Here is a 72089-nt window from a genome sequence, read left to right as displayed (position 1 = left end):
GCGGCTGTAGCTTACATCCATCCAGCCGAGCAGACGGGGTGACGTTCCTCCTAGTTGTCTTCATATGGACACAGTCCTATGACGCATGGCTTATTGTTTCGGCGAGAGGAACCTCCAGTGCGCAGTTGGTGTGGCTTGCAGATTACGGTGCGCCACATTTTAGTAGACTGTGCTTTATTTTCAGACCAGAGGTTAGGAGCTCATTTACCCACAAATTTGCCCTCTATTTTAACTGACAATAAAACGAATGTGGTACGTCTTTTAAATTTCTGTGAATTGTTCAACTTGTTCTCTAAATTTTAGGGATAGGTTTTTCAATGTCTTATCAGGGTGTCTGGCTAATCCAGGTTTTTTGTAAGTGGCCAGCAATCACGTTTGCCTATGTCCTTATGTTACCTCTTCTCTTTTTTATTTACCTATTTACACGTCAAGTTTCGTAGGACCAAATTAAGGAGCAAATCTCCAAGGTCAGAGAACGTGTCAGTACATGAAATTACAACGTAAAAGTAATAACGGATCAAAATAAAATGTTTATGAACCCGAAAAAAGTCAAGCCATACGTTTAAGTAAACGCAATCAACAATACAACAAGAATCAGCTTAATTTTTGAAGGAACTCCTCCAGAGAATACAAGAGTGACCCATGAGGAAACTCTTCAGTTTCTATTTGAAAGTGCATCCATTACTGCTGAGATTTTTGAATTCTTGTGGTAGTTTATTGAAAATGGATGCAGCAGTATACTGCACACCTTTCTGCACAAGAGTTAAGGAAGTCCGATCCAGATGCAAATTTGATTTCTGCCGAGCATTAGCTGAGTGAAAGCTGCTTATTCTTGGAAATAAGCTGATATTGTTAACAATAAATGACAGTAAGGAATGTATATATTGAGAGACCACTGTCAAAATACCCAGATTCGTGAACAGGGGTTGACAACAGGTTCGCGAACGTACACCACGTATTGCCCGAACCGCCCGTTTCTGAGCCAAAAATATCCTTTTAGAATGGGAAGAGTTTTCCCAAAATATAATGCCATACGACATAAGCGAATGAAAATAAGCAAAGTAGACTAATTTTCGTGTCGAACGATCACTTACTTCAGATGCCGTTCGAATAGTAAAAGTGGCAGCATTAAGTCTGAACAAGATCCTGAACGTGGGCTTTCCACGACAGTTTACTATCTAACTGAACACCTAGAAATTTGAACTGTTCAGTTTCACTAATCATATGCCCATTCTGTGAAATTAAAACGTCGGGTTTTCTTGAATTGCCGGCCGAGGTGGCCGAGCGGTTCTATGCGCTACAGTCTGGAACCGCGCGACCGCTACGGTCGCAGGTTCGAATCCTGCTTCGGGCACCAATGTGTGTGAGGTCCTTAGGTTAGTTAGGTTTAATTAGTTCTAAGTTCTAGGGGACTGATGACATCAGATGTTACGTCTCATAGTGCTCAGAGCCATTTGAACAATTTTTTTTTCTTTAATTGTGTGTTAGAAACTGTAGAAACTTGTCTTTTCATTGCCAATTTTACCTCATTCCACCGATTTTAGGTTGTCTTAAGGAATATGAGATAGTGTGATGTAGCCATTTCGGCAGTCATCCCTGCTAATTTTCGTATGTGCGCTGATAACCTTGCTCCGGAGCGCCCGTAAACCACCAAAACATACACACACAAACACACACACACACTGCGGATCGCCTACGGACCCCTGTGTTTTGGAGAGCCATGGTGGAATTTGGAAAAAAGTTGATGGTTATAGCTCACAGATGTTTACCGTTACACATACACCTGGGCTCGACGCCAAGACTGGCACAAAGTTTCAGATCTTTCAGAGTGTTACATTTCTTTTCAGGTTTTGCCCAGCCCTACATAATTTTGCTCTATTTGCCTCCTCATCCAGTTTTAATAGAAGATATACTGTACACAGTGCTCGGTCATTCTACCTGTCGCTACTTGTAGCTCGTCATATGTCGCACGCAAATATGAAGGCGTGTTTTTCTTGGAGCTCGAAATGTGCCTCGAACCCTTTGTGCGAGTCGGCATTGTCTCGACGGAAACGTGTTGCCACCCGTCTGGTGCTGACTTCTGAAGTCTTCGGTGGTGAGGTGACACCACCTTCGCTCGCTCCCAATAAAAAGAAATATGGAACGACCTCGCGGAAGAAAAGAAGGGCGCCGAATTGTGCGTGCGCGTATATTTGTGCGTGGCGTCTGGCCGGCCGCGACAGGTGATCCGGTGGCGTATATTTAGCGCGCGTGCTGCGGGGGGAGGAGGGACGCGCCCTGATGGGGGCAGCGCGCCGACGGACAAACGGACGGCCCATTCCGCGCCGCGTTTTATGTGTTTTGCTCGCCAAAGCTGGCAGCGGGCCTCCGCGACACCCGGAGCTGCGAGCGGGCGCGACGGGGCGCGCGGCCGGCGTGCTGCGGCATTCGCAGGCGGACCGTGTCGGACAGCCGGTGGTGCGCTTGCGCCAAATGTGCGCTCCTCGCCGTCGATTTACTGTCTCAGCGCCCCCTAGAAGGCGCTTCTACGGAGCTTACAGTGTAAGCAAACATCCGACGGGGCACTGGTTTACTCGTCTTTCGCGCGGTTGTAGTGCGTATTTAGATGTAATTACCTGACAAGGGAACCTCCCCATCGCACCCCCCTCAGATTTAGTTATAAGTTGGCACAGTGGATAGGCCTTGAAAAACTGAACACAGATCAATCGAGAAAACAAGGAAGAAGTTGTGTGGAACTATGAAAAAAATAAGCAAAATATACAAACTGAGTAGTCCATGCGCAAGATAGGCAATATCAAGGACAGCATGAGCTCAGGAGCGCCGTGGTCCCGTGGTTAGCGTGAGCAGCTTCGGAACGAGAGGTCCTTGATTCAAGTCTTCCCTCGAGTGAAAAGTTTAATTTTTTATTTTCAGACAATTATCAAGGTTCAAGAACTCACACATAATCAGCTTCGCTCTCCAAAATTCCAGGACATGTTCACATTTGCTTGGACATAAGCAGGATTTGACGGTCTACACAGGGAAATTCGCCAAGTGTACAAGTTAGGTGGGTCGACAACATATTCCTGCCATGTGACGCATATGCCGTCACCATTGTCGTATAGAATATATCAGACGTATTTTCCTGTGGAGGAATCGGTTGACCTATGACCTTGCGATCAAATGTTTTCGGTTCCCATTGGAGAGGCACGACCTTTCGTCTACTAATCGCACGGTTTTGTGGTGAGGTCGCAAAACACAGACACTAAACTTATTACAGTGAACAGAGACGTCAATGAACGAACGGACAGATCATAACTTTGCGAAAATAAAGAAAGTAAACTTTCCACTCGAGAGAAGACTTGAACCAAGGACCTCTCGTTCCGCAGCTGCTCACGCTAACCACGGGACCACGGCGCTCCTTAGCTCACACTGTCCTTGATGTTGCCTATCTTGCGCATGGACTACTCAGTTTGTATATTTTGCTTATTTTTTTCATAGTTCCACACAACTTCTTCCTGTTTTCTCGATTGATCTGTGTTCAGTTTTTCAAGGCCTGTCCACTGTGCCAACTTATAACTAAATCTGAGAGGGGTGCGATGGGAAGGTTCCCTTGTCAGTCTCAGCGCCCCCTAGAAGGCGCTTCCACGGAGCTTACAGTGTAAGCAAACATCCAACGGGGTACCGGTTTAGTCGTCTTTCGCACGATTGTAGTGCGTATTTAGATGTAACTACCTCAGTACCCCACGTCCCCCAGGTATTGTATGTATTTATTCAATCTTGTGTTAGTCCATCTTCTTCTTCCCCCTCTTGCCGTCCATCTCCTTCACTCCCTCTTTCTGTCCAGCTTCTCCCACCTCTATCTGCTCCTCCCCTTCTCTTTGTCCATCTGCTCCTCCCCCTCTCTTTGTCCATTTGTGCCTCTCCTCTCTGTCTATCTGCTGCTTTCCCCTAGGTCCATATCCTGCTCTCCCTCTTATTCCTTTCCTCCTCCCTCTATCTTCCTCTTCCCTCTCTCTGTCTATTTCCTCCTACCCCTCTCTATGTTTTTCATACGCGCGGCCCATACATTTCCTTGTATGGCAAGACAATCACAATCATAGGAAAAAAAGTATTGCCTCAGTCCTCAGATTAACTGGATCTCAACCTTGTTGAACATCTGTGTTAGGGATGTGACACCCCTGCCACACAAAACGACTGTGGGAAGCATTGCAGACTGTCCTGCCCTAGACATACGTGAACACCAGTCACCGGGAGATTGAGACACTCGCAGTTCATTTAGCTGCCGTGGTTGCGGTCGCCTGGCCAGTAAACAGCGGCCGTAATAACGCTGCTCGACAGCGTGTATGTTGCAGGTCACACGAGCTCAGAAGATGCGCCATTACGGTTGTTTACAGCATGAATCACGCGTAACTGGTCCGCCGGCCATGAAAAAAAAATGCGACGCCGCACTCCTTCGCGGAGCGAGACCGCGTGCGTAATTACAGAAGCGCATTTCAATCAGACTCATTAATATAAACGCGCGCTGGCCGGCCTGAGCTACGAGCGACCCCCGCCACGTATGCTGCTGCCGGTTGCGACACTTGATTTATCTCGTTGCCCTCGGTTTCCGACCCATTATCACATTAAGGATTGAACACACTGGCGGTGGACACCGAAAATGAGCCGATCCATTCCGGGAAGAGGAGGAACATGAAGAATAGGGTCTGCGGTCTGCAGCTCCTCGTGCGTGGCGCGAATCGGCCGCTGCTGGAGCTACCAGATGGGCGGGCTATCACCTGACATGCAGCCTTGCCAGTGTCTCGCTGTCAACACACGAGTCAGCTTCATCCGCATTCCATTTCGCCGCTTCACGAGCTAGAAACGTGGCCGCAAAGACCGGTGAGTGGGACTTAGGTGGACGCTCGGTCAGGAGAAGTAACCCGTGTAGCATCAAACAGCTTGGATAATTCAGAGTAGTTGACATGAGAGCCAAGAATTCTGCACCGTCTAAAAAAAAAAAAAAATCAATTTTTATAATTCTTTTCAGTCGAGCCCGCAACATAGAATATATCATAATATGACTTTTTGTAATGAATAATTCCAGGTAAGCTGCTAATTGTTTAATGAGCAATTCTTCTTCTTTATCACAAGCTCGTTTTGGCTACAGTGCCGTTTTCAAGTAAACCTGTAGATATTACACTTGATTCAAATGGCTCAAAAATGGTTCAAATGGCTCTGAGCACTGTGGGACTTAACTTCTGAGGTCATCAGTCCCCTAGAACTTAGAACTAATTAAACCTAATTAACCTAAGGACATCACACACATCCATGCCCGAGGCAGGATTCGAACCTGCGACCTGGATGTGTGTGATGTCCTTAGGTTAGTTAGGTTTAAGTAGTTGTAAGTTCTAGGGGACTGATGACCTCAGAAGTTAAGTCCCATAGTGCTCAGAGCCATTTGAACCACACCGGCCGGCCTATTACACTTGATGAGTATACTTAAATTTATAGAAGCTATAGAGAAAGGTCAGTTTAGATACATACTTACATCCACTTGGAATGGAGAGCCATAGCCGGCCGCGGTGGTCTAGCGGTTCTGGCGCTGCAGTCCGGAACCGCGGGACTGCTACGGTCGCAGGTTCGAATCCTGCCTCGGGCATGGGTGTGTGTGATGTCCTTAGGTTAGTTAGGTTTAAGTAGTTCTAAGTTCTAGGGGACTTATGACCTAAGATGTTGAGTCCCATAGTGCTCAGAGCCATTTGAACCATTTTGGAGAGCCATAATGCATCGGTGAGTAAACAGTCGACTGTCTATTTGTTGTTAGATCGCTATAATTATAGCGATATATATAATTATAATTAGTTTCATTGACATTTTGAAAAACGAAAACTGGTAAAAATAACAATAAACAGAAAACCAAAGCTAGCCATAGATACGAATGATAACGAAATTGCAGCACGGAGTGGCCGCGCGGTTTGAGGCGCCATGTCACGGATTGCGCGGCCCCTTCCGCGCGAGGTTAGAATCCTCCTCGGGCGTGGATGTGTATGTTCTTCTTAGCATAGTACTAGTTTAAGTACTGTGTAAGTCTAGGAACCGATGACCTCAGCAGTTTGGTCCCATAGGAATTCACACACATTTGATAACAAAATTATAATAGCAATGAAACGCAACTAACATCACTAACTAGCAAATACTGCACTGTAAATTTAAAGAATCAACGAGAAGAAAGTGTCATTACATCTGCCAAAATGTCCGTAAAAATATTCTATACAAACGAACATTACGTGATTCTAGCTAACTGGTAACAAACAGTCGACAGTTTACTCATTGATGCAATATGGGCATCCACTCCAACTGGATGTAAGTATGTATGCAAATTGACCTTTTTGTACAGCTTGTATAAACGTAAGTATACTCACCAAATGTAGCATCTGCAGTTTTACTTGAGAATGGCACTGTAGCCGAAACAAGCTTGTAGTAAAGAAGAAGGATCACTAATTAAATCATCTCATAGCGTGGCACAAGTTTTTGTATGCCGCTTTCATGGAAGGTTGCCGCCTGTGTATTCAACCATGTGGTAACATCTTCTTTCAGCTCGTCATCATCGTTGAAGTGTTGACTACCAAGGACCGATTTTGGGTGTAAGAAGAGATGAATGTCGCTAGGAGCGAGGTCCGGGCTGTACGGAGGATGATCAAACGCGTCCCAGTGAAATTCCCATCAGAGTTCTTTGGTCACATTCGCCGTGTGAGGTCGGGAATTATCGTGGAAAAAACAACACCTTTTGACAGTAAACATCGGCGCTTGTTCTGTATTGGGAGGCGCAATTTCTTAATGGTCTCGCAGTAACCATGTGCATTGATTCTTTGGCCTCGTGGTAAGAAAGCAATCAGCATAATGCCTTTTCTGTCCCAAAAAACGGCGCACATGACTTTTCGAAGTGTCAAGACTTGCTTATGCTTAACCTTCGTTGGGGATGAAGTGTGCCTCCATTCCATTGACTGCCGTTTTGTTTCAGGGGTGTCGTACGATACCCAAGTTTCATCCCCCGTGACTATCCGAGAAAGAGAACTATCGCCTTCTTGATTGTAGCGTGTCAAAAAAGAACAGATGGGCAGAGCACTTCAGTTTTTGTGTTGTTCAGTAAGAATTTTGGGTACCCAACGTGAGTGAATTTTTCGAAATTTTTCAGTAATAATTTCACGAGTTTGTGATCGTGAGATTTGCGGAACTTCCATAGCAAGGGCACTAAGTGTAAACTTACGGTTGTGCTTAATCTTATCTTTAATTGCGTGAACCAGTGCCGGCCGCGGTGGTCTCGCGGTTCTAGGCGCGCAGTCCGGAACCGCGCGACTGCTACGGTCGCAGGTTCGAATCCTGCCTCGGGCATGGATGTCTGTGATGTCCTTAGGTTAGTTAGGTTTAAGTAGTTCTAAGTTCTAGGGGACTGATGACCTAAGATGTTAAGTCCCATAGTGCTCAGAGCCATTTGAACCATTTTTTGTGTGAACCAGTTCATCAGTAACCACAGACGGGCGTCCACTTCGTTCTTCATCGTGCACTTGATCACGTCCTTCATTGAACAGTCTGAATCACTCATAGCATTTTGTCCGTAAACCTCGCAGAATTGCCGATGAATTTCCTTTGGTTTAACTTTCTTTGCATTTAGAAAACGAATCACAGATCTGATTTCACACGCGACGGCATTTTCAGTTACGGCAACAGCGATCTGGAAATGGCGTACATGTCTTTTCCTTGAGTCAGAGTAACTGCCGCGCATGCTCGTAACTGTGATCGTAGCGCTGTCGAGGATGCAAATAGAAACGGAACTTATTTTGTGGACGACCCTCGTATTTACTGAACTAATATAGTTTACAGGACTTAAGTTCAAATTGCCTCCATTGTTAATCATATCACAGGACTTGTGAATCTCCCGTATTTCTAAACACTTATTACAATTTCTCTCACGTCAGGGTGGTGAACTGTCGGTTGCTTCTAATTGCTGCACCATTTCTGTCCACAGGTTTCTTATTCACTGTTGAATGTCATCTTCTTCGGTGTTTGCTGTAAATTTCGCACATTCGCATCCAACCACGTGCTGCAGCCTCAAGTAATTGGTAGAGATAATTGCGGCATGTATAACAATATTTTAATAAATTTTATAAAATACCAGGCTAGCGTAAGCTTGGTGTCCCAGTTCAATTTCAGTGTAGCAAATACGAGAGAAATAAACAATACCGAAAACAGATATTGATACGATGGATGGCCCCATTGGAACACGTAGGAGGAAAAAACGGTTCAAATGGCTCTGAGCACTATGGGACTTAACAGCGGAGGTTATCAGTCCCCTAGAACTTTGAACTACTTAAACCTAACTAACCTAAGGACATCACAGGATTCGAACCTGTGACCGTAGCGGTCGCGCTGTTCCAGACTGAAGCGCCTAGAACCGCTCGGCCACTCCGGCCGGCCACGTAGGAACAGAAGAAAGAAAGTATACTCGATGTAGTTTGAGTAGAAAGCAAAAGGGAAACAAATGCCCTTTGGAAAACCTAACGAAAAATGTCGAGAAATTTAATACAGGAACAGTGCCGCGAATAACTCGGAACACGGTCGTGATACAGAAGTTAGACTTTTTACCTCATAAGGAGTCTAGTATCTCAAACCTTTTTGCAGATATGAGCACTTTAGGATTTACAAACGACCCATCTTCATATCTATCTTTGTTATAAAGTAACTCGTTTGTTAAGAGCTAATCATTCGGATTTTTCTTCGCCTATTGCAACTATAAGAATTAGTTCACACAAATCTCTCTGAATTCAAGTGTCCATAATTTTTGTTTTCTGTTTCAATTCAAGGTAATTCGGTGATATCTCTAAAATACTTGAAACGAATGCTAGGATGCTTCCTTAAACAAGATTACCATCATATTCCTTGCCCTTCTTGTCTAGTCTGACCTGTCTCCAATGACTTCCATGTCGTCTAACCGCTAACCCGTAACCTGCTCGTGCCTTCCTTTTCTCCAACTGATACAGAGACGCGCTGTTGTAAAAAATACCTTGTTACATCTTCTTCATCTCACAGAGTTATGACCCATCACATGTAGTATGGTTTTATTTCTAAGGCGAAACAACATCTGCCATGCAGTCGCATCTGCGGGTGTTTTACAAAGGGCTGCATTTCCACGCTGAAGACGCGCTGGCTTCGGGTTGCAGCCTTCGATACGGAGCCGCGCAAAGCAACGGCGTCGCACGTCGTACATCAAGATATGGCCGCGCATTCCACGGAGCTTGGTATACCACAGTTCGGGATGTATCAGGAGACACCATAATATTTGTTGCTTTCGAGACGTGGCGATTTTTCTGTCTTCTTCAGTCTCGGGGCAAGAAGGGAAACAGTCCCACGGGGGAGGTGCGAGGGGTCGTGTCCGCGATTGACACAGATTACGCCGGCGAACTTCACGCGTGTCTTACATTCGCAGCCATGTTGTAGCGAACAGTGACCGCTGTTATCTGGAAACGCGAGAGCTGGAGCTGTCTCGTTCTCGGCAGTGACATAGTTGCGTGTTCTTCTGTGTATCTTTCACTCGCTCCAAACCGTAGTTCATAAGTCCGTGATCGTGTGTGGGTAAAAGACCGAGCGCTTACGAATCCCGGTGTTCGGTGTCTTTGGTGAAAGCTTTCTTTAGAGCAGGTTGCGGTGGCTAAAAGTCTTAAACGATATTAAGCTATAAGCTTTTCATAGAGCGACTCCAAAGAAAAAGATTCAGAAGGTGTAATATTTAATCTGATGTAATTCAGTACCGTTGATAAATATCTAATCCTTCAGTTGGATGATTTGTTTTCATATAGTGTACGAAACAGTCTGTGGACCTGGTTATGGACATCCTTAGGCTCAAATTTGGCACACTGTTCGACCGACAACAGGTGGAAGATTCTTTTTCACTAAAATAGCAGTTTCTTTTCTAGGTGCGGTTCGGGCCTGACCCTTTCCAAATGGAAAGTCAGTATTCATACGAGGGCAGTTCAATAAGTAATGCAACACATTTTTTTCTGAAACAGGGGTTGTTTTATTCAGCATTGAAATACACCAGATTATTCCCCAATCTTTTAGCTACACAACACTATTTTTCAACGTAATCTCCATTCAATGCTACGGCCTTACGCCACCTTGAAATGAGGGCCTGTATGCCTGCGCGGTACCATTCCACTGGTCGATGTCGGAGCCAACGTCGTACTGCATCAATAACTTCATCATCCGCGTAGTGCGTCCCACGGATTGCGTCCTTCATTGGGCCAGACATATGGAAATCCGACGGTGCGAGATCGGGGCTGTAGGGTGCATGAGGAAGAACAGTCCACTGAAGTATTGTGAGCTCCTCTCGGGTGCGGAGTCTTGTGTGAGGGCTTGCGTTGTCATGAAGAAGGAGAAGTTCGTTCTGATTTTTGTGCCTACGAACACGCTGAAGTCGTTTCTTCAATTTCTGAAGAGTAGCACAATACACTTCAGAGTTGATCGTTTGACCATGGGGAAGGACATCGAACAGAATAACCCCTTCAGCGTCCCAGAAGACTGTAACCATGACTTTACCGGCTGAGGGTATGGCTTTAAATTTTTCTTGGTAGGGGAGTGGGTGTGGCGCCACTCCAGTGATTGCCGTTTTGTTTCAGGTTCGAAGTGATGAACCCATGTTTCATCGCCTGTAACAATCTTTGACAAGAAATTGTCACCCTCAGCCACATGACGAGCAAGCAATTCCGCACAGATGGTTCTCCTTTGCTCTTTATGGTGTTCGGTTAGACAACGAGGGACCCAGCGGGAACAAACCTTTGAATATCCCAACTGGTGAACAATTGTGACAGCACTACCAACAGAGTTGTTTGATGGTGATCCGTCGATCATCTCGAACGAGTGTGTTCGCACGCTCCGCCATTGCAGGAGTCACAGCTGTGCACGGCCGGCCCTCACGCGGGAGATCAGACAGTCTTGCTTGACCTTGCGGCGATGATGACACACGCTTTGCCCAACGACTCACCGTGCTTTTGTCCACTGCCAGATCACCGTAGACATTCTGCAAGCGCCTATGAATATCTGAGATGCCCTGGTTTTCCGCCAAAAGAAACTCGATCACTGCCCGTTGTTTGCAACGCACATCCGTTACAGACGCCATTTTAACAGCTCCGTACAGCGCTGCCACCTGTCGGAAGTCAATGAAACTATACGAGACGAAGCGGGAATGTTTGAAAATATTCCACAAGAAATTTCCGGTTTTTTCAACCAAAATTGGCCAAGAAAAAAAATGTGTTGCATTACTTATTGAACTGCCCTCGTAAAAGGCCAAAGAAGTGTAACGAAAATCAGCTAAAAGACGAACTGTGAAAGTTGTATGGGAAGAAAGCAGCGTATGAAACGTATGAATAGGCTTGAGTTTTTGGAAAGTGTACTCTTGATACTCCTATAGAATATACTACAGTGTGGCGCAAAATATGTATTAGAAATTGTTTGTCTCCAGTGGTTTAATCGTATGCTCTAAGTGATTCTCCTTGTAATGTTGTTGTATTATAGCTATGAAAATTCTACAGTGTACTGCATGATGTCTCAACTCACATTTCAGAATGGAACGCAGTAACGCTGGAACAGCGGTACAATGAATCCGCACATTCAAACAACTCTTCCACTTCATCCACAAAAAGTCACTGTTTGATGCGCAGTCAATGCAGAGTATTATTGAGACCATTTTTATTGAGGAATGTGTCATGGGATAGATATACTTAAAAGTCCTGGTTCAAATGGCTCTGAGCGCTATGGGACTTAACTTCTGAGGTCATCAGTCCCCTAGAACGTAGAACTACTTAAACCTAACTAACCTAAGGACATCACACACATCCATGCCCGATGCAGGATTCGAACCTGCGACCGCAGCGGTCGCGTGGTTCCAGACTGTAGCGCCTAGAACCGCTCGGCCATCCCGGCCGGCCCTGTATCTATTATTTTCTGGGTCTTATGAACAAATAAAGCGAGTTGGGTCTCACACGATCGCTGTTTCCGGAATCCATGTTGCTTCCTACAGAGTAGATTCTGGGTTTCCAGAAATGACACGATACGCGAGCAAAAAACATGTTCTAAAATTCTACAACAGATCGATGTCAGAGATATAGGCCTATAGTTTTGCGCATCTGCTCGACGACCCTTCTTGAAGACTGGGACTACCTGTGCTCTTTTCCAATCATTTGGAACCTTCCGTTCCTCTAGAGACTTGCGGTACACGGCTGTTAGAAGGGGGGGGGGGGGGAAAGTTCTTACGCGTACTCTGTGTAGAATCGAATTGGTATCCCGTCAGGTCCAGTGGACTCTAATTACTGCAGCAGAATACTATAACTATTATCACTTAGGAAAGTAAACAAAGGCTGGCTTTCCTCTTGAAAATATTACAACCTGCCAGCGGGGCAAACGAAATAGAATAGGAAGGAGAATAGCATTACTAATTTGTGCCACGCCGCGGCCCCATCTGCGCTGGTTAGAGCTATTAGCCGGCATTGATTACCGCCGGGCTGGTAGAGGCAACAACGGGCTCAGCTGGCTGCGGTAAGTGCTGCTCAGCGATGCACAGACAGCCAAACACGCAGACAGACACGTACGATCCGCTTTGCTGATAGACAGCGCGGGGCCCGGTGTTTCGCTATAGTGCCGACTGGCAAGCCCCCCAAAGCTAATCAGATTGTTTGTAAGCAAGCACGTGATGCCGCAACAACAGAGGAAGTGACTGAGACAGAAGAGAAGGCTGTGGGCAGAGAGGACAGTTTTTTTTTTAATCGACAAACGCTTATATAAGCAGTAAAGGAAACAAAAGAAAAGTTCGGAGTAAGTATTAAAATCCATGGAGAAGAAATAAAAACTTTGAGGTTCGCCGATGACATTGTAATTCTGTCTGAGACAGCAAAGGACTTGGAAGAGCAGTTGAACGGAATGTACAGTGTCTTGAAAGGTGGGTATAAGATGAACATCAACAAAGGCAGAACGAGGATAATGGAATGTAGTCGAATTAAGTCGGGTGATGCTAAGAGAATTAGATTAGGAAATGAGGCACTTAAAGTAGTAAAGGAGTTTTGCTATTTGGGGAGCAAAATAACTGATCATGGTCGAAGTAGAGAGGATATAAAATGTAGACTGGCAATGGCACGGAAAGCGTTTCTGAAGAAGAGAATTTTGTTAACATCGAGTATAGATTTCGTCAGGAAGCCGTTTCTGAAAGTATTTGTATGGTGTATATGGAAGTGAAACGTGGACGATAAATAGTTTAGACAAGAAGAGAATAGAGGCTTTCGAAATGTGGTGCTACCGAAGAATGCTGTAGATTAGATGGGTAGATCACATAACTAATGAGGAGGTATTGAATAGAATTTGGGAGAAGAGGAGTTTGTGGCACAACTTGGCTAGAGGAAGGGATCGGTTGGTGGGACATATTCTGAGGCATCAAGGGATCACCAATTTAGTACTGGAGGGCAGCGTGGAGGGTAAAAATCGTAGAGGGAGACCGAGAGATGAATACACTCAGCAGATTCAGAAGGATGTAGGCTGCAGTAGGTACTGGGAGATGAAGAAGCTTGCACAGGATAGAGTAGCATGGAGAGCTGCATAAAACCAGTCTCAGGACTGAAGACCACAACAACAACGAACGCTTATATCCACACATCAAATCGAGATTAATTGAAATTTAACAAATTACCTCTCTCGTTTTTAGCGTTCCGTACCTCAATCGGTAAAAACGGAAACCTCATACGATCACCTTGTTGCCCGTCTGTCTGTCTATCTGTTTAAAAGCCTTTGCCTCAAGGAGACGTATTAAGTTGAAATTTATGTCAGTTACAGTATACAACATTTGAGCTTCTAAGTCAGTGCAATCAAGACATACGACCATTTACGTTAATCGCAAACTCACTATCAAAAGTAAAGGTTACTTCCCGTTGACCAAGAATCATGAAATTTTGCAAGAAAAAATTTTGTCATTTGTCATCAAACTGTCAATATCTCCTTTTATCTGCTAAGACCCTTTTTCTAAGGAACAATTAAATGTATCAAGTTTAAACTTGGCGGTGTATTAAATGTAAGCTTCTAAGTCAATGCAACCAAAAGATAAGGCCATTTTTGTTATATATTTTGATGCTCGCAAACACACTCATCAAAATCTGTAGCGGTCTAGAATCACGAAATTTGACAATAAACAAAGTTTGACAGTACAAAAAAGGGGAAAAAATCAGAAAATTGTTAATTTGCTATTACGTCACATTAAAGGAATATTTCTTCTGTCGCCGGCCGGTGTGGCCGTGCGGTTCTAGGCGCTACAGTCTGTAACCGCGCGACCGCTACGGTCGCAGGTTCGAATCCTGCCTTGGGCATGGATGTGTGTGATGTCCTTAGGTTAGTTAGGTTTAAGTAGTTCTAAGTTCTAGGGGACTGATGACCTTAGAAGTTAAGCTAACTGCACCACTCACTCACTTATACAACGAATGTCTGATACAACAAAAAATTCCAAGGGTGTGGAAGTCCGCGAATGTAGTCATTATTCGGAAAGGGTTAGATAAAGATCCAACAAATGTAAAATCCTACAGACCAATCTGCTTGATTAACATACTAGGGAAAATATTAGAAAAGCTACTAGCTGACAGACTGGCTGCACATAGAGTGCTGCGTGGGGTGAGCGACAGGCAGTTCGGCTTCAGGCCTGGGCGATCGACATCTGATGCAATCGCCCTGGCTGCTGAGGTCTGTGGCTCTACCCCACATAAGTACGTGTTGGGCATCATGGTTGACACCAGTGGCGCCTTCGACAACCTGTGGTGGCTTTCGCTCTTCTCCTGCTTGCGGGAGAAGGAGTGCCCAGGGCCGCTACATGGTTGTCTGAGGAGCTATTGCGAGGAACGGGAGGTCTGGCTATCATCTTCTAGCAAGAGAATTGGAAAATCTATAACGAAGGGTTGTCCTCAGGGTTCCGTGCTAGGGCCCCTGTTTTGGGACATCCACATGGAGCCTTTATTAGACACCCTACAACAAAGTGAAGAAGTGCTAGAGGTGATAGCCTATGCAGATGACCTCCTCCTGTTGGTCGGCGGCCGTAGCCGCGAAGACATTGAACCTAAAATAGAGAGTGCCCTAAACAAGTTACAACTATGGTGCCAAAACACCAAAATGACGGTGTCACCAAGTAAGTCCACCTACTTACTATTGAAGGGACAATTAATCCGTAACCCGACTGTACGAATCGAGCGCTCCCCGGTTCTTCGGAGACGTGACGCGCGATACTTGGGCATCATCACTGATGAGAAGTGGAATTTTGGGAAACACATCGAAACCGTAACCCAGAAAGCCCTCCAAACACTGAACAACCTCATATCCATAGGACACAAAAGATTTCATCTTCCACCTCATCTCATAAGACTCTATCATAACAGTATATTAACATCGATAGTGGGTTACGGCTCGGGAGTCTGGGCATACAGGCTCACGAGGGTGGTGCCCGCCATGACAGTGAGAAGGGTTCAGAGGAATATGATTCTTAGATCTGTAGGGGCTTACAGAACATCGCCAGGGGGAGCACTGCTAGTCATAATGGGGCTTTGTCCCCTGGACATCAAAATCAGGGAGCAGGCTGCATGGTTCTGGATTAAGAAGGGAAATGTAACAAAAATAGAGGAGATCTTAGGCATTGGGGCAGGGGACAAGGGTGAGATTCGGCAAATGGGAGTACAATTATGGCAAGAACTGTGGGACGCGGATGAAACAGGTCGCAGGACACATGAGTTGATACCAAGCATTGGGGAACGGATTAAATTGAAGTACTTTGAACCCACCAGAGGACTAATCCATTTTCTCACTGGACATGGACCTTACCCGGCATACTTATGTCGGTTCGGGAAAAGGGCCACACCCGCGTGTGAATGTGGTGAACCGGAGGGCACTCCCGATCATGTGATTTACGGGTGCCCCCTCTTCAATGATGTTGCTTCTACATTACGCGAACAACTACCCAACCATGACACATACCACCTGATAAGACAAGAAGACACCTTCCAAACACTAAATAGACTTGCCAACGAGGTATCACAGCAAGTGTTGAGAGAATACATGAGGGAACAAAACTAAATAGCACAGATTACGACAAATACGTGCCCTACTCCCATACCGCCTGTGCGTGGATAGGCCGACCCTTTAGTCTGGAATCCGCCGCGTACGGGATTAGGGGGAGTGGGGAATAAAAATAACCTGGATTTGACAATACACTGGAGATGATTTAGGTTAGAACTAGTTAGTAGGAATTAGACTAGAAATCTAGATTTAGGAACCTGCAGCGATTAACATCCTGGCCTGCCCAATGTCAGGGGCACGCCCATCGGGATTAGCTCGATGGGCAAGGCAATAAAGTAGGTTTGTACATTGCTGACACATCTGTGACGCTGCAGGAAGTAGAACGTAGGTTTAGTTAAAAATCTAAGGAGTTAAAATAAATAGCTGTATATAGCTGCCCATTGAAATTAGATTATAGCTGTAGCTCACGACTTAATATATTGTAATTAGCTGCTAATTGTAACTAACAGTAGCAAGTAACACCCACTAATCAAATAAGGAGGTGGGTTGTGATGTATAAATATTATTGTTGATGGTAAATAAAGATTTTTTTTAAAAAAAAAACGTTCTAGGGGACTGATGACCTTAGAAGTTAAGTCCCATAGTGCTCAGAGCCATTTGAACCATTTTTTTTCTTCTGTCATTCGTAATCCGACTTCGAACTTGAAATTAAAACATTCTCGAAAGTCTTGGAATCCCTAGGACGGATATCTCGCGAGTATCAATGTCGGAACTCTCGATTTTCGAAATGGATGAAATGCCTGTTTACATTATTTAGTGTGTATGGGAACTTCATTGGACATGTCCTACTCGGACCTGGCCAATTTTTTCTCTTCTAATAGGAGGCACAACGGTTTGGTATGACAAACTATGGAGCCGGCCTCGGTGGCCGAGCGGTTCTAGGCGCTTCTGTTCGGAACCGCGCGACTGCTTCGGTCGCAGGTTCGAATCCTGCCTTGGACACGGATGTGTGTGATGTCATTAGGTTAGTTAGGTTTAAGTAGTTCAAAGTTCTAGGGGACTGATGACCTCAGATGTTAAGACCCATAGTGCTCAGAGGCATTTGAACCATAAACTACGTACATTCTGGCCCTGCTAGTCATCGATGTAAGAGATGGTTGTATTACAGCTGTTACATTTCTGCTACGCGGTATTCACTTCGGATGAAGCGGATGGGATAGGTGGCAGACAAATTGCTATCTTCTCTTCTTTATATAACGACGTGATAGCTACTACTCGACAACACGAGCTACAGACGCAGCCGTGGCGGTAAATAACTTGTTCGCATGACTGGGTGCAGATACGTTCCAGTTCAGGGTAATACGCGTTGTGACCTCGCAGTGCACGCATGAAAACTGATCGCCAAAATCATCTTTATGTTCATTAGTTTCTCCGTGCTTAGGGAATGCCGTTGCTCTACAACTATATATTCAGTTAATAACCGTTCTACTTCGTTGTATCACTTATCGCGATTTAAAATTCCTTCCAGTTTTCACGATGTAGCTAGCTAGGCTTACTGTGACATATACAAAATTTACTGCTCTGACTGAAAGGCTAAATGCATGGAATATACGGGAAAGAATTTTAAAACGCGCTACAAGGAACTTACAGAACTGAAAACGAAAAACATAAGAATTAAATCTAGTTTCACAGCTGACCTCATACAAGCTAGTAACACGGTGCACAGAATCATTGTAATTCCTCATAAAAGAAGGTATACTGTATGGACACACATGAAGAAATAGAAATTTATACCCATCTGAAGAAAATCCAGAGAGAAGACGCTCAGCGAGAAGTACAAACTAAGAAACATAAGTTTCCTGGGCATATACCGTTCTGTTATTGATAACTTCCTTCAGAGGTACTTAGCAGTTTTGTATGTGCATACAGATGCTAGTAAATGTTAGTAAACATGTTCCCGTAAGCAGCCCTGGTTCCGTCCAAGGCACGATAACGCCCTCTACAGTTTCTTGTCTTGTACTGTAACTTTTAGCCGGCCGCTGTGGCCTAGCGGTTCTAGGCGCTTCAGTCCGGAACCGCGCTGCTGCTACGGTCGCAGGTTCGAATCCTGCCTCGGGAATGGCTGTGTGTGTGATGTCCTTAGGTTAGTTAGGTGTAAGTAGTTCTAAGTCTAGGGGACTGATGACCTGAGATGTTAAGTCCCATAGTGCTTAGAGCCATTTGAACCATTTTTTGTAACTTTTGATGTTAACGCTAAAGGCCGTAGATTTAAATTTGATCTGAACACATCGACCGCTGCAGCTATTTCATAATTTTATGAAATATGAAAAAGTGCTCTTGTGTTTTCAATGGTAAAGCAAGCAACTTAAAATTTCGACCATGTCAAAATAAATAACGCATGCCAGTACTTTCAAGGTATCGAAATGTACAGTTCTTATGGTCATGACACTCCCATTTTTTTTGTGACATCATTAGGCATATCACTTTCAAAGCTACCTAGCTTTTACTGTCTTAATGATTTGACGTTTTTCATGACAGCAGCATGTCAGAAACAAATATTTTTTCTGTACTTGTAAACACAGCTTTCCGTGTCCCATTACGTAAAATATTTGTATATCCATTATCTCACGCATTTACAATGATAGTGTCGGTTCCAGTTGAGAATGGCCTGGATGTGAAGGCCGGCATCATTCGTGGACTTTAATAAAGATCGTATCAGCAATTGGAGCGGCTATTAATTAATTAATTAAGGAACGTTAGGCGCATACATCACTACATTATTCGTAAATACGCGGAACCGCATACAAAGTCATATTATTTGTTGCCATATTTTCCAGTCCACTCTACAAAGCGACCGAAGAGTGTCTTCCATCTTCTATGTTAACATAGAGCTGAGATAACTTTATTTGATGATATATTTGAGCGCACGCATAACATTTTTGGTATGTAATTCGATGTTTACGACACCGTTTCTAATAAACTAAGCAGATAATTGTGCAGTCATCGTTGTAAATAATGCTTACGCGATCGCTAAAATACAAAGACGCAGCATGTTTAGTGTACTGACCGGCGACCACGCCCCTGTCTTCCACTGGACTCGGCGCAAACAGGTTAACTTGCTCAGCCAAGTCTAAGTAAAGACAGTGTCAAGGTGGAGCACCGTTACTGAGCAATGATATACGGCATTCTTTATGTGGTTACGGATGTCCTTCTCGTTGGGAAAATAGTTACGCATAATTTATGCGAACTGCAAATCACTGCTGCACGTTATGGGAACGTTTATCCTCTCTCATTACTTACAAAAAATGAGGTTCTTGTTTATTTTATTGCGTGTTCACTATTTTTACAGCTGGGATTTGAAGACTGAGATATACAGCCATTATTTCTTCGAGGACCACCTTTATTAATGTGCAGTAATGCGGTCGTGAGTGGTTTGAATTGTAACATAAGTTTGACTGATCTGTTTGCGTAACAGACACTCGTAACTTATGAAAATGTAAACCCAGGGCATTTTTACCTCCGATACCACCTAAACTTTGTGCTATGAGGGCAGAAAAGCTTTTTTATTCTATAGCGTGTAGAATAATAACCGCTACCAGTCACAATTCTGTTTTTCAGCTTCACCCGTTATGGAAAAAATTCATATTTTTCCTCTATTTTTCGACAGACTCTGTTTGATATTTAACACAGTTCTCTGCCTCTTTTCTCGAAACGCTGAAGTGTAAACAATAACAGGTGTTATGTCAGAGTACTTGTCTTTGACATTAGTATTTTCAGTGTATCGGCAGAGTGTTCTGAACATCAATTGTTAGTTAAATAATTTGCTCCTTTTCGTATTATCACTTGTGGGAAATCGTTATTAGGTTTGTTGAGTCGAATGAAATGTGGGGTTTTCACATTATATAACTCTTCTAATTGAAATTGTTTGTTTCAGCCGTCGACGGCAGTATTCAGATCAAAAGGGAAACCAATAATTCTTTCACAAGCACGATGAGAAAACGGCATTGTCCATTCCCAATATTTCGTTTAGGGCTTTCTGAAAGTAGCCTACTTACTCTTCATTATCGTTACACGTACGCGTTTGTTTCACTGAACTGCACCGTTTTACAACCAAATTCTGATTAATAGGGTAATATGCAGAATTCTACTATTTAGACGAAGTGATATTTCAAAGTATTGAAGATCGTTATCCAGCTAACTATTTAAGTGTTGGTTTTTTTTTTCTTGAATAACGTCACATCAATTCCAGAATGTTCTCTGCAGCAGGCTAGTTCATTTCAACCCATATCATAGCTCGCAGGCCCTCCAAGTTTTCAAATTTTCCGTGGTTTTCTTTAATAAACTGAAGGGAATGTCGAAATTTTTCCTTTGGACAGAAAACAGTCGATTTACTTTCTCATCCTTCGAATCTCTGAGACTTCGTCCAATTCTAATGACCTCGTCGTCAATCGTAATATTCTTTCCCTTCTCTCCCTTAATCATCTGCGGGTGGTCTAGTTTCCTGCTGCTAATGATTGCAACTTAGCCTAGATGTTGAAATCTAAAATTCTTTTCTTACTTGTTATCAGCGCTCCATAAATATTTGATACACACTGGTCATGAAAGGATCGGAAGGGAAGGCAGCGTCACTGTCAAATGTCGGCGTGTTCACACTAGACGGAACGTCAGCATTTCGCATACTCCAGTACCGAACGGTTAAATAAAACTTACGATATACCATCCACGATACAAAAGGTGGGAATATACAATCAAAATTAAAGAACATGTTTGGTAATGGCCAAGACAAAATTCAAATCGAAAGTTCTTGGCAAAGGTTGCAAGGACATTTTCAACACTGATGAGAAGTGAAAGAATAGAAAAAGAGTCGTCGAAATATATCGAATCATCATTTATTTGCTCGACAAAATATTTACGTACAAATACATAAATAATATTTAGAATGCAATACATAGTGTCTGTGTATTCTATCTTTTCTTTCTACGTTTACAGGTTAGCGTAAAAAAATTGCATTTTTCTTCTTCAATAGGGCTGACTTTCTACGCAGTTAAAAACGTTTTTTAATGAAAATTGTTTGATCAACTTGTGTTCTTATTTACGCACAGCTATAGAGAAATCTAAATAATTTTTCGCTTTCAGATATTTGGCCTTTTTTGTGGAAGAAAACCCATAGGAAAAATAGCCAAGTCCTCATGGTAGCGGATATACGAAAACTAGGTCCAGTGAACTTTGCACCTCTCCAGAAGTCTGTGAAATTTAGTCATAATATTCTTGGACCTACTTGCACACGTAGAACTCTCGCCCACCGGACACGCTCCCTTTGAGTCGCGGTCTTCCTTCACTTACTAAGTTCTCGTCCACTCTAGTGGATCACTGCTTAAGCTCTCTCACCAGTGGTATGACTATAACTTTCTTAGTGTTTAGATCGTGCGCTTTCGTCGTGTTCAGTTCGTCCGCCTCGTGTCTTTGTGTGTGCTTATATGCTTCGTATCGAAGTGTTATCTTCCATCCGCAGCAAGCCATGTGCCCACGATAAAGGTTATTCGTATGCCATAAAGAGAAGCAAAACAGATGAGGCTGTAGTTTGGTGCTGTCCAAAACAGAAATCAGCCTATTGCCTAGGAATGCCTAAGGATCCATTGTTCTCAGTAAGCCTATAAAATATGCATTTTTTGCGACTTTTTTATAGAAAAATTAATGAAGCAATCAACGTAAATCTTTTTACACATTAGTTATTGATTCTTGAACAACGTTTTCAGATTTTTTTAAAAAAAATCCGTCGTCATTGAGATCCCCATCCGAGCACTTAAAGTTGCTCTGTTCAATATGAGTTGTGTACATGACGGAAGTTCCGCAATCCAAAAAAAAAAATCCGTCAGCGTTAGATATACTAATAAAGATATCTTTCTGAAATTTAGCCTAGCTGAATTGCTCCTCGGGCATGTCCGCAAGGAGTAACAGGGTGTTTTTCATTTTACTTTATTCATTTATTATTGCAAAAAACGTGACTAAGAACACGTGACACACTATATCTCTGTTTCTAGAAAAATCAGGAAATATTGTCCAAAATCAGTCAGTAATCTGCAGAAACATTGATTGCTTCATTGACTTAAAAAAAAAGTAAAAATCTCTTATTTTATAGGCTGACTGACCCTTAAGACCAAAATTTCCTTCTCATTTTCTTCGTGATTGTTCGTTTTATTTGTTCGGAGCGAACGTCCCATGACGCTTGTTCAAGTTCCTCGTTGATCCATTAGCTCAGTTTTTTTTATTACAGAGGGCAGCTAACCCTCCGACCGAACACGCTGAGCTACCGTGCCGGCGCTTAGTTCAACCGAGCACTAGTGTGCAACTCAGGACGATGCTTACTTCGAAATAATGCCTCTGCATCAAGCGAAAACAGGGCGCGAGTAATTGTAACTTCCTATTGTGAAATTTTTGGTGTTGCAGCTCTTGTTAAAGTACCTGCTGTCATGCTCATCAGTAGTTGTTGTAAGGTAAAAGATGACGTAAATCCCTTCAGCTCTTCCACCTGCCGAGCGGGCAAGTTACAGAGTACAGACAGGGGGATTTAGTGAATCTTCTATCGACGTTTATTGGGCTCAGATTTCATTGGAAGCAGTTTGATTGAACACCCATGATATCGTCACAATGTATTATTAAAATAAAGTAAACGATGATATAAAAATTAAGAAGTCATAAAGCACAAAATCCACTATAGTAATGTGAGTGATCTCGGCGGTAATAAGTTAACTTGCAATGTTAGCAGTTGACGCCACTGTCCCCTCAGCAACGTCTACGTCAATACTTTCCTCTCGAGAATTCTTGACGTTGACGTCCCGGTCCTTTGACGGTCTGTCTGAATGCCGCCATTCTAAATCCACTGAGGAATGTTTTGACTTTCTGTTCCGCGACTTTCAGTGGAAGTCTACCTTAATAGCGGTATCAGTTGTCTGCTACCGTTCCAGGCAAACCCCGAGACAGATCACCGGCGCACTGTGCAACCACTGGCCGCTCAAGCGCGCTTCGACCGCTTTCTACCGGCACGTAACTCGTTAAAACACCAGTAATGTCGTTAGGGGCTGATTTATGCGGCGTTCATAACGGGAACCGCAGGCTGGCGGCTGCGCTCACAGTCTGCTATTGTGCGCTCCGGCCGACGTTTCAATCAGCCGACGGTCTGTCCCGAAATGGAAGTGGTCGCTAGACACCGCCTGCGGGGCCCGCCACTTGGCGGCGCAGCTCGCGAGTCCGCAGAAGGCCTTCCGATCTATTTTGCACCAGCCGCTGCCGCACCTGACCCCACATCGTGACTGGGCGCCGATCTGCCCGCTCACCGGGGCCACGGAGGCTACGAGGTCGTCTCTGATACCGAACGCGTGAATGCAAATGCAGTCGTGTTCTGCCCAAACCGTTCCGACAGCGTTACATTGTTCTTACAGAAAATTCAGCCCGCTGGTTTTCCTAACCGAGACTTTCGCAGATGCTGCTGACCTACTTCCGTTGTGACGTGGAAGCGTAACTACGGCTCTACTCCCTGTTTGCATATTTCTTCATAAAGTATACTGTAACTTGGGATGCTGAAGCTCTTGTGTCAGTGTTTGTTTACAAATACTGTACTGTCAGACTGATCGGTAATATGCTTGTTGGGAGAGCTTTAAAGTATTTCCTGACGAAAGAAAGAGCTCCACCAAGGTTCTCAACATCGGATTACCACAGGGCACAGTCTTTGCCCCACTGTTCTTCAATCTTAAAATTTCCGTGATTCCAGACACACAAGTATGCCTATCGGACGACTGGGCCCTAGCTGCACAACACGGATCATTTGAGGCCGGTGAAGACATCCTGTGCTCCTGTCACTGGGTGGCTACTTTTGCGAATGGTGACTGCAGCAAACCCGAACAGGACCGAGGTATCATGCTTCTACATTTTCAACCACTCAGCAAGAAGAGAGCTCAGTTCTATCATTGAAGGGAAACGCCTTAACCTTAACAACTACCCCAAATACGAGGGCTGGAACGTAAATAGAAAATGGTTCAAATGGCTCTGAGCACTATGGGACTCAACTGCTGAGGTCATAAGTCCCCTAGAACTTAAAGCTACTTAAACCTAACTAACCTAAGGACAACACACACATCCATGCCCGAGGCAGGATTCGAACCTGCGACCGTAGCGGTTGCGCGGTTCCAGACTGTAGCGCCGGAACCGCTCGGCCACCAGCGGCCGGCCGTAAATAGTGGCAACTATTTATTCACAACCGATACGAAAGAGTTACATGTAAGCACCTATTACTGTCCTTCAAAGTAGTCACCATTGTTGTGTAGAACCCGTTGCCGGCGATGTGGAAGGCGTAGTATACCGTTAGCAGAGCCTATTCTGTTGATGGTGCGGTCTAAAGTTATGGTGATTCTCGTGTACGACTGTGATGGTGTTGTCCTAGCGCATTACGTTCCTCCACGGCAGACCGTCAGTGCACAGTATTACTGTTCATTTTTGGAGCATCACCTGCGACCAGCTTTGCGAAAGAAGCGGCGACATTTTTTGCGCAACCCACCTATCATTTTGCACGACAATGCGCGGGCGCAAACAGCGCAAGCTGTGGCTGCTCTGTTCGGTCGATGGGACTGGGAAGTACTGTACCACCCACCATACTCCCTGGACTTAAGTCCTCGTGTCTTTGATTTGATTCCGAAGTTGAAGACCGAGCGAGGTGGCGCAGTGGCTAGCACACTGGACTCGCATTCGGGAGGACGACGGTTCAATCCCGCGTCCGGCCATCCAGATTTAGGTTTTCCGTGATTTCCCTAAATCAGTCCAGGCAAATGCCGGGATGGTTCCTTTGAAAGGGCACGGCCGACTTCCTTTCCCGTCCTTCGCTAATCCTATGAGACCGATGACCTCGCTGTCTGGTCTCCTCCTCCAAAAACCAACCAACCAACCGAAGTTGAAGGAACCACTTCGTGGCATTCGCTTCAGAACTGTTCCAGAGATTCGACAGGCAGTAGATCGCTCCATTCGCACCATCAACAGAACAGGCTCTGCTAACGGTATACTACGCCTTCCGCATCGCTGGCAACGGGTTCAACACAACGCTGGTGACTACTTTGAAGGACAGTAACAGGTGCGAATATGTAACTCTTTTGTATCGGTTGTGAATAAATAGTTGCCACTATTTAAGTTCCAACCCTTGTATCTAGGAGTTACACTGGGCAGGATGCTCTCTTACAAGGAGCACCTGAAAAAGACTGCAGGCAAAATAAGGACAAGAAACATCATTCACGAAATGTGCGGCACTACTTGGAACTCCACAGCAAATACACTCCCCGCACATCAACACTTGGGATTGTCTATTCAGTTGCAGAATATTGCCCTCCCGTATGGATTAACAGCCCGTAGACAAACAGAATTGTTGTGGCATCACGCGATATAATGCGCATCATCAGCGGCATAATGAAACCTACCCCTATCGTATGGCTGCCAACCCTGAGCCAAAAAATGGCTCTGAGCACTATGGGACTCAACTGCTGTGGTCATTAGTCCCCTAGAACTTAGAACTACTTAAACCTAACTAACCTAAGGACATCACACACATCCATGCCCGAGGCAGGATTCGAACCTGCGACCGTAGCAGTCGCACGGTTCCGGACTGCGCGCCTAGAACCGCGAGACCACCGCGGCCGGCCCCTGAGCCACATAGCGCCATCAGAGATACGGCGAAAAAATGCTCTCCTGAGAGAATACAAGGTGATTAATAACCCTCAGTTGCCCATACATGATGATACAGCTGGCCTGGAGGCAGAAGACTTAAATCTAGAAGACCAGCACTATTCATTGCTAAAGAGATGACGACCTCTAACTTCGACATCCACAATCTCTAGAAACAACACTGGCGAGAACACTGCCCACCAAAATGGCAAAACTTCATCACAAATGAGAAACCGCCCGACTTCAATCAGTCACGCAAAATGTGGACAACTTTAAACCGCACACGCTCTGGCCACGGAAGCCACGCGGTCTGAGGCGCCTTGTCACAGTCCGTGCGGCTCCCCCCGTCGGAGGTACGAGTCCTCCCACGGGCATTGGTGTGTGTGTTGTCCTCACCGTAAGTTAGTTTAAGTAGTGTGTATGCTCATGAGACCATACCACGAATTTCCAATACCAACTACAATCGCGACTGCGGTGCTGAAAAACAAAGAATCCAGCACATAGTGGAAGGATATCCAGTTAGAGCTTAGAAGGAAACTTTCATCGACTTGATGGCTGAAAAAGAGGAGGCTATCGATTATATTCAGTGTCTGGATGTCAATTTGTAATTAAAGTGTACATAAAGTGTATTAAAGTAGCGATGTATGCCATACGATAAATAATAATACAAATAGATTTGTTGTTGCAGGGGGTCCACCTTGAGCAAAACGCAACTTTATCTTTTCTTCTATTTCCCAGACATATTTCGCTGAATTTTCAGCGTCATCAGTTGGCTTTTACTTTCTCTCTTGTTCACAAATGGCTCTGAGCACTATGGGACTTAACTGCTGAGGTCATCAGTCCCGTAGAACTTAGAACTACTTAAACCTAACTAACCTAAGGACATCACACAGATCCATGCCCGAGGCAGGATTCGAACCTGCAACCGTAGCGGTCGAACGGTTCCAGACTGTAGCACCAAGAACCGCTCGGCCACACAGGCCGGCTTTCTCTATTGTTACCACATGCTATGATTATCCTTGTTTCTATGTTTTTTAATTGCACTTGTTTTCTTTCACAGTTTGTCATTTTTTCCCTGACGTAAATGGTCATAATGTTCTGGCTGATCAGTGTACGCCTCGTTTCCGTATAGGCTACACTTAAGAAAAACGTGATTTGTATCTCCATCACATTCACTGTAAGGGATTTTCCTTACATATATTCGGTGAAGATGGCCTTTCAGTTACCAGTTTTTAAATCTCATATAGATTATGGAACTTAGAAGTTTTGTATTCATTTTAACTACGTGGAACCAGAGCTTAGAGGGAATCGCTGGCTGTATTTGTCTGCGTTACTTGCCTTCAGTGTGTTTAGACAACTAATATTCGGTTTCCCATTGGCGATCTCTCTATTCTGTGTAATGCAGTCTTCTGGTCTGATGCCGTTAGTTTGATACTTTTTATACAGGTTTCTTTCAGCGGCAATTTTTCTTGGAAAGGAACTGGATACAGCATTTCTGAATTATAGCGTGTTACAGATGCAATAATCTGGCATCTTGCAAACACGTTAGTGAAAGAGATAGTCCACGCCCTGTCAACCGGGTTATATCGCTAAATGGACTCGGAGCTAGTAATTGGCCGCATGACGGCCGTGCCCTGGCGCTATAGCTCGCGTTAATAATTTTGTGATAGACGAGCTAGTGTTGACGCGCAGTAAGGCCAGACGTCACGTCACCGGGTGAGAGGTACTAGCCTCGGTATTTGCATAAATCACGCCGACAAGCGGCCGCGTTGTGAGCTCACTCCCGCCGGTGCGGCTATTGCTGCATATGCTTCCCCGCGTGGCCTCGCCGACCGAAAGTAACGTTAGAACTATACGTGGGAAGGCACATTTGCAAATGCGCGCGTTACTTGGCTAGCGCTGCTCCGGCGTCACGGTTTGGCCGCGACCGCATCGGAGAGCGAGCAACATGGGCGTGACAAGTGTTGTCGTCATCGCGTCAGCCGAGTGGGAAGGCCGAAGCACGGCGCAGGGAAGGCGTCGTGCGCTGCGAGTGAGACTGTCCCGCTACGTAATTAAAGATCACGGCGGAAATTTGTTTTTTTAAAGCTATCCGAGCGCCGCGTGTCTACAAGGTACTTGCAAATTGAGCTCAAGTGTACTTGGTGCGCTAATGAGGAACGCTTTCCGTTCACCGCCAATTAGAAGGCGTAATCTGTGACAGTAAACAAAAGCCCTCCATTAGAATGCTAGCGCTTTGTTGCCGTTCTGCTTCCATCTTAACTATGCGTGAGGGTCTCTTATACATTGTAGTCAAACGAGATCAGGATATCGGGGAAATATGGAATTTGCTTCATTCATTAGAGTGCTACATGTACACGCGCCAAAGTCACTTCTGGCGAAATTCTGATCGTATCATGCTGTGCGATGATATTTAATTATTTGTTCTAGACACAAGTTTAAAATGACGGCAACTACAGCCCAAATTCTGCACGTTGAATAAAAAGTCTTCTAGTCAGGCTGTTGAAGTCCTTCATAGACAGGTCGCGACCGGTTTCCCATTCTTGAAATGCATTGTGAGGTGATCTGTACTGTACGTTGGAACAGAAATATATTTACTCTTCGAAATAACCAATTTTAAAAAATAGGTGGTCATAATCACATAAGGCCACTGAGAGCAGTATTCTTACGTTATCGCCCGCATCTCGTGGTCGTGCGGTAGCGTTCTCGCTTCCCACGCCCGGGATCCCGGGTTCGATTCCCGGCGGGGTCAGGGATTTTCTCTGCCTCGTGATGGCTGGGTGTTGTGTGATGTCCTTAGGTTAGTTAGGTTTAAGTAGTTCTAAGTTCTAGGGGACTGATGACCATAGATGTTAAGTCCCATAGTGCTCAGAGCCATTTGAACCATTTTCTTACGTTATCTTTAAAACATTGTAATAGACAGAGAAAACAGTTATAAACAAGTCCCGTCTACATCTACATCTACATACATACTCCGCAGTCCACCATACGGTGCGTGGCGGAGGGTACCTCGTACCACAACTAGCATCTTCTCTCCATATTCCACTCTCAGACAGAACGAGGGAAAAATGACTGCCTATATGCCTCTGTACGAGCCCTAATCTCTCTTGTCTTATCTTTCTGGTCTTTTCGCGAAATGTAAGTTGGCGGCAGTAAAACTGTACTGCAGTCAGCCTCAAATGCTGGTTCTCTAAATTTCCTCAGTAGCGATTCACGAAAAGAATGTCTCCTTTCCTCCAGACACTCCCATCCGAGTTCCTGAAGCATTTCCGTAACACTCGCGTGATGCTCAAACCTACCAGTAACAAATCTAGCAGCCCGCCTCTGAATTGCTTCTATGTCCTCCCTCAATCCGACCTGATAGGGATCCCAAACGCTCGAGCAGTACTCAAGAATAGGTCGTATTAGTGTTTTATAAGCGGTCTCCTTTACAGATGAACGACATCTTCCCAAAATTCTATCAATGAACCGAAGACGACTATCCGCCTTCCCCACAACTGCCATTACATGCTTGTCCCACTTCATATCGCTCTGCAATGTTACTCCCAAATATTTAATCGACGTGACTGTGTCAAGCGCTACACTACTAATGGAGTATTCAAACATTACGGGATTCTTTTTCATATTCATCTGCATTAATTTACATTTATCTATATTTAGAGTTAGCTGCCATTCTTTACACCAATCACAAATCCTGTCCAAGTCATCTTGTATCCTCCTACAGTCACTCAACGATGACACCTTCCCGTACACCACAGCATCATCAGCAAACAGCCGCACATTGCTATCCACCCTATCCAAAAGATCATTTATGTAGATAGAAAACAACAGCGGACGTACCACACTTCCCTGGGACACTCCAGATGATAACCTCACCTCCGATGAACACTCACCATCGAGGACAACGTACTGCGTTCTATTACTTAAGAAGTCTTCGAGCCACTCACATATTTGGGAACCAATCCCATATGATCGTACCTTAGTTAGGAGTCTGCAGTGGGGTACGTTCATCGTCAAAGCGATAATAGATTACTTTTCAGACCCAATCATTTTGATTTTGACCTCCGCTTTACAGAAATTTCCTTAATTTTATTGCTTTGTCTGTGAAAGATGAGACTTGGCTGTAACTGTTTTCCTGTATACTGCAATGATTTGAAAGATAATGTAAGTATGCTATTTGTGGTATTCTCCAGACAGTTCTTGACATCAGCTGAGACAATCAATATCATCAAGTAGGACTAAAGAATTATCCAAGTCTCAGGTAGACATGTACTTTTGTATGTGTTGAGCTCAGTAGTTAAAAGAGACGAGTTTATTAATAAGTGCACCAAGCGATGATTTAATAGTCAATGACAGTCGTGAATTACAAGGCACTCCTGTAACAAAGGACTGTATCAAGTCAAGTTAATCTTTTTATTTATTCATCTAATAAAGTGAACTAATATTTCACATGTTGTAGTTCCTAAGAGCCATCTCCATTAGTAATCGAAGAACACACAGTTACGGCCGGACGATTGTAGCTTCGTCTGGTCGCATTCTGTTCTTAGCGGACTTATGTCATTATGATCACTTATTTTTTAAAGAGTGGTTATTCTGAGGAGTAAGTATGTGTGGTTATTCTGACGAGTAAATGTGCCATTCCGTGAATGTACAGATCATTTGATGGTGCATTTTAGGAATGCGAAGCCGGTTGTGCCGTTCCAATAAAGGAAGACGTTTTATTCAACATACAGTATTTGTTCAATATTACAACGTTACTATAGTATTCTACAACAGATCCTATTTGTTGTCTGGCCGGCCGCGGTGGTCTCGTGGTTCTAGGCGCGCAGTCCGGAACCGTGCGACTGCTACGGTCGCAGGTTCGAATTCTGCCTCGGGCATGGATGTGTGTGATGTCCTTAGGTTAGTTAGGTTTAAGTAGTTCTAAGTTCTAGGGGACTAATGACCACAGCAGTTGAGTCCCATAGTGCTCAGAGCCATTTGAACCTATTTGTTGTCTACAACTCAATTTCTACATTCACTATATGTTAAGAAGTTTAACCAAAGAAGTTAACTTCCCGAAGTGCTCGCTTGTGAGGCACTACACGTACATAAAATGTAGGAGACATGAAACTAAGTACTCTCTGTCCACATCATTTACTTATAACTGATACCAGTTTATTTGTTGTGAATCATCATGAATCCGCCACTGGAAAAAGACGGCTGTCAAAGATAACGGTACAGTAGCCCTGTCCGTTACACAAGGCATGCGACGAGTGTACATCTGTGTCACCCGAGAGAGATCTTTGCGCCCGTGAAGGTCTGTATCCGCATGTACCGTCATACCTACGGCTGAGATGACGACTGGACGGCTTTCAGCCAAAATCTCAACAGTGAAGACATATTGGGTGAAGGTCCATTCCCGTAATTTTTGTAGAAGAAATTCATCACTTATTGTATTTTCTTAGTAAGAGAATGAAGAGGCCTGTAAACCTAACGTGAAACATTTTGGGTAAAAAAAATTAATTTCTGTTACAAAAGGGAGTAACAATTATTCTTACCTACACCTTGAAGAAAAAAAAACACTTAAAATCCGTGTCTTTAAATTAAAATCATACCTCATAGGAAAGGGTGTGTGTGTGAGAGAGTGTCGAACTGGAAATTTCCATAATGGGGTGTCCTAACATCTCTTGGTAGACGATGTTTCAAGCAGGAGTTGGCTGAATTGGAAATTTGTTTCTGGACATTCTCATTTTTAGTTTTTGAAAACTCGGTTGCGTAACTTGAAAGTGTTAGAGAACTGGGTCTTGGCAACTAAACTAGAATAGTTGCTTCTGATATTTATTTAGTTTCCAAAAAAATGGTTCAAATGGCTCTGAGCACTATGGGACTCAACTGCTGAGGTCATTAGTCCCCTAGAACTTAGAACTAGTTAAACCTAACTAACCTAAGGACATCACAAACATCCATGCCCGAGGCAGGATTCGAACCTGCGACCGTAGCGGTCTTGCGGTTCCAGACTGCAGCGCCTTTAACCGCACGGCCACTTCGGCCGGCTTTAGTTTCCAGATTCATATGCCGTCACAGGAGGAGAAACGATAAAAAAAGCTCGGTTTGGCGAAAATTAGCCGACGATTACCTCTACGAAAGCGAAAACTTGGACACTGTTGTCAGTGAAAGAAAAAAGGACAAAGAGTCGTGCAACACAGAGCAAAATGATAAATAGCAGACTTGCTAATATAACGACTTAAAGTACGAAAAACTCATCATCAATGCTGCTTGCGAGTCCTTTCTAGATAAAGGAATCTTTTGGCGCCGGCCGGTGTGGCCGAGCGGTTGTAGGCGCTTCAGTCTGAACCCGCGTGACCGCTACGGTCGCAAGTTCGAATCCTGCCTCGGGCATGGATGTTTGTCATGTCCTTAGGTTAGTCAGGTTTAAGTAGTTCTAAGTTCTAGGGGACTGATGACCTCAGATGTTAAGTGCCGTAGTGCTCAGAGCTTTTTTTTTTTTTTTTTACCTAAGGCAGCAGTTCCAGTTTCTGCACCAACACAGGCAGCAGCACCGAAACACACACACACACACACACACACACACACACATATATATATATATATATATATATATATATATATATATATATATATATATATATATACACTCGAACAGTGAACATGTTCACAAACGCGTACCACAGACAACCTTAAACAACATCTAAAATAATTAAACTGTATCAGAATAAGCAGTGTAATGCAATCAAATGGCTCTGAGCACTATGGGACTTAACGTCTGTGGTCATCAGCCCCCTAGAACTTAGAACTACTTAAACCTAACTAACCTAAGGACATCACACACATCCATGCCCGAGGCAGGATTCGAACCTGGGACCGTAGCGGGCACGCGGTTCCAGACTGAAGCGCCTAGAACCGCACGGCCACACCGGCCGGCAATGCAATCAGTCCTGTAAACCTCTCCTAGGTCAAATATAAACAGCAGGCTTATCCACCCCGCGATCATTATACCGCTGTTGGGATGTAGCATTTGTAACTGAATACTTAGTATATAAGCAACATAACAGGTAAAATTCAAGACACGTTATACAGGAACTGAAGTTTAATTAATAACCCCAAGAAAAAACATACTTTACACTCACACACCGCTGCGCTTTCCACAATGTACGTAATAGTTATACTGTTTTTGTAAACTGTGTTTAGAAACATTAATCAGTAAATTAAACTGTAGCGAACTGGGACTGCAATGCTAGAAGTAGTCCCGAGGCTTTCAGACCAGGCTGGGTCAAACAGGCTTTCAGACCAGGCAGGGTCAGACAGAGTAACATTTCTCTCTCTTACTATCCAAGTCTTACTTATCATCTGTCATCATCATCTTAAAATTTTAGTGTTTTTTTCTTTCAATTTGTAATGTATTTTTAATCTGTCATTGGTTCCATTATAACTGCAGAAAACAATAATTGCTGTTTCTAATATGGAATATGTTTTGTAATCTATATGAAAAACTGTAAAATGAACAACCTGTTACAAAATGTAAGACAACATGTCTCCAAATGAGCAGTAAATCAAGTCAAATGAAATCAATGAAATCTGTTACAAGATTTTTTATCAGTTCGCATATCAGTGACCAATAAAGGTACCGCTTTTGAGTGGCGAGAGTAGTTTGAAACATGCCCTTAGAAAAAATTATAAATGACAGTGCTGGAAAAACTCTTAAGCTATTAGATTTTCAAACAGCTGAGCAAAACTGAACGTGGCCAGACATTTCTCTCTTTACTTATTCTGATCATCAATAAACTGACACTTTTTTTTTTTTTTTTTTTTTTTTAGCGCAACGCAATGTGACTTTCATAATCCCTACAAAAGAATGGCCCTGACTAACAATAACCTACACCTTTCATGAATCACCTCCCAAAAATCTTCGTTACTCGAATTACTGCAATACTGCGAACGCCAATACTGCCAGCTAAATAAAAGATTCTAACTACTGAAGACACTAACTACTGATAGGCATAGTCAGCAAATGAAAGATTTTGATAGTGAACAAACAATGTATTTACCTTAATAATGTTCAAAAGTCATCATATATATATCAGTCCATGATATCCAGTCTTACATATTTCGTTTTTCTGACGGACACACGTCCAGATCGTCCGATCTCAAAATTCCGCTATCTCTCTCCCCACATCCACCACTGCTGCTGGCGGCTCACCTCCAACTGCGCAACGCTACGCGCTGTTCACATCCAGCTGCCGCTGCCCAACACTACAGTAGCAAATATTCCAACAATGCAAATCAGCCACAGACTGCATACAGCACCAAAAAAAAAAAAAAAATGGCTCTGAGCACTATCGGACTTAACTACTGAGGTCATCAGTCCCCTAGAACTTAGAGCTGCTTAAACCTACTAACCTAAGTTCAAATGGTTCAAATGGCTCTGAGCACTATGGGACTTAACACCTATGGTCCTCAGTCCCCTAGAACTTAGAACTACTTAAACCTAACTAACCTAAGGACAGCACATAACACCCAGTCATCACGAGGCAGAGATAACTAACCTAAGGACATCACACACATCCATGCCCGAGGGAGGATTCGAACCTGCGATCGTAGCGGTCTCACGGTTCCAGACTGTAGCGCCTAGAACCGCACGGCCACTCCAGCCGGCGCATATAGCACAGTCAGTGATTTTCATACAGAGCGCTACTTGGTGTTTCCAACATTTAAACCTAAACAGCCTACTTACAAGTTTTGATAACACGGAGTCTTCTTGTCTGAAATGACCACTATCGTTTTTGGTGTTACATCCGAAGGATGGGTCATCAAGTAATTAAGCTATTTCGTCATAGTTCCCGAAACGCTAACCGAAGCCTCCGGTGCGGGTGTTAGCGTGAGCTGACGCTAACGAATTGTCCGAAGTAACTAGCCGTGGTGAGTAAAAGACACATATCGGGAGCGGCAGCGTAACAGGCAAAAAGTGAGGCGCGTCGGGCGCGAACCTGTCCGGGTGGCTGGGTGGCGTTATTACGGGCCGTCAGCGGCGACCGCACCGCACGGCAGCGCGGCGCAGCGCGGCGCGGCGCCCGCAGACGCAGCAATTTTCGCGGCTCTGGTCGGGCTGCGAGGGCGGCAATTAAGCGGGTGGCAGCTGGCAGCGGCGGCGGCGAAATATTAACGCGCGCCGGCGGCGGCGACTGACGGGACACGACGCGCGGCCGTGTCGCCGTCCGTCCGCTGTCCGCGCGCCGCCCGCGACAAACACTTGCCGCAGCCTGAAGCCTGACTGACGGCCCGCCACTCGCGCTACACGCGCCGCCGCCGCCACGGCCGCACGCCGGCACAACCGACGCCAACACTTTGCGGCCGCTCGCCGCCGCCGCCGCCACCGCTGCAGCGGCCGCAGCTGCCGGTTCTCGCAGCGATTGCGAGCCGCGCTGCAGCACCAAAAAATCACCAGTGTGCAAGTACTGAGTTGCTACACGAAACATGAACTGCCAATGTTACACTGATGTAACCCAAAAAATTCTGACAATCTACCTACTCTACAATGACGTGACAAAGGTCATGGGATTGCGATAAACACATATACCCTTGGTGGCAGTACCGTGTACAGAAGTTATACCCGAAGCGTAAATGAAACTGGTATAGGCATGCGTATTCAAATACAGAGATACACCCGCCAGGGTAGCCGAGAGCACGCCGGCACGGTAGCTCAGCGTGTTCGGTCAGAGGGCTGCGTGCTCTCTGTAAAAAAAAAAAAAAAACTGGGTCAAGGAACCAACGATCAATTTAAACGGATGTCTTGTGACGTCCGCCCCGACCAAACGCAACGAACAATATCGAACAAAATGATATTCATCGACGTGCAAGTCGAGGGTGTGCTGAGAAGTAATGCCTCTGAATTTTCTGCCGGCACGGTAACTCAACGTGTCCGGTCAGAGGGTTAGCTGCCCTCTGTAATAGAAAAACTGAGTTAAGGGAACAACGACGAATTGAAATGGGTGTCTCGCGACGTCCGCCCCGAGCAGATACAATGAACTAAAACAAACAAAAATTATATATATAGAGCGCTAACGCGCTGCTTCCTGGGCTCTTGTAGGCGCGTCGGTCCCGGATCGAATCCGCCCGGCGGATTAACGACGAGGGCCGGTCTGCCGGCCAGCCTGGATGTGGTTTTTAGGCGGTTTTCCAGATCCCGCTAGGTGAATACCGGGCTGGTCCCCACGTTGCGCCTCAGTTACACGCGTCGCAGACATTTGACACACGTCCGCACTATTTCACGATTTACACTGGACGCAGACAGTGGGGTATACTGTTCCGTCCTGGGGGTACGGCGTGGCGGCAGGAAGGGCATCCGGCTATCCGGCCATCCCTAAAACTAACATTGCCAAATCCGTGTAACCATGCCGACCCTGCGATCGCTGCGGGACTATGGCGTAAACGAAAGAAAAAGAAGAAATTCAAATACAGAGATATGTAAACAGGCAGAATACGGAGTGCTGTTGAAAAAGCCTATAAGACGTCAAGAGATTGGCGCAGTTGTTAGATCGATAACTGCTGCTACAATGGCATGTTATCAAGATTTAAGTCAGTTTGAACGTGGTGTTACAGTCAGCGCTCGAGCGATGGGACACAGCATCTCCCACGTGGCGATGAAGTGGGGAATTTCCCGTACGACCATTTCACGAGTGTACCTTGAATATCAGGAATCCCGTAAAACATCCAATCTGCGACATCGCTGCGGCTGTAAAAAGATCCTGCGAGAATGACCACTGGAGAGAATCGTTCAACGTGACAGAAATGCAACCCTTCCGCAAAAAGCTGCAGATTTTAATGCTGGGCCATCAACAAGTGTCAGCGTGCCAACCATTCAGTGAAACATCATCGATATGGGCTTCCGGAGCCGAAGGCCCACTTGTTTATCCTTGATGACTACACTACACAAAGCTTTACGCCTCGCCTGGGCCCATCAACACCGACATTGCACTGTTGATGACTGGAAACATGTTGCCTGGTCGGACGAGTCTCGTTTCAAATTGTATCGAGCGGATGGACGTGCGCGGGTATGGAGACAATCTCATAAATCCATGGACCCTGAGCCGGCCGTGTGACCCAGCGGCTCTAGGCGCTTTAGTCCGGAACCGCGCTGCTGCTACGGTCGCAGATTCGAGTCCTGCCTCGGGGATGGATGTGTGTGATGTCCTTAGGTTAGTTAGGTTTAAGTAGTTCTAAGTTCTAGGGGACTGTTGACCTCAGATGTTAAGTCCCATAGTGCTTAGAGCCATTTCAACCATGGACCTTGCATGTCAGCAGGGGACTGTTCAAGCCGGTGGAGGGTCTGTAATGGTGTGGCGTGTTTGCAGTTGGAGTCACATGGGACCCCTGATACGTCTAGATACGACTCTGACAGGTGACGCGTACGTAAGCATCCTTTCTGATCAGCTGCATCCATTCATGTCGATTGTGCATTCCGACGGACTTAGGCAATTCCAGCAGGACAGTGCGACAGCCCATACTTCCAGAACTGCTACAGAGTGGCTCCAGGAGCACTCTTCTGAGTTTAAACACTCCCGCTGGCCACCAAACTCCCCAGACATGAACATATATGGGATGCCTTGCAACGTGCTGTTCAGAAGAGAGCTCCGCCCACTCATATTGTTATGGATTTACGGACAGCCCTGTAGGATTCATGGTGTCAGTTCCCTCCAGCACTACGTCAGACATTAGTCGAGTCCATATCACGTCGTGCTGCGGCATTTCAACGTGCTCGCGGGGCCCTCCACGATATTTGGCAGGTGTACCAGTTTCTTTGGCTCTTCAGCGTATCTCCTCTACACTGACAGTCATGGGACAGTGATGTGCACATATACATATGGCGGTAGTATGGTGTACACAAATTATAAAAGGGCACTGCATTGGTGGCAGCACCACTGCTCGGCACTAGGAAACATTTTATAGCAGGCGTTGTACCAAGCGCGCGTATGACAAGAGAAGACACGCCCCCAGGCTACTCGCCGATAACGTTCCCTGGGCAGCATGCATATAGGCCGTTGCCGCCGACCGAGCTGTCTCAATCTCAGTAACTCAGTAGGTCGCATCGGTACTCAGTTCGCATTGCACCTCATTACGTCGCACTGTGCTCTAGTCTGCCATAGTGATAGTCGTCGCCTCGCACGTTAGCTAGCTGTGAGGGAACTTAGTCATTATATATAGTTGTGATATGGACACGAACAAGATTAAAGAATAAGTACATGTTATTTGACTGCTGTTAACCACAGAATTTCGTATTTGACTCCATTGAAGTTAAGTACTCAGTTGGTTCCTGTAATAAAATCTATTTTAACCATGTGTGCATTTTGTGTTGTAGTGAGAGGAAAGCGGCCACACACGTACCATACCACCCTCTCCAGCAACCACAAAACATTACAACGCACAATTTCAAGGGTGTCACGAGAATACCAAATTTCAGGCATGTATAACGTACTGTCCGATGGTCTTCACATAACTACCGAGAGCAGCGGAGTTTACGTAGACTTTCCAGTGCTAATAGACGAACAACGCTACGTGAGATGACCACAGAAATCAAAGTGGGGCTTACGACGAACGTATCCGTTAGGACAGTGCGGCGAAATTGGTGCTTATGGGCTACGGCAACAGACGACCGATGCGAGTGCCTTTGTTAACAGCACGACATCGCCTGCAACAGCTCTGCTAGGCTCACGACCACATCGGTTGGAGCCTAGACTACTGGCAAACCTTGGCCTGGTCATATGAGTCCGCCGGCCGGGGTTGCCGAGCGGTTCTAGGCGCTCCAGTCTGGAACCGCGCGACCGCTACGGTAGCAGATTCGAATCCTGCCTCGGGCATGGATGTGTGTGATGTCCTTAGGTTAGTTAGGTTTAAGTAGTTCTAAGTTCTAGGGGACTGTTGACCTCAGCTGTTAAGTCCCATAGTGCTCAGAGCCATTTGAACCATTTGGTCAGAGCCATATGAGTCCCGATTTCGGTTGAGGAGAGCTGATGGTAAGGTTCGAATATGGCGCAGGCCCCACGAAGCCATCATTATGCTTCTATGAAGACGATATTAACACCTGTTAAACGAATACTAAGTAAGTTTCTGTAGTATACTTCATATACCTTACATAAATGAATAATCAAGGTCTACACATTTATAATGTCCTCAATTCTGTAGGCTTCCGGAGATGACAAATTAATTTGTCGAAATCAGTAAAGCGAATTAAAAATGTATTTGGAGCTGATGGCTGAATTTTGTTGTGAAATATTCCGATAGTGTTAGAGCGCTTTGATGACACGACTTTCATATTACCGACTAACATTTAGTGGGATTATTTCTTGTTCATATTTTAAATACCTCGCCGGATCTCAACTTTAAATACTGTGCACGAGAAGGAAATCCGTTTGCATTTTACCTGAGGCAGCCAAAAACATCGGTACTGAATCTGTGACTTTCAACGAGGTCGGCATGAAAGGAAAGGTTTTTTTTTTATTTTATTTTTTAATGTTGCCTTTCCGCGGGCACACTCGTGATTATAAATGGAAGACCAAACATTTACGTCTGTCTGTGGCAGACGAGTTCCCTGTCGCAGCGCCCGCGATTCGCTTTGTAAAAGACACGCGGGATTTGTGCCTCATTTTCCTTCTTTCCCCTCGACCGTTCCGTGTGTGGTGGCCCGCGGAGCCCTGGAGTAAACATTTCTGATTACGGGGGAGTACGGACGCGATTTCCGCATCCTCCGTTCTCAGTCGGAGGGGCAAATGCCCGCGGGCTACCCGATAAGCGCGCCCTCTTTCCGCGGCGTCCTTTTGGACCGCGGCCGAGGAGGCATTTCTCGTTTAGCGGGCAGGCGGCGCGCGTCAAAGGAGGCGGGCGGCCGCGCATGCGCGTGACCGACTCGCCTCCCAGAGTGACGCCTTGTCGCGCGGAATTGGAAGCGGCCGGCCGCCGGACCACCCGCGGGCCATTCCCAGGGTGCCGAGGACCGACGCTTGGGCGCTAGGTAGCTTAGCCATCTGGATGGGTTGTATGAAAACTGCGCCCATTTACATTTGCGCCCATACAAAAGTACCTACATCTACATCTACATGATTACTCTGCAATTCACATTTAAGTGCTTGGCAGAGGGTTCATCGAACCACAATCATACTATCTCTCTACCATTCCACTCCCGAACAGCGCGCGGGAAAAACGAACACCTAAACCTATCTGTTCGAGCTCTGATTTCTCTTATTTTATTTTGATGATCATTCCTACCTATGTAGGTTAGGCTCAACAAAATATTTTCGCATTCGGAAGAGAAAGTTGGTGACTGAAATTTCGTAAATAGATCTCGCCGCAACGAAAAACGTCTTTGCTTTAATGACTTCCATCCCAACTCGCGTATCATATCTGCCACACTCTCTCCCCTATTACGTGATAATACAAAACGAGCTGCCCTCTTTTGCACCCTTTCCATGTCCTCCGTCAATCCCACCTGGTAAGGATCCCACACCGCGCAGCAATATTCTAACAGAGGACGAACGAGTGTAGTGTAAGCTGTCTCTTTAGTGGACTTGTTGCATCTTCTAAGTGTCCTGCCAATGAAACGCAACCTTTGGCTCGCCTTCCCCGCAATATTATCTATGTGGTCTTTCCAGCTGAAGTTGTTCGTAATTTTTACACCCACATACTTAGTTGAATTGACAGCCTTGAGAATTGTACTATTTATCGAGTAATCGAATTCCAACGGATTTCTTTTGGAACTCATGTGGATCACCTCACACTTTTCGTTATTTGCGTCAACTGCCACCTGCCACACCATATAACAATTTTTTCTAAATCGCTTTGCAACTGATACTGGTCTTCGGATGACTTTACTAGACGGTAAATTACAGCATCATCTGCGAACAACCTAAGAGAACTGCTCAGATTGTCACCCAGATCATTTGTATAGGTCAGGAATAGCACAGGTCCCAGGACGCTTCCCTGGGGAACACCTGATATCACTTCAGTTTTACTCGATGATTTGCCGTCTATTACTACGAACTGCGACCTTCCTGACAGGAAATCACGAATCCAGTCGCACAACTGAGACGATACCCCATAGGCCCGCAGCTTGATTAGAAGTCGCTTGTGAGGGACGGTGTCAAAAGCCTTCCGGAAATCTAGAAATACGGAATCAACTTGAGATCCCCTGTCGATAGCGGCCATTACTTCGTGCGAATAAAGACCCAGCTGCGTCGCACAAGAACGATGTTTTCTGAAACCATGCTGATTACGTATCAATAGATCGTTCCCTTCGAGGTGATTCATAATGTTTGAATACAGTATATCCCTCTACTGCCCACCGTGACTCTGAAGTCACGTCAAATTTTATCGTTATATTTCGCATTAGGATCGTTATTTCTTTCTTGACCAGTGTGACTTGAGTGTTACAATATGGCTGCTTTATACACAAACAATGTAACTGCCCACTGTGACCTCAGAGTCACAGAACTATTTTTAAAAAATAATTTTTTTCAAAAACAAAAATTCACCTGATATGTGTTAAATACATTATTCTCTAACATTCTGTGCATATAAATATTTTTTTCTACAGGAAATAATAATTTGGGCAATAGAGGGATATGCTCCAAAACTCTACTGCAAACCGACGTCAATGATATAGGTCTGTAGTTCGATAGATTACTCCTACTACCCTTCTTAAACACTGGTGCGACCGCCGGCCGCGGTGGTCTAGCGGTTCTGGCGCTGCAGTCCGGAACCGAAGGACTGCTACGGTCGCAGGTTCGAATCCTGCCTCGGGCATGGGTGTGTGTGATGTCCTTAGGTTAGTTAGGTTTAAGTAGTTCTAAGTTCTAGGGGACTTATGACCTAAGATGTTGAGTCCCATAGTGCTCAGAGCCATTTGAACCATTTGAACTGGTGCGACCTGCGCAGTTTTCCAATCTGTAGGTACAGATCTATCGGTGAGCGAGTGTATGTGAAATTCGCGCCTAGGATTCTTGTAAACTACCTGCTGACGGTCTACGAGCACCCTGAGACCACCTGGCGCCATACAAATGACCAGCGACGTAAACATCATATTGCTGGAACCACAGCGTCAGCAGTGGTTCACGTAACGTTCCACGACATGCCCTCTTAATACGCATGTTGCACTGGTTGCAGTTCGTTAAAATGCTTAAATCCTGCTTTTATAATGCATACTCTGTGGTTTCGAAGACTATGTCGCTTCATATTCTATTTCGTAATGCTCACGTATCTCTCACCCTGTAATAATGACAATGATACGCAGAGTTGGAATTACAAAGAAAATTGTTTCAATGTGTTGAAGTCGCAGATATAGGACACTCGTGTAGCGCTAGCAATCGGATGAGTACAGCTTGTGTCACGTATATAGGTGCATAATCTGAGCTTTTAGTTTGTATGTTAACGCATCTTATGTACATTGCATGTACCATAAGCTGATCCATAGTTACGAACCATATTTTATTTCATTTTTATTTTTTAATATGTTTTGTGAAGTAGGGCAACGGCCTTGCCGCAGTGGATACACCGGTTGCCGTGAGATCGCCGAAGTTAAGCGCTGTTGGATGTGGTCGGCGCTTGGATGGGTAACCATCCAGGCCGCCATGCGCCGTTCCCATTTTTCGGGGTGTACTCAGCCTCGTGATGCCAATTGAGGACCTACTCGACCGCATAGTAGCGGCTTCGGTCAAGAATACCATCATAACGCCCCTCCTATCCGCATCCTCCACTGAGGATGACACGGTGGTCGGATGGTCGTGTAGGCCACTCGTGGCCTGACGACGGAGTGCTTTTTTGTGAAGTAGAATGGTTGAAATGGCTCTGAGCACTATGGGACTTGACATCTGAGGTCATCAGTCCCCTAGAACTTAGAACTACTTAAACCTAACTAACCTATCACACACATCCATGACCGAGGCAGGATTCGAACCTGCGACCGGATCGGTCGCGCAGTTCTAGACTGAAGCGCCTAGAACCGCTCGGCCACACCGGCCGGCTGTCAAGTAGAACATAAAACTATTGGTAACTACGTTTTCCACCATAGTGCGATAAAATACAAGCTGAAGTCCCACAGGCCTTCAGATCAAGAACAGCATCTAGACTAAGAAACCTCGTTAGTAGGATATATGACGAAAGAATTTGGCCTGAAGAACCAGTGAAAAATATTCTAGTCTCTGCGCGAAAGAGATTCAGTCCTAAAGAATGCAAAGATTACAGGACAATTAATTTTATTAGCAACGTTACAAAGGCGGTGTGTAACGCTTTACTCAAAATATGAGAAAGAAAAATTGAAGGGAACTTGGGGGAAGATCAGTCTGTATCCGAGCCAGGGAAAGGAACGCGAAATGCTGTTGGATTTTGCCCCTGAGAAAAGAAACTTCGAGTTGACATAGCTTAAGGTGTTCTAAAAGCCGCAAATTACGGCGATCCAAGTAGAGAGACAAGGGTAATACTTCTGCCAGCAAGCTGATGGTATACGGGTAATAACGAGTTACTGATACAATCAAGACATTCACAGTCAGTGTTTACTTCAGTTAAAACTTATAGGCTGAAAGGCCGTGGTCGATGCATAGAACTATTTACTGACGTTTCAGCCTCATCTGCAGTTGCTGACTTATATTTGAATACGACTTCCGCAAATGGGGCAACCTGTCAGTAAATAGTTTTAACTGAGACATGGAGTATGGCAAGAGTGGACTATTGATTAAACCTATTGATACCTGACTGAAGCATTGTCTATTTCAGTTGCAACGCTTACGGTTTTTCGATTTTTTTACTAATACTGAAAATATAAAAAAATGTTCCAATGTATGTGAAATCTTATGGGACTTAACTGCTAAGGTCATCAGTCCCTAAGCTTACACACTACTTAACCTAAATTATCCTAAGGACAAACACACACACACCCATGCCCGAGGGAGGACTCGAACCTCCGCCGGGACCAGCCGCTCAATCCATGACTGCAGCGCCTGAGACCACTCGGCTAATCCCGCGTGGCCTGAAAATATAGATTATTTTCTTAATTGGATTGAAAGCGGAAATATTGTCTTATACCGCGTCTGCGAGAGAAAGGCTCTTGTTGCTCTGGTTGGAATATTCGAGAGAAAAATTAAATGAGAAAATAATTATAGTAAAATCAGACGTGAACGTTACTGTAGGCTGCACGTTTCAGGAAGACGATGTGGATTGCGTGTGAAATGGGAATTTCGGTCTGGCTACTACTTCAAAAGGATTTTAAGAGCCTTTGGAGACTCATACTGAGCTGTATGGTTGAGGTAAGTGTTGGTAAATCAATTGGGGGGGGGGGGGGGGTTGCGAAGGTCATCATGTGTCGGCTGAAATTTCGCTACAGAAGAAGAGAGGTTGACGATCGCACTCAGAATCTTACCATCAGGGGCATTAAGTATCCAGTCGTGATAATGTGGTAAGTGTGGCTTCGTTGTAACAGAGACAGAGATGCGCATTAAGTAGCCACGGCAGCAAGACGTCGGCCAGACGATTCACGGCATAAATGGGACAAGAAGCGGCGGAGGCGGGCAAAGCAGGTTGAAGTGCGTGCACCTGGACAGCCCTGGGGCGGCATTGTGCCGCCCCGGCGTGCACTGATAACCGCGGCCGCATTGTCTCGCTATCATTGTTATGTTAAACAGCAGCCAGCGCTCTTCTCGCTGTACCCGTACCTGTCCCTGTCCCCATGGCGGCCAAGATATAACGCCAGCCCGCTACCCGCTGCCCGGCTCTCGGCACACCCTGGACGCTCGCTACCGTCAAGTTCATCACCTGCTCTTCCATTACTTATCCAATGCACCAGACCTATCGGCGACGTCGTCTGCCACATCGCGTTCTCATATATTGCTTGGCGGCCTCCCGGATCGTGCAAGAGAAACGTTACTTTCCGTCATTACGAACGTTTCTGTGCATTTTTAAATGGCTTGTTTTTTCGCTCCTCTTTCATTTATCCATTTCTCTCCAATATATCGGGGGGGGGGGGGGGAGGAGAAATTATTTCGCTTATTGTTGAAAGGATACCTTCTTCTGATGCACAATAAGCATTCTCACACGGAACGTGCTTCATATCAAAGTTCATTTTCAACATACGTCTTGATCTAGATGTATAAAGAAAAGTGTTCCTTTGTTTGCTATTCATATAAATCTACAGTTTTATTCTGATCTTGATGAAATTTTGCGCACTTTCTCTTCAAGACGAGAGGAAGTTCACGGTCTACATAAGACTTCGTAATCTGGGTTGAAACATACATGCATGTGCTATATAAAGAGGAATAGTTGTTACCAAAAATCTCTAAAAGTTCTTGGCCGATTTACCTCAAATTTCTACACGATCCACTAATGAACGTCTGGGTGGATAAAGGCTATAATTTTTAATATACACAATATATGTAAATATACACATAAAATATATAAAGAGGAAATGTTGTTACCAGACATCTCGAAAAATACTTCAAAGTTCTTGGGCAGTTTACTCCAAATTTCTGCATTCAGATGAAACAATGAAGAAAATTAATGAAAAGTTAAATGCCTAACTAAAGAACTATATCGTGGTAAACCGAATTCCAATCGCGAGAATAAATTACAAAGCAATACCCGTCTTGGAGATGGTAAATATGTTTTAGTAAATAAGTATTTGAATTGTAAAATATAGCCGGCCGCGGTGGCCGAGCAGTTCTGGGCGCTTCAGTCAGGAACCGCGCGACTGCTACGGTCGCAGGTTCGAATCCTGTCTCAGGCAAGGATGTGTGTGGTGTCATTGGGTTAGTTAGGTTTAAGTAGTACTAAGTTCTAGAGGACTGATGACCTCAGATGTTAGTCCCATAGTGCTCAGAGCCATTTGAACCATTTTGTAAAATATATTTTTAGAGTCAAAATATTTTTTTGCAGAAAATTAAGCGTATTGAAATGACAAAAGTATGCTATTATACCCAGTCACACTTCAGGTTGTTTACGCATTACATATCATGTAATTGTTATTACTCATTTTTTTGTTTGAAATTGGTGTATATTTGCAAAAGTCAGAACCATATGCCTAGAACCTGATTTTTATGAATGCTGCAAGTGAAGATGTATTCATTCATCCCATTCTGTTGACACCCACTGATTCAGGTATGCCCTCCAATTAAAGCGATTACAGTTTCCCGTGCAACTTCCATTGACTACGAGTACCAGCAAAGCACAGAGCCAATCACTTCGTCTGGTAGACATTAAACATTCTGGGCAACGCCAGGCACTGCAGCTACTAAAACATAAGTATGGGAACCTGAATTAGGTGACCTCACAAATACGAATTTTTAACAGATTCATACTAAGGAGAGATCACTCCCCCCTTCCATATTGACCAATATGATACATCCGTCATATGGAAAAAGAGACACGGGTCATAACAAATTTAGGCTAAAGCATGAATTAAAATCAGAATACGTGTTCCTTGTCAGAAATATCAAGGGTGATTTGCCTGTCCCTACCTAAGGATTTTTGCGACCTATAACACCTTCAGAAACCATGCGAGAGATTTTCATATTCCTTCGCTCGCTACGTGCAAACTATTAAACAGGGCATTTTTTTAGTAAATTTAAAGTAGTTAAATTTTGTACTGGAATATGTTTTCGCTGGAGGCGAAGATTTCCCAGTTATCCAAGAAAACGGCGTTTGAACGTTACTTTTGTCTGTTTTTCTGGAATAACTAGGTTTTGGAGTTATTCCAGAAAATGGCGTTTGAAGGGCACTTTTGTACGTTTTTCTTGAGTAATTCTAAAACTACAGCTTCTAGCTAAAACGAATCCCAGTACAAGATTTAAGTACATTTAATTTCCTTCGGTAAGGTCCTGTTCATTTTTTCTCTGGTACTAATAGTTTGCATATAGCGAGCGGGAGAATACGGAAATTTTGCGTGAGGTATTTGAAAGCATTGCGTGTTGCATAAAACCCATGGGTAGGGGGAATCCGACCACTCCTGTATTTATTGCAGCCGCAGATCTCTGAAGACGTTATTATCTAAACAATTTTATTTTGCGTGAAAGGCAGACATATTACAAATCATTTCAATTTTACAGATTCACATGTATGGTAAGCTGTTTCTGTAAGTGTTTGTTTAAAATATAAATACACAACATAACTAGTTACTGAATATTAATATTTTTATTTAAGACGAAGTCTCAGTTCTGTAATCAGGTGGAAGGTCTGGTGTTCAGCTCAGATGCATCGCTCCTGGGAAATAAGTGATGACGGAGTGTCTGAGGTCGTGTGCGTCTTCGTTGTATGATGTCTTGGGAGGCACTGCATTTGAGCTTACCACATTTAATGTATATACATATCTGTGGTACAGTTTTGTAAATAGTGAATGTCAACTCTGGTTGAGTTTTTAAACAGTGAATGTGTTAATCTCAGAAACAATGCTCTCTAGGAGACTGCACAACAAAGATGCACAAGACTGGAGCTACTTGCATGTTTACTTGTTTTCCCAGGTGCGATGCACCTGAGTTAACTCCGGAACTGTCACCTGATGATGGAGCAAAAATCCAAATCTTGTTGTGAATAAACGAAGTTTAAAATCAGAAAATGGTTAATTTGTATTTTTACGAGGGATGTTCAATAAGTAATGCAACGTATCTTTCTTTCGAAAGTACGTTGGCATTATTCATGATTCCAATACATTATATTATTCCCCACTCTTTTGACTACGAAATCCTGTTTTCAGCATAATCTCCGTTCGATGTGACAGCCTTACGCCACCTTACTGGGAAGCCCTGTACGCCCTCATAGTACCTCCCTACTGGTCGACGTCGGAAGTAATGAACCCATGTTTTATCGCCTGTGACGATGTTCGACATAAATTGTCATGATCAACCTCGTAACGCGCAAGCAATTCCGTACAGATGGCCCTTCGTTGCTCTTTACGGTGTTCTGTTAGGCGGGGAGAAAACCTGTGAGTACCCCGACTGGTGGATGAGTGTGTCAGCACTACGAATAGAGACGTTCAGTTGAGCAGCAGGGTGTTTGATTGTGATTCGTTGATCATCTCGAATGAGTGTCACAGCTGTGTGCGGCCGCGAGGCACGGGGGGATCGGACAGGTCTGTGCGACCTTGTTGCGATGATAACACACGCCTCGCCCAACGAGTCGCCGTGCTGCTGTTCACCGCCAGTTCTCCGTAGACATTCGGCAAGCACCTATCAATATGTGAGATGCTCTGGTTTTGCGCAAAAAGGAACTCATTAACCACTCTCTGCTTGGAACGCACCTACATCTAAACCTATATATCTTCTCCGCAAGCCACCCAACGGTGTGTGGCGGAGGGCACTTTACGTGCCACTGTCATTACCTCCCTTTCCTGTTGCAGTCGCGCATGGTTCGCTGGAAGAACGACTGCCGGAAAGCCTCCGTGCGCGCTCGAATCTCTCTAATTTTACATTCGTGGTCTCCTCGGGAGGTATAAGTAGGGGGAAGCAATATATTCGATACCTCATCCAGAAACGTACCCTCTCGAAACCTGGACAACAAGCTACACCGCGATGCAGAGCGCCTCTCTTGCAGAGTCTGCCACTTGAGTTTGCTAAACATCTCCGCAACGCTATCACGCTTACCAAATAACCCTGTGACGAAACGCACCGCTCTTCTTTGGATCTTCTCTATCTCCTCCGTCAACCCGACCTGGTACGGATCCCACACTGATGAGCAATACTCAAGTATAGGTCGAACGAGTGTTTTGTAAGCCACCTTTGTTGATGGACTACATTTTCTAAGGACGCTCCCAATGAATCTCAACCTGGCACCCGCCTTACCAACAATTAGTTTTATATGATCATTCCACTTCAAATCGTTCCGTACGCATACTCCCAGATATTTTATAGAAGTAACTGCTATTAGTGTTTGTTTCGCTATCATATAATCATACAATAAAGAATCCTTCTTTCTATGTATTCGCAATACATTACATTTGTCTATGTTAAGGGTCAGTTGCAACTCCCTGCACCAAGTGCCTATCCGCTGCAGATCTTCCTGCATTTCGCTGCAATTTTCTAATGCTGCAACTTCTCTATATACTACAGCATCACTCGCGAAAAGCCGCGTGGAACTTCCGACACTATCTCCTAGGTAATTTATATATATTGTGAAAAGCAATGGTCCCATAACACTCACCTGTGGCACGCCAGAGATTACTTTAACGTCTGTAGACGTCTCTCCATTGAGAACAACATGCTGTGTTCTGTTTGCTAAAAACTCTTCAATCCAGCCAGCTGATCTGATATTCCGTAGGCTCTTACTTTGTTTACAGTCGTCATTTTGAAGGCTACGTATAATGCGGCCACTTATCGGAAGTTCACGCAGTTATAGGTGCTGAAGCGGGAATATTCCGTCGAGTCCCGCAGCAAATTTCCCATTTTTTCAACCAAAACTGGCCGAGAAAAAAGGTGTTACACTGCATATTCAACGCCCCTCATGTTTACATTTCAAGTTTGCTTTGTTACGGTACGTCCCTTGCGAGTAGTCGGTGTTATTCCAGTTCTACGAGAGGGAACTTTCTGAAGGCTGCATTTGGAGCACCTCCTCGGCACCACGGCACAACAACGCCGGAGCCCGAACCTCGGGCGCTGGCGGCTTTATTAGAGTGCGTATTGAAACGCAGCGGCGCAGTGATTATATATTATGCAGGCGCGCTGACTGGCATGTTTATGGCGGAGACATTTCGCGCGGCAAACAGCCACCTGCCCTCGACACCCGCGCGGATTTAAGAGGCCCCGGCCGCCAGCACGAACAGCCTCCCCAGGAATCGAGCGCCGTGATTCATATCGCCGCCGTACGTCCTACGGTTACGTTACTCCCTCTCGAGCGATCGTGACTGTACGGAACAAGAAACCTTGTAAGGGGGTTCTCAAGACATCCATATTACATTTTCAGGCGTCATGCTGCTCCACGAGACATAAATCGTGCGTGAAGCGCTGTAATGCGATGAAATAGGGCCCCGATGCCGGCCGTACGTTACTCCCAGACACGGGGACGCCATTGTAAGGCATCTGTCACTGTTTCACAACACGCGAACGTCTCGAGTAATCGAGTTTTTGTGGCGCTCGCCGTCTTCAGATTTTTGGCCTACTTTACTGCCGCATGTAAGACTGTGACTATGCTTTTGTTGTACATACATCGATAAATGCGTCTGTCTAGAGTTGACGGTTGTCGTCGGAACTGTGGTCGAACCTGTGAAAGGGAGGACAGAGAAACTAAATTAAATCCGGTCGTGACTTGGCATTAGGAAATAACCTAAGTTGATCAGTTGGACAAGAGTCTCTTAAATGACTCTTTCAACATGAGAGAGGAACGGGTGAATTAGCGACAAACCTTGCAACTGCGTATTAACTGACCAATAACTTCGCGGTTTTTAATGCTTAGTTTGCACCTATATCTACATTTGTACTTCGCAAGCCACGGTACATTTCAAACGCCCCTTAAAAAAATTATAAATGACTGTGCTTAAACTGACACACAATATTTTTAGCGCAACGCAATCTGACTTTCAAAAATCCCTACAAAGGAATCGTCCTGACTAACAATACCTATACCTTTCACGAATCACTTACTCGAACTACTGCAATACAGCGAGCGCAAATACTGCCAGCTAAATAAAAGATTCTAACTACTGAAGCCACTAACTACTGATAGGTATAGTCAGCAAATGAAAGATTTTGCTAGAGAACAAACAATGTATTTAACTTAATAGGGTTCAAAAGTAATTTTATATATATATATATATATATATATATATATATATATATATATATATATATATATATATATATATATATATATATATACAGGGTGAGTCACCTAACGTTACCGCTGGATATATTTCGTAAACCACATCAAATACTGACTGTTTAATACAAACCATACAAAAATGCACGGAAGTATGTTTTTTTAACAGAAACCTACGTTTTTTAAATGGAACCACGTTAGTTTTGTTAGCACATCTGAACATATAAACAAATACGTAATCAGTGCCGTTTGTTGCATTGTAAAATATTAATTACATCCGGAGATATTGTAACCTAAAGTTGACGCTTGAAACCTCCGACGTTCTGTTGCGTGTTGTAACAAAATCGGGCCACGGTCGGCGAGCAGCATCTGCAGGGACATGTATACGATGACGACCGTGTTGACGAGTGTGGCTGTAGTGCACTGTTGTGGTTTGGTCTAGCTGTCGCAGTGTCCGCATGTAGCGCTTGCTGCTATTATTATTCTGCATTCGTCTTCGCACGCAGACCAACTGTAGTACACCGTGTTACCAGACGTCTGTGATAGTGTAGTGTTGTAGGAACTGTGACCATGGTGTATTCGAACTCTGAAAAGGCGGAGATGATACTCATCTATGGCGTGTGTCGACGAAATGCAGCTGAAGCCTGCAGGGTGTATGCAGAACGGTACCCGGACAGAGAGCATCCAACGTGCCGCACATTGCAAAACATTTACCGCCAACTGTATGCAACAGGTATGGTCGTAGCACGCAAACGGGTCCGTAACAGGCCCGTCACAGGAGAAGCGGGTGCAGTTGGTGTGTTAGCTGCTGTTGCCATGAACCCACACATTAGTACACGGGACATTGCGACAGCCGGTGGACTGAGTCAAAGTAGTGTCATGCGCATACTGCATCGTCACCGCTTTCACCCGTTTCATGTGTCGCTTCATCAGCAATTACATGGTGATGACTTTAATCATCGAGTGAAATCCTGTCAATGGGCATTAACAGAGAATGTGTTGCAGTTCTACTTGTTTACCGATGAAGCGGGTTTCACAAACAACGGGGCAGTGAATCTACGGAACATGCATTACTGGTCCGTGGACAATCCTCGCTGGCTCAGACAGGTAGAGCGACAGCGACCGTGGACTGTAAATGTATGGTGCGGAATCATTGGCGACCACCTCATTGGTCCTCACCTCATTGCAGGGGCCCAAACAGCTGCAACGTACATCGCGTTTCGGCAGAATGATCTGCCAACGTTGCTCGAAAATGTCCCACTGGAAACGCGTCGACTTATGTGGTATCAGCATGATGGTGCACCTGCTTATTCCGCAATTAACACTAGGCTGACCCTTGACAGGATGTTCGACGGGCGTTTCATAGGACGTGGAGGACGCATAAATTGGGCAGCCCGTTCTCCTGATCTTACACCTCTGGACTTCCTTCTGTGGGGTACGTTAAAGGAGAATGTGTACCGTGATGTGCCTACAACCCCAGAGGATATGAAACAACGTATTGTGGCAGCCTGCGGCGACATTACACCAGATGTACTGCGGCGTGTACGACATTCGTTACGCCAGAGATTGCAATTGTGTGCAGCAAATGATGGCCACCACATTGAACATCTATTGGCCTGACATGTCGGGACACACTCCATTCCACTACGTAATTGAAAACGGAAACCACGTGTGTACGTGTACCTCACCCCTCATGGTAATGTACATGTGCGTCAGTGAAAAAGACCAATAAAAAGGTGTTAGCATGTGGACGTAATGTGCTGTTCCAGTCTCTTCTGTACGTAAGGTCCATCACCGTTCCCTTTGGACCCCTACGTAATTCGGTGCTCTCCGATACACACGATCGAACAGCGGAGGAGTGGTACAGAAGCGTCAACTTCAGGTTACAATATCTCCGGTTGTAATTAACATTTTACAATACAACAAACGGCACTGATTACGTATTTGTTTATATGTTCAGATGTGCTAACAAAACTAACGGGGTTCCATTTAAAAAAACGTAGGTTTGTGTTAAAAAACATGCTTCCGTGCATTTTTTTATGGTTTGTATTAACCAATTACACTAGCCCTCTCCTCACGTTCGGTCTGTGAAATCGATTCGTCAGTATTTGATGTGGTTTACGAAATATATCCAGCGGTAATGTTAGGTGACTCACCCTGTATATATAATCAGTTCATGACATCCAGTGTCACAAATTTACTGTGTCTGATGGACACACGTCCAGATCATCCGCTCTCAAAACTCCGCCATCTCTCTGCCCACATCCACCAATGCTGGCGGCTCACCTCCAACTGCGCAACGCTACGCGCTGTTAACAGCCAACTGCCCAACACTACAATAGCAAATTCCAACAATGCAAACCAGCCACAGATTGCACACAGCACAGTCAGTGATTTTCATATAGAGCGCTACATGGCGTTACCAACATAAAAACCTAAACAGCCTACTTATACATTATGTGGCGAAATCAATATAGGGACCAGCGTTATTCCCTCCGCCCACCCCCTACCACGCCACTGTTTCCCTTCTTATTGTTCGGAGATGGTTGGTTCACAGGCAGAAACACTACCTGTTTCTCTCCGTGTGGGACTAAATTTCTGTAGTTTTAGTATTGTGATTATTACTTGAGATGTATGCTGCAGAAAGAAGTCTTGATATTTTTTTACGTGGAGTCTCGGTATTTTAGGAGTAAGGGTGCCCATACACGATGCGCAACGCTCTTCCTATAACGTCCTCTTCTGTAGTGTGTTGAGCGTTTCTGTAACGTTGTTGGTTGACTAAACAAATCTGTGTCGCATAGCACAGCTTTCTTTTGTATCTTTTCTCTGTCTTTGCATCTACACTCCGCAACCAGCGTTGCGGAGCGTGGCGGAAGGTACTTCGTTTACCGTTCCAGCCCTCCCTCCCTTCTGCGTTCCAGTCGCTAATGGTTCGCGGGAAGAATGACTGCTAAAAGCCTTCTCGTAAGTTCAAATCTATTCGTTTCTTGAGATACTCGTAGAAGGAAGCAATACGTTGTCTGCCCCTTCAAGGAACATACGCCCTCGGAATTTTAAAAGTAAACCACACCCTGATGCAGAATACTTCTCGAAGCGTCAGCCACTAGAGTTGACTTAGAATCTCCGTGACAATTTCGCGCTTGCTAAATGAACCCGTAACGAAAGGCGCTGCTCCTTTTTGGATCTTCTCTGTTTTCCCTATCATTTCATGTGGTACCGATCCCATACTGAAGACCAATATTCAAGTACTGTTCGAAAGAGCATTCTGTGAGCTACGCCCTTTGTGGATGGACCACAATTCTGAGGATTCTTCAAATGAATCTCATTCTGGCATCTGCGTTATCTCTGGTTAGTTTTAAGTGGTTTTCCACTTTACACCGCTCTTTATATATACTCAGACATTTCATGGATGTGACTACTTACAGTTATAGTTTGATCATACAGTAATGCTTCTTTCTGCCTGCATATATTCGTGGACATTATACAGTGGGTCATTTACCTATACTATATTGTGAAAAACAGTGGTCCATTGTGGCACACCCGAAGTTACTCTTACGTAGGGAGACTCCTTCCGTTGAGAGTCGCATACTGTGTCCTGTTTGCAAGAAACTCTTCAGCCCAATCATGCAGCTGGTCTCATATTCCGTACGCTCTTGTTCTGTACATTAGGCTTCAGCGCTGTACTGCATCGAAGGCCTTCCGTTTAGTCGACTTGGTAAGAGTCCCATACAAACGAACAACACTCACGCGAAAGGAAATATTAGGCTTTAACTTTGCATTGTCGCCGAGATCAGTTTGGACTATACACAGACTGGATTTGCGAAATATAAAGAAGGGAATCGATCACGCCATTTTCAGAGGAACAATCTCTGCATTTGCGACTAGGGGAAACCACGGAAAATCGCCTTCCTTCCCAATGCGCGTCTTACCAGTGCGCCACCTCACTCGATAAGTGGTCGAACAAGGTATTTGCTAGCGACTTCATTTGTGGGTCAGTTATACACTCTTAGGACTCTTGCAAGAAATCACTCTAGCATGTGCCTTCTCCACAGCAGTCTCTCTCTCTCTCTGTCTCATACGCATTCTTCCATTCTGTCCTCTCTCTCCCTCCCGCTCTCTCCCCCCTCTTCTCTCTCCCTCTCTCTCTCTCTCTCTCTCTCTCTCTCTCTCTCTCTCTCTCTCTCTCTATCTCCCCCACTCTTTTCCTCTTCGCATGTTTGTTTTCATTTTCAGATGTGTGTGTGTGTGTGTGTGTGTGTGTGTGTGTGTGTGTGTGTCGGAGGGGGGAGGGGAGCTGGCATTCGTGTGTGCGTACAGACCTTCCTTTTCTGCGTACATGATGGAGTGAGACGACGAGGTAACACACACCATTGACTCCCATTCAAGAGGAGCTATGTTCAAATTCTCGCTCAGGTGTTGAGACTGGGCTTTCCCAGGATTAGATTATTCGACAGATGCTGGTTTGGTTGTCTGAAAAAAACGTCCTTCTCTAGCTCAGATTACCTCGTCGTTGACGGGACGTTTATGGCTAATCCTGCTTCTTCCTATCTATGATTCTGTAATTTATTATTTGTATGCATCACACACACTAATTGTTCTTTAAAATCGACATCGATGTTTGTTCCCCTTCTCATCCCACCCCAGACTGTTTTAATAGATGGACGAAAGAGTACGGACAATATTGGCCTGGAAAAGATGCTAACAGTTTAGCCTTCTCTCTTCTCTTACTCCCCCTGTCTCTCATCCTGTCCTTCCCTCCTCCACCACCGTTCCTCTCCACTCGCCATTACCTGTCCGCTTTCCTCTTTTCCTTACACTTCCTTTTCGCTGCCCCTCTCTTCTTCTATCTTCCTTTACCTTCCTACCTGTCTCTTTACCTCTGTCACTCCATCTCAACGTTTACCTCTCTCTCTCGCCCATTATATCTTGCCCTCTTCCTTTATCTCCCCATCTCTAAGTGATTTCCCTTCTTCTCCCTGTACCATCCTCCCCCTCTCTCTCTTCCTTCCGCTTTTACCCCTCTATTTCCCCTTTCCCCGCCCTGTACCCCACCTCCTATCTTTTGCTCCCCTTCCTCCTCCTTTATCTGCCTCCCTCTACCTCACTCCTCCCAAGCTTTACCTCCTGTGCCTGTGCCTCTCCCCATACCTCCCACTCCCCTACCCTTAACCTCACTCCTTCTCTCTCCCGTTTTTACCTGCCTCTCTCTCTCTCTCTCCCCTTCTCTCTCACCCTTTCCCCCCTCCCTCTCCGTTTACCTACCTCCCCTCTCAGTTTATCACCATCCTTCTCACTCCTTTCCTCTTTAACCTACCGCCTCCCTCTCTCTCCTCCTTCCTCACCTTTCAATCCGCCCCCTCTCCCTGTACCCACCTTCTATCTCCCTGCCCCTCTCTGTCTTCATGTCTTCATCTTGTACCTACCTCCTTCTGTCACTTTCTCCCTCACCCTTACCTACCTTCCCTCTCCCTTTATCTCCCTCCTTCTCTCTCGCTTTCTCTTTTACCTATCTCTCCTCTTCTCACTCGTCGCCTCCCCTTCTCCACCTTTACTTTGCCGCCTGTTCTGTTACCTTCCAGTCCTCTCCACCCCCTCAGTACGCCTGGGTTGTATGTCACAAACAAATAACAAATCTTCATTTAACTCATTCACATCTTAGCAAGTAGCGTGAAATCACTTACAGTGAGAGTACAAAATAAAATGGAGACGGCGAGCGTCTGATCTACGAGAAGCGAGTGGCTGCGGGCGGCGCCGCGGCATCTGCGGCCCGTTTCGTCGCCGGCCGTCTACGTGACGGGCCCGGCCGTGCCGGGCAAGACGGCGTGCAGTTGGCCCGGCAACGCGCGGAGGAAACATAACTCTGGCCGCGGCGCTGCGCGGCAGAAGGAAGTGTTTTGTTTCGTGTCTCTCTGCGACTGCGTCACGTCCTGGCGCGCCTGCGCGCACGACACGCCACGCCACGCCACGCCGGGCCGCGGAGCCCCGCGCCTCTGCGACTACTCCCAATGCATCACTCAGTTGACACTTGGTGCCACATATATCACGCGCCTCCCCCGCTCCAGAGGTTTGTATTTGCATATAGCAACACAGCGAACCCAAGTGTGCGTCTCCTCGCTACGTGTGTATGTGTGTTTTTTATCTGTCTCGCTCTCCCTCTACGTGTAAGAGATTTATTGCCGGACTAATGTAGGGAGAATTCCTCTCTCGCTCTAGACCTCCCTTCTTTGCCGTGCCTTTTCTCTAACGTCCGCGACACCCTCCTCCCCCGCCACCTAGTACAGTCGCAGTATTAATCCCGTGCCCCCCTCGTAATCCCATCCTCCATTCCGCTCTCCACGCCGCGGCCCCGTTCCCAGAGTCCATTTAAAAGACAAACGTCCTATTGAATAATAGTCAGTACCCCTCTTTCCTCACACCAGTGCCGGCCCGGCTATAGAAGAATCGCCGATAAATTTCTGCAGATGTGTGCATTAAAAGGCCCGGGGGGCGGCGACGCGTGGGAGGGGGAGGTGAGGTCTTTAAAATGTCAGCGGTAATGGCAGATATCAATCACCGCCGTTTCAATCAGCGGCTGGGCGGGCGGGCGCCGTTCTGCTGACTCACGGCACCTCTGAGACTTCCGACCTTTCCTCTCTCGTTTGTCCGTCGCGCCGGACCTCCGTCCAGGTTGCCTACCTCCCAGAAACTGTCAACACCGTCATCACTTCTGCGGCGTCACGCCCGTCGCTGCAGGACACTCCCGTATTCCAGGTCGTCCTTGCTACTTGTCTTGGGGGAAAGGGCCGGCCGGGGTGGTTCTAGGCGCTACAGTCTGGAACCGTGCGACCGCTACGGTCGCAGGTTCGAATCCTGCCTTGGTCATAGATGTGTGTGATGTCCTTAGGTTAGTTAGGTTTAAGTACTTCTAAGTTCTAGGGGACTGATGACCTCAGATGTTAAGTACCATAGTGCTCAGAGCCAATTAACCATTTTTTCTAGACAAGAGCGGTCCTTATTTCTTTTAGAAACGTATTTCAACACGCACACCCCCTAGTTTTTACTTTAAGAAGAATTGTTAAGACCTATTTTGTGGAAATTGAAGACGAGGAACCCATGCCTCAGCGGCCGAAAAGCTGCGTTACGTCCTACGTTCAGTTTATTACTGCTTATGCGTTTGCTTGATTCCTGTCATACTCCAGAATGAAACTTTCGCTTTGCAGTGGAGTGTGCGCTGTTGTGAAACTTCGTGGCAGATTGAAACTGTGTGCCGACTTGAGACCCGAACTCGAGACTGACGCACCCAAGGACAACTTACGACTCGTCCTCACAGCTTGGAATCCGCCAGGACATTATCTCCTACATTCCAAAATTCACAGTAGCTCTCCTGCCAAACTTGCGCATAAGAAGTTGCATTGGTGTGACACTGAACTGTCAAAAAGGGTTCCTTTGAATCGAGTAATAAATATAGGACATTTAGAGGACAGCAGGCACCAGGAAAATGAATGAGGTGTCAAGAAGTTTACCTTGGCGTGTAATAGGTTGCGTTTGTGTTATATTTAACTGTCAAAACGATTTCTTCCGAATTAAGTACTAAATCCAGGACATTTCGAGAAAAAAAAAGCTAAGAAAGAAAAATGAGGGTTAGTAAGATCACGCTTTGTGAACAAAACACAAAACTTGAAAATATGAAGTAACTTGAAAAAAAGATCGCTTTCATGTTTTACAAAAAGAGATTATAGAAATATTTGGTGACGCATTGAATCATGCTCGAAATCATGTGTAGCAAATGACGCCTGTGTCAAATGTTTATCTATTTTATCTCTTACTTTTGGACAAAAGTTTTGCAAAACATTGGACAGAATTTTTTAAATTTTTTTTATTGTGTCTTCCAGCCTCAGGTCTCTCTGATGGTATCACTATCCGTTCCGTCTTATTACGAAGTAATCATCAGATATCTGTTAGAAAGCAACAGGAGGATAGTAAAATATTAGAAAAATGAATTAAAAATTAAATTAACTTCTGTTTACACAGACAGGGCAAGCAAACTAAAACTGGCTCGGAAAATATTTCGTGCACTTTAAGATAGGCAACGCAACATACATCATCCGCAAACAGGGCAGATGGTGTGAGTTGGGGTGCCTGTCTTAAGAAGTATGAAATATTTTTCGGACCAGCTTTATTTTGCCCACCCTGTATAAGTGTCTGAATACATTATATAGTACCGAGCGAGGTGACGCAGTGGTTAGCACACTGGACTCGCATTCGGGAGGACGACGGTTCAATCCCGTCTCCAGCCATCCTGATTTAGGTTTTCCGTGATTTCCCTAAATCGCTTCAGGCAAATGCCGGGATGGTTCCTTTGAAAGGGCACGGCCGATTTCCTTCCCAATCCTTCCCTAACCCGAGCATGAGCTCCGTCTCTAATGACCTCGTTGTCGACGGGACGTTAAACACTCACCACCACATTACGTAGTAACTTTTCAAGTGATCAGACAGATAGTGGCGTTTATGATTTAAACACATGTACACCGTGATAGTTTGAACTGAAGACTGCCGTTAATTACGTAATGGCATAAATTTAAATTGCAAGTATAAGATTAAAAATATTCACAATATGTAATAGATTGTGACGGAAAGCTTTCTCAAAGTGAAGCCTAGTAAAAAATGATATAATAAAGTTGATATTAGGCTGCTTACTATTTTATCGCTGTGCGCATTCCACGTCAGTAGCATGGAGAAAACGTAGTACTGAAATTCGTAAAGGCCCTTAACAGACTGTTTAATAGTCATTGAGATGGAATACATAGTCCTTTGTGGATGGACGGACCCCTTCTCAGTGATGACCACTCTGGAATTTCTTTATGCGACTTCTTTCTTAGCAGACTGTTAGATAGCGTGGAGCACTCGGTGATTAGACTAATGGAAGTTACCGCGTGAAAATATGACTATCTCAAAGGTTCGTAGCGACGTACACTTTGTGGGACACATTATTGGTTCTGAAAGATTCACAATACAGATAATAATTTTTCTTTCCGTGCGTGTAGAAAAGAAAGGAATTTTTGTCATGCTTCGTGTTATAAGTACTGACGACAGCGGTACCAGATTTCCAGTAATTTTATTTTGTCCTCAATTTCAAGGGGTTGAAGTGGCTCTGAGCACTATGGGACTTAACATCTGAGGTCATCAGTCCCCTAGAACTTAGAACTACTTAAACCTAACTGACCTAAGGACATCACTCACATCCATGCCCGAGGCAGGATTCGAACCTGCGACCATTGCAGTCGCGCTCTTCCAGACTGAAGCGCCTAGAACCGCTCGGCCACCGCGGCCGGCCGTATTACTTAGGATCTATGGAAGGACCATTAGGGTATGTACTATTGTTTTATGATATTTTCCACATCTTACTTAATCTCGTTACTATTGATCTAAAGTTAAAGCTGTCATCGATCTTGAGGATGGTTTGAACACTACAGTGCATTACTATGCGTGGTCATATTGAAGGTGGTATCCTGTTGCCTTGTTAAGGCCTCTGAATTGATTAGACCAGCCAGTCAACGCGGAACATACAGTTTAACTTGGACTCCGAACCGCGATGTAACTAGCCTTTTCTGACGTAAACTACCATTCGGGTGTAGAAAAATATCCGCTACCAGTCACAATAAAAGGTTATTCATTTGTCACACGACCGGTTTCGGTCTTGCGCCCATCCTCAGGTGTTTATGTATTCTTTTACATGTTTATAATGTTGGAGATCAATAAAGATGCATTTCAAATGGCTCTGAGCACTATGCGACTTAACTTCTGAGGTCCTCTGTCGCCTACAACGTAGAACTAATTAAACTTAACTAACCTAAGGACATCACACACATCCATGCCCGAGGCAGGATTCGAACCTGCGACCGTAGCGGTTGCTCGGCTCCAAACTGTAGCGCCTAGAACCGTACAGCCACTCCGGCCGGCAAAGATGAAGTACCATTATTACAGTTATGCTGTGGTGACAGTTTTGCCACTTAGTTACACATTTGCTGCCACTTTCACGAGCATATTTCAGTTTTACCAAGTATGGCTTCATATTTCACTATTATGAGGTGCACTCGTGACCACAGCCCACACGTTTGTATGTAAACATAGTGTATTTCACTAGTACACCTCATAACAGTGATTTATAAGCTATACTTGGTAAAACTGAAACACGCACGAAAAATTATAATAAGTGTGTAACTAAGTGGCAAAACTGTCACCACAGCATAACTGTAATAATGGTGCTTCATCTTTATTGATCTCCAACACAATAAACATGTAAATGAATATATAAACACCTGAGGATGGGCGCAAGCTCGAAACCCGTCGCGTGACAAATAAATTATCTTTTATTGTGACGGGTAGCGGATATTTTTCTACACCCGATAAAGGAACAGTCACGGAGTTCGACAGCATCCACTGTGGATAAAATTCATTTAAACTACCATTGCCAGAAGTGACAGATGAAATGAAATGATCGTAAGGCATTGATGGCTGGGAGACCCCACCTGTGGCAATTCAGCCACCGAGTCGCAAGTCTTTACAGGTGACCCGACTTCGACGACTTGCGTGTCAATGATAATGAAATGATGAGGAGGAGAACACAACACCCAGTTCCCAACAGCCGCAAATCTCCGCCCCGCTCGGGAATCGTACCCGGGTCCCCTCCATGGCAGTCAGGGGTGCTGACGACTGCGCTAAGGAGGCGGACTTTGACATCGCCGGCCATGGTGGCCGAGCGGTTCTAGGCGCTACAATTTGGAACCGCGCGACCGCTACGGTCGCAGGTTCGAATCCTGCCTCGGGCATGGATGTGTGTGATGTCCTTAGGTTAGTTAGGTTTAAGTAAGTTCGAAGTTCTAGGGGACTGATGACCTTAGAAATTAAATCCCACAGTGCTCAGAGCCACTAACCGGCATCAAGCCAGAGACCATTGGAGCTGTAGTGTGTCACGTTACCAGTGAGCACAACAAACCTCGCTCTTTTCGAATGCAAGCTCAGTTTGTTACCTCTTACGTCACTTCACTCGCTGTTCACATCGGGGCAAAGTGGAGTTAAAATAAAGTGAACTGCCCCGGAGGGGGCGTTTCCAGATTTCTTGCCTCGCGGCGTAGGAATGGAGAAGCGACCGCTTTGCGCCAGACGCAGCCAGCGCGACCGAGACGGACGGTGGAGCGGGCTCTGAACGCACCTCAGGCCGCCAAGGGGCGGGGGTGTAGGCTGCGGAACGCGCAACGCAAACCTCGCTGCCGCTCCGCACAGATTGGTTTTTGTTATGAAGAGTGCTAATAAATCCCTCAACGCGGCCAAGATAAGATACGCGGACACGAGAGAAGTAGGGTTTTATGACCCTGTAGATTAGAGTCCGCGCCGCTGCCGCCTCGCCGCGGCCGCCAGCCCTTACATGAAATATTTCCAGGGCCGCGCAGCCCCGCGCTCTCGCATCCACCCCCAATAACAAACACCCGCCCCGGCCGCTGCCGCCGCTGCCACTGGCGCTGCCTGCCGTCTAATGAAGCACGAGCAATGCCCTAATTTATAGAGATACCGCACCGCGGCGCGCCGGCTGCGTCATTGTCGCCTCGGCCGCAACTCTCTTGAAATATCGTCGGCCGCCTCCCCGCCTCTCTGCCGCCGCGGGATTCTACGGCCTGCCAAGCGTTTTCCATCACCTTATCAAGCGGCGCCCGGGAACTGCAAATCCTTCCTCCCCCGCAGCACCACTTCTACTGCTTCGTGTCCTAATTTATGAAGAAGTGTGGGGTCCGGCTTAATAGTTCACCAGCAGATAGGTGAATTTCGCGAGAAGGCCTCCTCTCTTCTACAATGAGATTCGCTAACACTTGCAACAATCTGATGAACTGAGCTCGTAATATTGATGCATAAAGGGTGTAAGAGTTGCAAGTCCAGATATTTTTATTGGTGACTGAGAACAGAAAAAGATGTTCAAATGTGAGTGTAATCTTATGGGACTTAACTGCTAAGGTCATCAGTCCCGAAGCTTACACACTACTTTTTAAATTATCCTAAGGGCAAACACAGACACCCATTCCCGAGGGAGAACTCGAACCTGCGACCGTAGCAGCAACGCGGTTTCGGATTGAAGCGCCTAGAACCGCTCGTCCACAGCGGCGGGCTTTTACGTTCGCTAATACCTACAAGTACATTGATGTTTATTTTCTCCTGGACAGCAGGTCAGGTATTGAAATATGGACGCTCGGACAACCAACGGTTAGCCTATACTGGCAGGCAAAGTCCAGTTAATGGGTCAGTTACAATTGCACTGAAGAGATTGGTTAGTAAATTATGTGTTGTGTTTGCAGGAAGACTATTTGAAACGAGAAAAAACAATCAACATACCGATGTGTGTACATATTGAGTTACACATATAAAAATACATCTACATCTACATCCATACTCCACTAGCCACCTGACGGTGTGTGGCAGGCGGTACCTTGAGTACCTCTATCGGTTCTCCCTTCTATTCCAGTCTTGTACTGTTCGTGGAAAGAAAGATTGTCGGTATGCCTCTGTGTGGGCTCTAATCTCTCTGATTTTATCCTCATGGTCTCTTCTCGAGATATACGTAGGAGGGAGCAATATAATACTTGACTCTTCGGTGAAGGTATGTTCTCGAAACTTCAACAAAAGCCCGTACCGAGCTACTGAGCGTCTCTCTTGCAGAGTCTTCCACTGGAGTTTATCTATCATCTCCGTAACGCTTTCGTGATTACTAAATGATCCTGTAACGAAGCGCAATGCTCTCTGTTGGATCTTCTCTATCTCTTCTATCAACCCTATCTGGTACGGATCCCACACTGATGAGCAGTATTCAAACAGTGGGCGAACAAGTGTACTGTAACCTACTTCCTTTGTTTTCGGATTGCATTTCCTTATGATTCTTCCAATGAATCTCAGTCTGGCATCCGCTTTACCGACGATCAACTTTATATGATCATTCCATTTTAAATCACTCCTGATGCCTACTCCCAGATAATTTATGGAATTAACTGCTTCCAGTCGCTGACCTGCTATATTGTAGCTAAATGATAAAGGATCTTTCTTTCTATGTATTCGCAGCACATTACACTTGTCTACATTGAGATTAAATTGATATTCCCTGCACCAAGCGACAATTCGTTGCAGATCCTCCTGCATTTCATTACAATTTTCCATTGTTACAACCTTTCGATATACCACAGCATCATCCGCAAAAAGCCTCAGTGAGCTTCCGATGTCATCCACAAGGTCATTTATGTATATTGTGAATAGGAACGGTCCTACGACACTCCCCTGCGGCACACCTGAATTCACTCTTGCTTCGGAAGACTTCTCTCCATTGAGAATGGCATGCTGCGTTCTGTTATCTAGAAACTCTTCTATCCAATCACCCAATTGGTCTGATAGTCCATATGCTCTTACTTTGTTCATGTCCGCACTTTGTTCATATCTGTACTTTGTTCGTATCCGCACTTATGCCCATTTCACCCAGCATAACTTCTTGACTGCGCCTGTGTCCTTGTCCAGTTTGCTTTAGTGCTAAACACGGCCAAATTTCGGTAGGAAGGGGAAGGGGGTTTTGTCCAGACAGGGTATGATGGGCTAGTCTGTTCTTAATCCTCGTAAATAGGTAGTGTGACGTGGACGTACTGAGTCGGTTTCAAGGGGGAGTGATTGTGCCATGATGGCGAGAGTTTTACAGCATCTGGTGGAAATAAACTTCTGGAGGTCCTGGCAAGAAATAGGAACTTCTGGAGAAATTATATTAGTGCGAACAAGAATTGGCAAGAAATAAGTTTTATTATAGAAATATGATTTTTACAAGAATAATAATTGGTTTAGTTGTGGCTCTTTACTTCTGTCTAGAGCCACTGTGGATCTGTACGTTACATAATTAGATTCCATCGTGGCAGGATAACTGTTCGACAGCCACACAAAACTTGTGTATTTACGAACTTAGCAGTAGTTGTTGTTTTGTAGCCTAATAGATGTTAACACACACAGCTCGCTAACAAACAGCGCTAACATAGATTAGACCCATACGGACTGAACAAATCGGGTCTCCGCGAGGGCTGGTGTTCGCACTGATAATACTAACATGGGTAGCACTATTCGAGGACGCTGGGCTTATAAGTACAATGGCAAGGCCACTTCCCTGGGTAGTCTTCGCGAAGGAAAATCTGTACCTACTCTTTCCTATCTTCTTTCTGTTGTCTTCTTTAGATATACGACAAATTTATAATTTCCTACTTCCGAATTTAAGTATTTTTCTTCAAAAATTAAGTATAATTGCTGTAAGTAAATAAAATATAGTACCAAAATGCTGACAATAGAACTCCACTTGCCGGCCGCGGTGGTCTAGCGGTTCTAGGCGCGCAGTCCGGAACCGCGCGACTGCTACGGTCGCAGGTTCGAATCCTGCCTCGGGCATGGATGTGTGTGATGTCCTTAGGTTAGTTAGGTTTAAGTAGTTCTAAGTTCTAGGGGACTGATGACCTAAGATGTTAAGTCCCATAGTGCTCAGAGCCATTTGAACCATTTGAACTCCCCTTGGTGCAGCAGGGACAATAGTACCCGTGGCTTCAGCTGTGTAGCACTGTTCTGCTGCTTGGTGAGAGCTCTGTGTGGGGAACTACGACCTGCATGAAGTAACAATATGGGAATCCCTGGTAGTCACAACGCAGCTTGAAAAAAATTGCAGTCCAGTGAAAGTTCCAAATTTATGCTCTGGAGGCTGATTGGCTGAAAGGCCTCTGCATTGAAACAATTTCGTGGGACGGCTTGGACCTCACGAAAACAAAGTCGGCCATCAGACCTCGTGGGCTGTAGGCTGTAAATGGTGGACGCTTTGGAGCGGAATTTATATTTGAAAGTCTCTAACTTCCTGAAGAAAGGAGTCAGTGATCACCTTCGTCATGAACAAAGTTACTTTTCAGATACAGAAAGACTACAAGAATCAGTAGTCCACTCATGGAGACGGGCGCGGAATTCTGTTTGATCATTTTTCTGTTTTTAATGAGAATGTATTTCAGTGAGCGTGCAAGGGCTCGATAGAAACAGCTGTCTTATCGGAGCGTGCAGCCATTAGCTCTCTGGACCGTGGTGTTTGGTAAACGAGACGGTATTGGTGAGATTGATTTAAGTAGTTTGTTGCTCACAGCTATCTGCCGAACAAAAACAACGATTCGTGGACGCGTGCCGCGACTTGATTGAAACGGAAAACGCGGATAGCTCTTTTCTGTAAAAACCATCACGGGTGACGAGATTTGGTGTAATGAATACGAACCTATCACAAAACTACAAAGTGCAGAAATTCGCATGAAGCGTCAACACTATGACGGCGCAATCGATATTCAAGCCTATGTGACGCACGAGTTGAACAACATCGCAAAAGATCTTTTCTGAGTGTTTCACATGGACGCATGTAGATCCAGGGTATTATACTCAATTCTGGGAGGAATATGTATAACGCCCGAAGCATTAAAGCCATCGTCTTATTTTTCTCAATTTTTTTATTAATCCAGTCTCAAAACGTTTTGGTCGGGCGTGATAGCTTGTAGGAAAGGGAAAAAAAATTATACAAAGGACGTGCTCGTTGATAAGGTGCAGTAATGTAGGCACCAGACTCGTCTTTAGGAAAAGTAGGTAACAGTTCACCGGTTCGCCACATTTTACTGGCCATTCTGCATATTTTCTGCGTCACGTCAGGTGAATTGCGGGATCCTTCCGTAAACAAGGCCACAGCTGATTCATTGCGTCGTCCTCCACGTAAGTTCGTGCTTAGCCTCTGGCACTTCAGCGTCGACGTAGCGTTCGAGACGAACCTTGCGTCTTCCCTATCTCGTGAGAATTGTGAGGATATCTACAGGTAGTAGAGTTAAAAGCGAAAGGAATATATTTACTATGATGATAACTGGAGGACATGGACTCCTTGGTTCAAAACGCCCTGGTCTGAATAAGAGTTAGAAACCTTGAAGGTATTCTTCCTTCAAGGTTTCAAAGCTTTTTCCTCGTTTTACCTTGGAACCAGCATTGTAACGATTTCGTACAACGTATGACCAGCCTTTCGCTGGAAGGTCCGATTGCTGTCTACATAGGAACCTTGCAGTAACGTGAAAGTCTCTGAGCAGTATAAGTCAAAAAATGGTTCAAATGGCTCTGAGCACTATGGGACTCAACTGCTGTGGTTATCAGTCCCCTAGAACTTAGAACTACTTAAACCTAACTAACCTAAGGACATCACACACATCCATGCCCGAGGCAGGATTCGAACCTGCGACCGTAGGAGTCGCACGGTTCCGGACTGCGAGCCTAGAACCGCCAGACCACCGCGGCCGGCCGCAGTATAGGTCACAACAGTGCTTCAAAACGATTTCGTGTTAGGGTGATTTATAGCGCGCGCACACACACACACAACACGGAAAAAGACCGAGTTCGGTTTCAGCCATTCTGGTAGAAGAGGTACAGTACCAAGATAGCTGACATGATGAGTTATCGATTTTCCACCAAATAAAGACGTGAGAAGGCTGCAGTCATCTTTCCGTTTTGTTAACTGTAGCTGGGTACTTTATATAGGTTATAGCGCAGAATCCGGCCTGTTTGAGTCCTTTGTCGCTCATTTTGAGGCTCGGTCACTCTTTTGATATCACTGTTATCCGAAAAGTTCCATTGAAAATTCGGAGTTGGGTCTAGAATTTTGTCTGGCGCTAAACGTTGCTTTCACTTGTGGCAACGCTCATGGAAGTAGGAAAAATGCGAAGCGCAAGTAGACATTGTTTCTACATTAAATTATACGTTTTTGCAATATGGCTGTTTGAGGTTGCTCTCACCTGAGAGTAGACTAATGATACACCATGGCTTGCAGGATTATGCAAAGTAAAGAACCGAGCTGTTCAAACAAGTCTTGGGGTGTATGAACAATATAACTTTTTATGCGCCTGATTTTCGTTCTTAATGTCTGCTGGGTAATATAGGAGATGCGAACTAGATTAACGGAGGAACTGTAATACTGGCAGTGAACTATGCTCTTTAGCAGAAGGTGTTTAACTTAAGTATAGGTTGGATTTGGCACTTGCAACTCAGTGACTGCACCGGAAATAATTCAGTACAACTCACATGATTGTGATCCACTAGTGCAGCCCCTTCGTGGCTTATATTTGAGAGCCTTCATATTTTCCGACCATTGTGGGAATAATATTCTGCGAACACTTGTCGTATTAAAAACTCCACAGGGCGTATAATGAGTGTTACACGTTATACAGAATAAAATTTCCGTTCTGCAGCGGACTCGAGAACTCGGGATCGTTGTCTTCCACGGGCAGATCCTTTACCGATTGAGCTACTGAAGAACGAATTTACTCTGCCAAGAAGTTGTCAGTGCGCACTCGTCTGCAGATTCAAAACTGCATTCTGTAAACATGCCCCAGGCTGTGGGTAAGCCGTATCCAGCGCGCCCGGTTGGCGGGTGCGATCTAACGCACAGCGAATGCGGGCTGGTTCCCCTTATTCCGCCTCAGCTACACTATGTTGGCGATTGCTGTGCAGTCAAGTTCTCCACGTACGCGTACACCACCATAATTCCACCACGCAAACAGAGAGGTTACACTCGTCTGGTGTGAAATGTTACCTGGAGGGGGAGGGGGGGGGGGAGGTGGGGTCCACCGGGGGCCATATCGCACAATAACCCTGAAAGAGTGGTGAGTGGTTCGGTGGAGGGGTGAAGTGGACTGCGGTAGTCGTCGTGGGGTTGTGGACCACTGCGGCTGCGGCAGGGACGGAGCCTCTCCGTCGTTTCTAGACCCCCCGGTTAACATACAGTACAATACAAACTATTCAAGCCATATCCCCTCAATGTCCTTTCTTACAGGAGCGCTAGTCCTGCAAGTTTCTCAGGAGAACTTTCGTAAAGTCTGGAACGTAGAAGATGAGGTACTGCAGGAAGTAAAGCTGTGAGGAGACCTCGTGAGTTACGCTTGGGCGGCTCAGTCGGTAGAGCACTTGCCTACGAAAGGCAAGGGCCCAAGTTCGAGCCTCACACTGGCAAACAGTATTAATCTGCCAGGAAGTTTCATGTACACGGTATGTTCTCCAGAAACTTAATTCGGTGCTATTCATCTGATATTGAAATACAGAGGACATGAATGAGATCTTCACTCTGCAGTGGAGTGTGCGCTTGTATGAAACTTCCTGGCAGATTAAAACTGTATGCCGGACCGGGACTCGAACTCGGGACCTTTGCCTTTCGCGGCAAGTGCTCTGTTGAGTTCTAGTCTCGGTCCCGCACACAATTTTAATCTGCCAGGAAGTTTCATATCAGCGCACACTCCGCTGCAGAGTGAAAATCTCAGTCGGCCCGAGTGGCCGAGCGGTTCTAGGCGCTACAGTCTGGAACCGCGCGACCACTACGGTCGCAGGTTCGAATCCTGCCTCGGGCATGGATGTGTTATGTCCTTAGGTTAGTTAGGTTTAAGTATTTCTAAGTTCCACGGGACTGATGACCTCGGCAATTAAGTCCCATAGTGCTCAGAGCCATTTCAACCATTTTGAAAATTCATTCTGGAAACATCCCCTAAGCTGTGGCTAACCATGTCTCCGCAATATCCTTTCTTTCAGGAGTGCTAGTTCTGCAAGCTTTGCAGGAGAGCTTCTGTAAAGTTTGGAAGGTAGGAGACGAGGTACTGGCAGAAGTAAAGCTGTGAGGACGGGGCGTGAGTCGTGCTTGGGTTGCTGAGTTGGTAGAGCACTTGCGCGCGAAAGGCAAAGGTCCCGAGTTCGAGTCTCGGTCCGGCACACAGTTTTAATCTGCCAGGAAGTTTCATATTTTACAGAGGACATGTTGGACCTTTAATATTATGTTTCGTATAGGGACGTAGAAAACTACTTTTCATCGCTTTTCGTTCCTTTATCATGTTTTCGGAAGTATCTTTTGCCCCAACGGACGCGATGAAAGCTATACTTTGGCTACTAACGCTTCTATCTCTTTTTGATGTGATTGTATGAACATACCAGTAACTCTCAGCAGGCGAACACGTCAGTGCACCACGGTGGGATTGCGACCACCTACAACCATCATTCGGTGACGAGCACTCGCGGAAGGCCGCGCCAGCCAGCGTGGGCGGAGCGGCGCGGTCGCGCAGCAGTCCATGTGCCGGGCGCAAGTTAATGCGGCGTGTTTGTTTACGCGCTGTTGGGAGGAAGGGAAGCACTGTTTGGTTGTGTGTTGCTCTAAGAGGAAATTTACGAGGCGCCAGGAGAGCCTGCCAGATGTACCGCCGTCATTGGGCGTCGCCTGCGCTGCCTCACTCGCGCTGTCTCCGGCACGCATTCCTCCCGCGCGGCGCCTACAACTTGCTGCTCAATGAAACTGCAACGGGGGCGACAAATTCCCTCTCTACCGTTACTACCTGCACGTACTTCAAGCACATATATGTACCTGTTTTAATTATATTGAGCTTCTGAGTGTCCGCATTCTCCTTCCCCGCTAAGATCTTCTCCTTCTTTTTTCCTTCAAGGACTGGTCCTTTGATCCGTTCCGGCCTCCTTCCATCTTTCCCTCGGTCGACCGACGTCTCTTCTGTTCCTTGGTACGTAGGATCTTGCCATACTGCGTAGTCGGTTTTCTTCCATCCTATCCATATGATTTTCCAAATTTTCCCTGTAGTCGGGTACCTTGTCATTTAGGGCAAAGATTTTTGGCTCCTGACATACAGGGTGAAAATTATTGAACAATATGAAAAAAAAAACACAAACGAGTTACAAACTACGGCGCGCACACGCTTTATTCGACATGTAAACGTCACCAAAGGTATTCAGGCTTAGCTTATGACGTGTTCGATATGCCTGCTATCATTTGCGATGATGTGACGCAGACGAATAGCGAAATTCTGCATGACCCGCTGAAGTGTCGGAACATCTATGTGAATGGCTGTTTTCAGCTCAGCAGTGGGTTTGGAGTAATTTATGTACACCTTGTCTTTAAAAAAAATGGCTCTGTGCACTATGGGACTTACATCTATGGTCATCAGTCCCCTAGAACTTCTTAAACCTAACTAACCTAAGGACATCACACACATCCATGCCCGAGGCAGGATTGGAACCTGCGACCGTAGCAGTCGCGCGGCTCCGGACTGAGCGCCTAGAACCGCTAGACCACCGCGGCCGGCTTGTCTTTAAAATAGCCCTCCAATAAGGAGTAGCGTGTGTTCAGATCCGGAGAATATGGCGGCCAATCGAGGTCGATGTCAGTGGCCTCTGGGTACCCCAGAGACAGAATGTGGTTCCCAGAATGCTCCTCCAGGACATCAAACACTCTCCTGCTTCGTCGGGCTCGAGCTGCGTCTTGCATGAACCACATCTTGTCGAAACCAGCGTCATTCTGAATTATGGGGATGAAATCGTCTTGCAAAACCTTCACGTATCGTTCGGTACTCACCATGCCATCAAGGAATATCGCACCGATTATTCCGTGACTGGATATTGCACACCACACAATTATCCGTTGAGGGTGAAGATACTTGCGATCGCGAAATGCGGATTCTCAGTCTGCCCCGGAAGCGCCAGTTTTGCTTGTTGACGAACCCATCCAAATGAAATAGGTCTTCGTCGCTAAACCAAACCATATTCACGTCACTAATTCCCATCATTCCCCGCGGCCAACTGTGCAGTTTTAACGTCCTAACGCAAACCGTTCAGAGGTTATGACGATTTTATTTTATATAGTTTAGTAACTGTCATCCTGTGTGTATTAACTCCTTAGTCTGTCCTGTCCTGTACATCCCTTCTTTGATCTCAAAAATCTCTTGTCTGCTGCTTGTATTTATTGTTGTCTTTTTACCCCGTCACCGAGGCTTCGCTACGATATGTTAAACTAGAGACTGCCATTGTTGTATAAAACTTCATTGAAATCCCTTTACGAACATAAAAGAAAAAATTTTTTCTTATTGTTCCACAAATTAGTCCGTACTTGCTCAGTTTTTCCTTAACTTCAGCGTTTCTCTCAAACGATATATCAGAGCCTGGGTACTTTAAATGACTTTAATTCTGATGGTTTTGTTTCAGTCATGTAGAATTTTTTAAAGGACATCATATTCGCCGTTGACTCTACTGCTGGTACGACGGAAACAGGAGGTACTTGTAACTTAGTGGAACTGCAGGAAAGTTACCTCGCTATCTTTAGCTGTTTCAAATTTTGACAGCGCATCTATCCTCTCCTTTCTCGAATTGTTCATTCCAGCTAACATTATGGCACTCCGTCCAGAATAGAGACGTAAAACAATAACAGTTATTACCATCGTTCGACGGAATAGACTATTGATGCTATCCTTTTACTTTTGGTTACAAATGATTTATTGTTGGGGATACCCAGAAATATTCTCACTGGTGTGGGCATTTATGCGTGAAGTAATTATTACTGCGGACAGAACCGCATCCGCTTAGACCTCTACCAGTAGCAAAACAAAGTTATTGATCCAGCGTTTATAGACAATGAAAAGGCTGTCTATGGTGTGAGAAGGAAGTATTTGTGGGGCATTCTGGGTAAGAGTCGCTACCTTAGACAGTTATTTACG

This window comes from Schistocerca nitens, chromosome 1 (assembly GCF_023898315.1).
Source record: "Schistocerca nitens isolate TAMUIC-IGC-003100 chromosome 1, iqSchNite1.1, whole genome shotgun sequence".
Taxonomy (NCBI): Eukaryota; Metazoa; Arthropoda; class Insecta; order Orthoptera; family Acrididae; genus Schistocerca; species Schistocerca nitens.
The sequence above is the reverse complement of the archived record's forward strand: the minus strand, read 5'-3'. Positions refer to the sequence as shown.